Source organism: Corythoichthys intestinalis, chromosome 2, assembly GCF_030265065.1.
Source record: "Corythoichthys intestinalis isolate RoL2023-P3 chromosome 2, ASM3026506v1, whole genome shotgun sequence".
NCBI lineage: Eukaryota > Metazoa > Chordata > Actinopteri > Syngnathiformes > Syngnathidae > Corythoichthys > Corythoichthys intestinalis.
The window spans coordinates 5,173-75,626 of record NC_080396.1 but is presented as its reverse complement, the minus strand read 5'-3'; the positions used below and the strand labels follow the sequence as shown (position 1 = coordinate 75,626).

Genomic DNA, 70,454 nt, shown 5'->3' with positions numbered 1-70,454 from the left:
TTCGTTCCCCAACTCACCTGACTGGCGTCCCGCCATAATTGACCATCCCCGCCATTTTTGCCCGCCCTCGGGCAAGTGCACGAGTCCGCACGGACCTTGCTAAAATACGTGGCCGCAGCCGTGACTAATACGCACCAATATGTCATTATTTCCGTTTTCATTTAGTAGTGTACTCACCTCGTTTTTTTGTACGACCACTTGTCGTCCAAGGGGCTCCGAGCTAAGTACCTCTAGTCGCACGTTAAATAGTTCGGTCGCATCGGAGAACTTCGGGAAAGAACGCCCTCACGCCACTTGACTTTCCCCGCCCACCTCCGGTGGCCGACGTCGGAAGCCGCAAGGTTTCACGGGAGATGTAGTCGCCTTCACGGGCGTCCCCGCGGCACATCGTTTCAAACTCGAACCGAACGGTGTCTATCCAGCACCCCAGCGGTTCGTTCGTCCGTCCTCGCGTTCGGATCGCCGCGGAAGCCTCTCACTGGATTTCCCGTGTTCTTGTTTTGACAGTATACGTGTTTTTGTATTTCATTTTTTAGGGCAATTACAATTGCCTCTGTTCGACACCAGTCGTCGCTTTTTTACCATGTTTATGTCTCATACAGCGGCACATCTTCGTATCCGTTCGGAAAGAATCGTGCCCCCGACGGTCGGGCTCTTCGCGTCATTTCCGGTCGCCTGGACTACATTCTCGCAAAGCCCTCTGGGAGATGTAGTCGCCCTCCACGGCATTTATGCTTTTTACACATGGCTTCTTACGTCGCGCGAATTCGCAAATAGACGTTAACGGCCCGCGTGATTTCACTCCGTAGCACAACAAGGCCTTCGCGCTAGGAAGATCTGACCATTGTGTCCGCGATCCGAGCATCGACTCGGCTAACGCACTTCCGCGTTCGTGTGTTTCCACTTGAATTTCCAGCGATCGCTTTTTTCACCGCGATCGGATTCACCCGGGCCACAAAGGTCGCCGGTTTCGCAAAGTCTGACACCGCCATTTCCCTTGTCTCCCTGGCGCACGGCGGGCCGACACGAACGTGACAGGACGAATGGAGATCGCGCCGTTAGTAATCCAGCCCCTCGGGGCGCTTCCGGTTGGTCGGCCACAGGCCGCGCAAAGCCTCACGGGAATTGTAGTAGCCGTGCGCGGCATCTCTGTACCAAAACTCCTTATGTCCGACTAATCGCGCAAAGTTAATTTTAAAACATGATTTCTCCCCACTTCCATAGGCCAGTCAGGCAGCCCAAAATGGAACTTTCCTTCCTTCCTTCTGTTACGTATGTCAAAAGTTGAACGACGGCACTTCCGTGTTTTACTCCATTGAGCAGCCAGCCATTGACTTGCATAGACGCGTGCTTACTTCCGCCCCGACTCCCACATGGCTATTTTCTAAGCCAATCAGGCGTTGCTACGTCATCGTAGCGGCGACCGAAACGGCGCTATCTACCTGTAACGTTTATTTACGTCCCAAATAAACAATTAAAATTAATCCCTAAATTCATCCAGTAGCCCAAAAACCCCCAATATTAACCCCAATAATTCCTATTAGCTCACCAGTATAATAAAAAGTAAATTATTAAAGTATTGGTGATAAACTAATCTCCCCTCGGGGCAAAACACGTACACTGGCGCCCTCCGGTGGGAAAGAAAACAAATTACAACTACTTACTATAGGTCATAGAAGAGTCCCATTGTCCTGATTGGGAGCCACACCGTCTAAAACCTGTTCTTGGGAAAAACATACGGTCTCCGAGAGTCATTTGTCCATTTTTCAAACAACACGGCCAAACGTCCAAAGTTGTTAAGCAAACATATTTATTAATTAACAAACGGGAATCAACAATCCTTATTGAACGAACAAAGAAAAGTACACTCAAAAACACAACCGAATTATCACCAGGGCAAGAGAGGGCCCCTTCAAAAACGCCGGAATACCAGCATAAATTGTATTGAAAAAATATGAACAAAAACAAACCAACAAGAACCTGAAAAAGAATTATATATAGAGATTATGTACATGTACGTGTATACATACATATATAAAAAAAATTATCCACCCATATACATATGGTACAATATGAAAAAAAACAATCCGAGAAAGAAAAAAAACCTTTTCTTACAAGCCTTGAAACAAAACCAAACCGTCCCATGAAAACAAGAAAAGCCCACCAAAGTCCTCTTAACTCAAAAATCGCACAGTTATAAACACAGAAAGCAAAAACAGCCCAACGGGCATCGTACTCGGAAGCGAGGTATAAACCGTGTCGGCGGGTGCGTGGTTGTAAACGTCACTAACAAAGAGTTCAATTTTACGAAGGGACAGAGAGTGGTGGAAAAATTATTTTTTATATTTTTGGGGAGGACGGGTCCAGCCGTAAGTTTTCCTATTCGGAAAACCCGGAGACACTACAAACGTCCCCCTTCCAAAAAACCTTCGTACCACAAGGCCCACATATTTTTGGCCGTGGCTGGGGACCAGTGGATCCCGTCCCCGAGCGTCTCAAATAATTGGTCTCCCAATTTAGGGATCCCGTAACCTGTCTCTCCTATCATAAAATTGAGCTGTTCTATTTTGGCCCGTACGAAGTTGGTCATTAACGGCGAGTGGTTTATTCTCGGGATACCTATATCGCTCTGCGGGAAAGTCTTCTTCGCCACCTCGGCCAGATTCTTGACGTCTTCTCTGAGTTTCGAGGGGTTCGTTTGGTTTCTGTCGTTCAGGCCTACTGAAAGGATGACTTTCTTGGGAGGGACCACTATTTTGGTTCTGAAGGCCAGAACGTGAACCAGGTGGTTCATTTTGGCGCCTGGATAGGAGTCCATTTGAACGTTCGTGTTCCTGACTCCCGGTAGCCTAGAGATATTTGAATCGCCCATGATTAATATGGGCCTATCCACCACTAGGTCCCAATTCCCGTATTTGTCACCCTTATGGTCGTGAAATTTAAACAATTGCATTCCGTCAATTCGCAACTTGACGCCCTCCCCCCTACTGACACCCCACTCGCCTTCTTTCTCCACCGGACGTCCAGGGGCCGCTTCGTCCGGCATGCGAAGCGCTCGCGGGACAAGGGCTCTCTGCGGTTTTCCACCGGGGGTCTCGCTCATGTCCCCGCGAGGCGGGGACGGCGCCATCAGGCTCTCGAGGATCGGGGAGGTCATCACCACCGTGCTCGTGTCTACCGTCTCGATGTCCCAAGGCGGGGCTTCCTCCACTTCCATCAGGGCGTCGTCCGAGATCAGGTCGATTTCCGGCAAGGTGGGCGTGATCGCCCTTTCGAGGGCCTCGACCAGGGGGTCGGAGGGCTCCTCCGGTCCCAACAGGACTTCTAACGGCGGGGTGTATTCTGCAAGCAGTGCATCCAGATCTAAGTCATCATCGGTCGTTCTTACCGACTTCTGTTTCTTCTTTTTTCCGTGACTTTCGAGGGCCGGGTTCTCTTCGGGTCCGTCGTTCGGCTTCCTTTTGGTCGGCGCCCCAGGGTTCGCGGTCGACGTGGACGGCCGCGTTTCTTCGGCGTTGCTCGGCCCCTCCGGGGTCCAGGCGTCCGTTTGCGTGTACGCGGAGACCATCGGTCTCGTCGACGGACCTGGAATCGACGCGTCCGGCCTATCTACCGGGGTGTCCCATCTACCTGTCGGGGGCTGAGCTCCCGCTACACCCATAATAAATTCAATTTCCGCGCTCGCCTTCGCCAGAGTGGCCTGCCGTAGAGTGTCTAGATCTAATCTAGCCCACTTCACCGCCAAGGACAGCGCGTCTTGCCAGCGTGCATTTTTGAACCTGCCGAGTTCAATTTTAAGCGACGCCAAAGTTTCCGAATAATGTTCGAAGAGCGACTGTTGTGTCACGTACGCCCAATTCTTAGCATTGTACTTGGTCAATGTATTGATTTTCTCATTCGGATTGGAGGGCTTGACCCCTTCTACCAGTGATTTTTCCAGGAGTCGAATGCCCCATGGCGGGCGGTCGGCGTCCGCCACACTCTCAAGATGGTGTGACGTCCTGATGAACCTTGTCATCAGTCTGGCCAGAAATTTCAGATCCCCCGTCGCCAGTTGTTTACCCCGTCCCTCCATTCTCACCGCGAAGTTTTCCTGGATTTCAGAGAGCCAATAGGAATACAAACAGAAAGACAAAATTCACCGAGTCAATTTCCGAGGGTATTTCGAAATTGATAAAAAATTCAAGATTAATTATTCCGCACGAAAGCCGCACCACTCCGTCTCCTGAAAAAACCTTTTTTGTTTAAATCCAACGTATACCCACCCTTTCAAATATCAGCGAGCTACATTAGGTCAGACATCCAAGGAATTGGAAGAAAAAGAAGGAAAGAAGAGAGAGTATGGAAACGTTAGTGTTATTTCAATCAAAGGCCCGTATGGTAGACCCCCGAAGGGTTTCCGGATTCACCCCGTTAGGGTTGGTCCGAGTGGTGGGGGCAAATGACTCCTTTCTAATCGTGTCCAGTCCCTTGTTAGGAAACTGGAAAGGAGGGGTGAATTGAGTTTAGTTCACGGGGGTGGGATTAGGTGTCCAATTCTAAAGTGGACAAAGTCCTTTTGTTGAGTTTAGTGGAAGAGAACAGGGAAGGGCCTACCGAGACCAAAATTTGGGCAAGACTCTTCGTTGGGGTTAGTCGAAAGGAAGGGTGGTTCCACAGGCCACCGAGGGGTTTCCACACGTACCTCGTTAAGTTTAGCTCACGGGGTCAAGTGCCCTATTCCAAATCGGATAGCGCCCTCTAGTTAAGTTTAGTGGAAGAGGATGGGGAAGGTTGTTCTACCGAGACCCAAAGAGGGCCCTAGCTCAGATTAAGTTTAGTTCAATTTATTTCCCTAGGACTTTTATGTTTAGTGGGGGGGAAGGGGGGGGGGGGGTTTGTTTGTTTACAATAAATCCAATTAAGTATATCAATTGCCCGGAGGTAGCCAAAAAGAGGGGGGCCGTCGCGATCAGCAAAGGGGGAGTAGACCAGACCCGACCGCACCGCACCGCGGCTAAAACCAACTAGCCCGCAACGGCTTACCGATCGGAAAAGACCAGAATATCACAGGACTCACGGGACGGGAGGACCTTGACCAGGTCCCAAACGTCAGTCGATGTCGCCGCAAGACTTCAAAGGGAAACAGTCGTCCGGGGTTCTGGCGGGTTAGGTGAGTACACTCTATCTCGATGGCATCCCCGGTACGTCTTACGACTACCCGGTGTGTGGAGTACCAAAGGCAATGCGACTGACCCTCGCTAGTCACTGTGACCCCCTTCTTACTTTGGCGACATCAGTCGACGCACAGGAATCGCCCGTCCGGGGCCACGGTTCGGTCCCGATCAACGGGACGGTTTCTTCCTTAAAATGAACTCGACAACATACTCGTCAATCTAACAGAGTTGGGCCAAAAAGTCGCCTCGCCCCCGTGTTGATCAGGCGGTAGCGTTTAGCGCTCACCGCCCGGTTCCATCCGTAGAAACCACGTACGTCCCCTAGTGCGCGCAACCCGATACTTACCGACCAGGTAGGAGAACGCCCCACGGTTATCGGGACCTATTACCGAAATTATACTGATTTTTAAGAGAAAAACTGGACTGGGGGAAAGAAACCTCGACCTAAGTGTGTGCGAAAGAGACACAGAGAAAAATAGAGAGAGAGAGAGAGAGAGAGAGAGAGAGAGAGAGAGAGAGAGAGAGAGAGTGTGTGTAAGAAAGAAGGAGAGAAAGAGAGAGACACAGAAAAAAATTAAAAGAAGGAGAGAGAGAGAGAGAGAGATATAAAGAGTGGCAGCAAAAGAAAAGGAGAGAGAGCGTGAGAAGGAAGGAGAGAGAGAGAGAGAGAGAGAGAAAGAGAAAAAATATGGGAGATGGAAAGAAATAGAGAGAGAAAAAGAGAGATAGAGAGGAAGCAGCCAAAATCAAAGAAATAAGTACAAATAGAGCTAAAAACCAAGCGCGCGCGCTAGCGCGCGCACATCCGTGTCGGCGGCGTCACCAGGGTGGGAGAGAACCCCCCTGCCCACAGACTGTAGCAAAATCAACCGAAAATCCACATGGATATCAGGGATGACTTACCGTAAGTACCGCGCGTGCGATCACACGACCGCACGTGACTTATGTAAAAAATCATACATACATCTATATATATATATATATATATATACACACATACATATATATACACACACACACACACACACCCACACGTGTAAAATGGGGCCCGCAGGCCCCCATTCATATCCCAGAAGCAAGCGTTAGCGCGCTAGCATTCGAGCGTGACCGTCCCTCGTCTCCCAACGTAGAGGGAGCGATCCGCTCTGCGTCGACAGAAGAAAAACCATAAGCCCCACCCGGAGACATTCACCTCCATGAAAGTTTTGAAACTACGACGACCCCGTCCGGGTTCGGTGCGGTTCTTAACGGAGCTGGGTAAAGTGGACCTGCGTCGTCAGCAGCGGTCCCCACAGTCCTCGACTGTTTCGGGCCATTTATTCACTGGACAGCCTCGTGTGGGGGGGCCCCGTCCGGGACGATCAACTCCCGGACCCGTCCACTATACTATCGGAGTACCCGCATGGTTCGTCGGAGTTCAGCGTGGGATTACCCGGACCGCCTAGGGTCCCGGACCCCCTTCGCCTTTGTTTCCTGGAGCGCTGCGTCAGCAGTTTTCCTTTTTGGGAACGGTTTTTTCGGCACTTTGCTCGGTTCAGCACGCCCGCGGGCGGTCTCGTGACCGGAGCCCGTTCCGGTCGCGGCCTACGGCCTTTGCAGCCCTTCTTTTGGCAGCGTGCGCGCGCGCGCGAGAGAAATACCGGCGGCGGACCTGTTCGAGGTCCGTGCACACACACGCGCACGTACGCACACACTCACACACAGAGAAAGTAGTACTGGACAGGCACACGTGTCTATTCAGAATCGGTCCCTTCCGGGTGCCCCGGCCGCCGCGCAACCGGACGAAGGCGGCGGGGAGTCGTCACCAGACTTACCGTGTATTCGCAGTCTTGTTTTTATCAATTTTCTCTCGCCGAGTCACGGCACTTCAGCGGCGGCGTCGCCCGTAACCGTGGCCTCTCGCGTCGGGATTCGACTGCTTCGCCCTTCGCGGACCGCCTTCCGGTCCCGGTCGTCGACGGCGTAGGTTCACCGACTTTCTCCCACCGGGCAGCAGAGCAGAGCAGGACCTCGGTCTTAGACGAAGCGATAAATATATCTAAAAAATCTAAAAAATTCTGCGTTCTAATTGCTCATACTCGTCAACATCTCATAGGAAGTAGAAGTTTATTAGAGATCAAGTAAACCAACAAAAGGACAGGAAACAACATCAGTCACTATCAGGTTCGCGAAAAACCAAATCCCAAACTTCAAATATAAACAATACAACCAATTTTAATCCTTAAATCAACTAAGAAACACACATAAACTTCAAAATCCAGTACAGAAATTCAAAATAGACATCCCTCCCTCCCATTCAGCAGTTTAAACACTTTGGTTTTTATCGAACAACATCCAAAAACTTTTATCTTGTTGTTGTAGTTGTTGATCCCTTTAATTGTTACTATTTAGATCCATGGAGGTTGACCCAACAATGATCAAGAGCCAACATGTGCTGGGGCAAAGTACAACTAAATTCAGCTATTAGGTCCTAGTGTCATTGCTTCTAGCCTGCCTACCTACAGTCACCATAGATTTTTCATTTAGGCCATTCGGATACCGAGTATTGAGTCGATGTATCCATTTCCATTCTGCACGTCTTCGTTGAAGTGTTGTCCAGCTCCTATTTTGTTCCAACCCCTTCAGATACATGTTTTGTACTCCGTGTGCTTTGAAATGTCGAACTAGATGGGAATCTTCCTTTAAAGTCCTCTCCACATTGTACTTGTGCTGAGACAATCTGGTACACAGTTTATTCTTTGTTTCTCCGACATACATCAGTTTGCATTTTTTGCACCATATGACATAAACACAGTTCTCAGCCTTCAAAGTCAAGTGAGTCGGGATCTTGTAAGGGGTACGACGTCCCGCCGACCTAACCATTTCTTGCAACTCGTGGACTTCATCGTCCATTCCCATCTCCGGTAGTTTAGCCCTCACCAGATAATCTTTGAGGTTTCTTCCTCTTTTATACGCCGACACTATTCGGAATGAACGACCCACTACCGTGTCACTCATTATTTCTCGGAAATTTTTTCTGATTCTGTAATTAACCGCCCTGCTCCACGACGAGTACCTGCTAACCAGAGGTATCACCTTCAGCGTAGGGGGTTGTCGAACGGGGGCGTGGCCTTTCTTAAAATCCTTCAAAATCCCTCTTAAGAAGGATCTAGAATAACCTCGCTTCCGTAGTGACCTAAAGAGAACACTTCTGGCTTTCACTTCATCCTCAGGTCTTGAGCACAGTCTAGAGAATCGCAACAACTGAGACTTGACAAGACCCCGGAACGTGTGTCTCGGATGGAAGCTCTTACCATGCAAAAGAGCATGTGTATCTGTAGGTTTAAAATAAACCTTTGTCTTCAATAGACCTCTTTCCTCGAAATCCACATCCTTAAAGACTATTGTGTCCAAAAAGACCACTTCCCGGTCATCTGATGTGGCTTCCACCTTTATCAATGGATGGTGTGAATTCAGGGTCTCCACAAACGACTTAAAGTCCTCCCTCGAGTAGGTCCATACACCCCAGATGTCGTCCAGATATCTTACATACATCGAGGGGACTTTTTGGCATTTGGTTAGAATCGTCTCTTCCCAGTCTGCCATATAGATATTTGCATAAGCCGGGGCAAACTTCTTCCCCATTGCTGTGCCCTTCACTTGTAGATACCATTTCCCGTTGAATAAGAAATCATTTCTCCTCAGGCTCATTTCTAGCAGCTTCATGATTTCCTCATCCGGCCTATCTTCCACCGGATGAGCCATCAGGCATTCCTCCACTGCTTTCAAACCCAGAGACACATCAATGTTAGTATAGAGACTGGCTACATCCATTGTGAACAAAATACAATCCCGGGGCACTGTTTGGGTAGTAATCCTTTTAATGAAGTCATGGGTGTCTTTCACATAACTTTTGTGTTTTGTCGAGAGCGGAGTCAAGAAACTATCCAGAAATTCTGCCACTCCATAGCTCTCACTGGCACAATCTGAAATAATTGGTCTGCCTGGAGGGATTCTACCCGGTATTGTCCATTTACCTGGGGGCTTATGTATTTTCGGCAGCAGGTAAAAATACCTAGGTCTGTATGGAGACTCACCCTTCAAATACAACAATTGTTTTTTTGTCAAGCAGTTTTTATCCACCAGAGTCTTAAGAATCTCTTCGATCATCAGTGATGTTTCTGGATATATCGGACCGTCCAGCGGTTCGTAATAGACTGTATCCTGTAGTTGCCGTTGAGCTTCTTGGACATAATCAAGTCTGTCCATGATTACGACAGCACTGCCTTTGTCCGCTGGCTTAATCACTATGGACTTATTGTTCTTCAATTCTAAAAGAGCTTGCCATTCTGATTCCTCAACGTTGTCATGGTCCATCCCTTGTTTCAGTGATTGAATTACTTCTCTATCTTTTAGGATTAAGTCGCATAATTGTTCCGACCATTCCGATTTACAGGGTTCCCAGGACGATTTTCCGGTGAACTTCCTGATTGGAATTGCGTCCCCCACATCAAAGTGTTCAGCCAATTTCAGGCGACGATGGTATTCCTTAAGGTCCAGTTCCTGGGTCAACCTGTCTTTAATTACCCCAGATCGATGTGGCACAAATGTCAGACCTTTCTCCAATAGCCTCACTTGATCAGCAGTGAGCGTGAAATATCTAGAAAGATTCATTATCCCTGCATTGTCCATTAAGGCCTTCTGTCGGACTTGTAGAGTATCTGTATCCTCCTGAGGTTGGATTCTTAAGAAAGATGTTTTCCAGTGTTCCCACATGCGGACCCCGGTCTCCAAGGTCCAGACTATGCCATTCTCCTCCGTTTGGAAATCTGACATACCCAATCTTGGTATAGATAGGCCAGTGTCTCCTATGACGTAATTAATTTGCCTCAAGCGACGTCGTAGGGAATCCGACAAATCTAAAGGAAAATTCACCCTAGGGATCGCGATTTCTGAATCCGGGAAAACCTTTCTGGCCGTTCTCGCCAACCCTAAAATGTTTTTCCTAAGAGAGTTAAAATTCAGAGTTCCTCTATTTTCCAGACCTAATGACAATATTAGCTTGGCCACCGGGGTATCGATCTTAAGTTTTTGTTCCAAAATAGTCTTGGCCGTACCAAAGTGTAGATCCCGGAAAGACAATATCTGTACTCTCCCGTCCCCTATGTGGGGCAAACGTAACACATTGGAATCCCCGATAACCAATATCGGTCTGTAAACGACGACGACACGTTCCAGACCCTCCCCCTTCTCCATAAAAGTGTATCTTATTTCTTCAGAATGAACTATGGGATCCTCATCAAACAGCGGTATAGGTTCAACGTTCTGGTCACAATTCCCAGTCCTTCCTACTACCAATTCAGAAGTTTGACTCCCCATGTTCCTCGATAAAGACCACCCCAGTTGGTTCAAATCCAGCAGAGATTGGATTATCGACATTGTGTCACTAATGGTATCCACTCCAATCGCGCCCAAGTCGCTTTTAAGCCACCTGAGCGCCCTCTGGAGCGAAGCCCACCAATTTTCACATTTTGCAATTCTCAAGTGCTCAGTCAATTCATCCATCAATCTCGGATGTGACAAATGAAGCCATTCAAAAGTCAATCCCAATTGGGGAGAGAACCTGGAGGAGACCAAAGTCCGGGCCTCCGAAGCTGTAGTTGTATGACCACCACTTGATCCCATAGAAGTCATCTCCTCAACTACATTCTCCAACAAGAGAGGCATTTGGACGACCGCCACAGGTCTCTCCCGCCGGGTAAGAAGTTTGATGAGTTTCGAGAGTAGTTTCGTCAAAATTCTGAGATCATCTTCCTCCGACCGATGTTCCAGGTTGAAGTCCACGATCACTTCCATCTAAAGAACCAAACGCAATTTATAGTTTCCAGATCAAAAAAAAAAAAAAAAAAAAAAAAAAAAAAAAAAAAAAAAAAAAAAAAAAAAAAAAAAAAAAAAAAAAAAAAAAACCCAGGAAAAAGAAGCTGAAAATGAGAAGTAAAGGTTATAATGTCTTAATACAAAATTGTGAGTAATCATAGAGAGGAAGGGTGGTTCCACAGGCCACCGAGGGGTTTCCACACGTACCTCGTTAAGTTTAGCTCACGGGGTCAAGTGCCCTATTCCAAATCGGATAGCGCCCTCTAGTTAAGTTTAGTGGAAGAGGATGGGGAAGGTTGTTCTACCGAGACCCAAAGAGGGCCCTAGCTCAGATTAAGTTTAGTTCAATTTATTTCCCTAGGACTTTTATGTTTAGTGGGGGGGAAAGGGGGGGGGGGGGGTTTGTTTGTTTACAATAAATCCAATTAAGTATATCAATTGCCCGGAGGTAGCCAAAAAGAGGGGGGCCGTCGCGATCAGCAAAGGGGGAGTAGACCAGACTCGACCGCACCGCACCGCGGCTAAAACCAACTAGCCCGCAACGGCTTACCGATCGGAAAAGACCAGAATATCACAGGACTCACAGGACGGGAGGACCTTGACCAGGTCCCAAACGTCAGTCGATGTCGCCGCAAGACTTCAAAGGGAAACAGTCGTCCGGGGTTCTGGCGGGTTAGGTGAGTACACTCTATCTCGATGGCATCCCCGGTACGTCTTACGACTACCCGGTGTGTGGAGTACCAAAGGCAATGCGACTGACCCTCGCTAGTCACTGTGACCCCCTTCTTACTTTGGCGACATCAGTCGACGCACAGGAATCGCCCGTCCGGGGCCACGGTTCGGTCCCGATCAACGGGACGGTTTCTTCCTTAAAATGAACTCGACAACATACTCGTCAATCTAACAGAGTTGGGCCAAAAAGTCGCCTCGCCCCCGTGTTGATCAGGCGGTAGCGTTTAGCGCTCACCGCCCGGTTCCATCCGTAGAAACCACGTACGTCCCCTAGTGCGCGCAACCCGATACTTACCGACCAGGTAGGAGAACGCCCCACGGTTATCGGGACCTATTACCGAAATTATACTGATTTTTAAGAGAAAAACTGGACTGGGGGAAAGAAACCTCGACCTAAGTGTGTGCGAAAGAGACACAGAGAAAAATAGAGAGAGAGAGAGAGAGAGAGAGAGAGAGAGAGAGAGAGAGAGAGAGAGAGTGTGTGTAAGAAAGAAGGAGAGAAAGAGAGAGACACAGAAAAAAATTAAAAGAAGGAGAGAGAGAGAGAGAGAGATATAAAGAGTGGCAGCAAAAGAAAAGGAGAGAGAGCGTGAGAAGGAAGGAGAGAGAGAGAGAGAGAGAGAAAGAGAAAAAATATGGGAGATGGAAAGAAATAGAGAGAGAAAAAGAGAGATAGAGAGGAAGCAGCCAAAATCAAAGAAATAAGTACAAATAGAGCTAAAAACCAAGCGCGCGCGCTAGCGCGCGCACATCCGTGTCGGCGGCGTCACCAGGGTGGGAGAGAACCCCCCTGCCCACAGACTGTAGCAAAATCAACCGAAAATCCACATGGATATCAGGGATGACTTACCGTAAGTACCGCGCGTGCGATCACACGACCGCACGTGACTTATGTAAAAAATCATACATACATCTATATATATATATAAATATATATACACACATACATATATATACACACACACACACACACACCCACACGTGTAAAATGGGGCCCGCAGGCCCCCATTCATATCCCAGAAGCAAGCGTTAGCGCGCTAGCATTCGAGCGTGACCGTCCCTCGTCTCCCAACGTAGAGGGAGCGATCCGCTCGGCGTCGACAGAAGAAAAACCATAAGCCCCACCCGGAGACATTCACCTCCATGAAAGTTTTGAAACTACGACGACCCCGTCCGGGTTCGGTGCGGTTCTTAACGGAGCTGGGTAAAGTGGACCTGCGTCGTCAGCAGCGGTCCCCACAGTCCTCGACTGTTTCGGGCCATTTATTCACTGGACAGCCTCGTGTGGGGGGGCCCCGTCCGGGACGATCAACTCCCGGACCCGTCCACTATACTATCGGAGTACCCGCATGGTTCGTCGGAGTTCAGCGTGGGATTACCCGGACCGCCTAGGGTCCCGGACCCCCTTCGCCTTTGTTTCCTGGAGCGCTGCGTCAGCAGTTTTCCTTTTTGGGAACGGTTTTTTCGGCACTTTGCTCGGTTCAGCACGCCCGCGGGCGGTCTCGTGACCGGAGCCCGTTCCGGTCGCGGCCTACGGCCTTTGCAGCCCTTCTTTTGGCAGCGTGCGCGCGCGCGCGAGAGAAATACCGGCGGCGGACCTGTTCGAGGTCCGTGCACACACACGCGCACGTACGCACACACTCACACACAGAGAAAGTAGTACTGGACAGGCACACGTGTCTATTCAGAATCGGTCCCTTCCGGGTGCCCCGGCCGCCGCGCAACCGGACGAAGGCGGCGGGGAGTCGTCACCAGACTTACCGTGTATTCGCAGTCTTGTTTTTATCAATTTTCTCTCGCCGAGTCACGGCACTTCAGCGGCGGCGTCGCCCGTAACCGTGGCCTCTCGCGTCGGGATTCGACTGCTTCGCCCTTCGCGGACCGCCTTCCGGTCCCGGTCGTCGACGGCGTAGGTTCACCGACTTTCTCCCACCGGGCAGCAGAGCAGAGCAGGACCTCGGTCTTAGACGAAGCGATAAATATATCTAAAAAATCTAAAAAATTCTGCGTTCTAATTGCTCATACTCGTCAACATCTCATAGGAAGTAGAAGTTTATTAGAGATCAAGTAAACCAACAAAAGGACAGGAAACAACATCAGTCACTATCAGGTTCGCGAAAAACCAAATCCCAAACTTCAAATATAAACAATACAACCAATTTTAATCCTTAAATCAACTAAGAAACACACATAAACTTCAAAATCCAGTACAGAAATTCAAAATAGACATCCCTCCCTCCCATTCAGCAGTTTAAACACTTTGGTTTTTATCGAACAACATCCAAAAACTTTTATCTTGTTGTTGTAGTTGTTGATCCCTTTAATTGTTACTATTTAGATCCATGGAGGTTGACCCAACAATGATCAAGAGCCAACATGTGCTGGGGCAAAGTACAACTAAATTCAGCTATTAGGTCCTAGTGTCATTGCTTCTAGCCTGCCTACCTACAGTCACCATAGATTTTTCATTTAGGCCATTCGGATACCGAGTATTGAGTCGATGTATCCATTTCCATTCTGCACGTCTTCGTTGAAGTGTTGTCCAGCTCCTATTTTGTTCCAACCCCTTCAGATACATGTTTTGTACTCCGTGTGCTTTGAAATGTCGAACTAGATGGGAATCTTCCTTTAAAGTCCTCTCCACATTGTACTTGTGCTGAGACAATCTGGTACACAGTTTATTCTTTGTTTCTCCGACATACATCAGTTTGCATTTTTTGCACCATATGACATAAACACAGTTCTCAGCCTTCAAAGTCAAGTGAGTCGGGATCTTGTAAGGGGTACGACGTCCCGCCGACCTAACCATTTCTTGCAACTCGTGGACTTCATCGTCCATTCCCATCTCCGGTAGTTTAGCCCTCACCAGATAATCTTTGAGGTTTCTTCCTCTTTTATACGCCGACACTATTCGGAATGAACGACCCACTACCGTGTCACTCATTATTTCTCGGAAATTTTTTCTGATTCTGTAATTAACCGCCCTGCTCCACGACGAGTACCTGCTAACCAGAGGTATCACCTTCAGCGTAGGGGGTTGTCGAACGGGGGCGTGGCCTTTCTTAAAATCCTTCAAAATCCCTCTTAAGAAGGATCTAGAATAACCTCGCTTCCGTAGTGACCTAAAGAGAACACTTCTGGCTTTCACTTCATCCTCAGGTCTTGAGCACAGTCTAGAGAATCGCAACAACTGAGACTTGACAAGACCCCGGAACGTGTGTCTCGGATGGAAGCTCTTACCATGCAAAAGAGCATGTGTATCTGTAGGTTTAAAATAAACCTTTGTCTTCAATAGACCTCTTTCCTCGAAATCCACATCCTTAAAGACTATTGTGTCCAAAAAGACCACTTCCCGGTCATCTGATGTGGCTTCCACCTTTATCAATGGATGGTGTGAATTCAGGGTCTCCACAAACGACTTAAAGTCCTCCCTCGAGTAGGTCCATACACCCCAGATGTCGTCCAGATATCTTACATACATCGAGGGGACTTTTTGGCATTTGGTTAGAATCGTCTCTTCCCAGTCTGCCATATAGATATTTGCATAAGCCGGGGCAAACTTCTTCCCCATTGCTGTGCCCTTCACTTGTAGATACCATTTCCCGTTGAATAAGAAATCATTTCTCCTCAGGCTCATTTCTAGCAGCTTCATGATTTCCTCATCCGGCCTATCTTCCACCGGATGAGCCATCAGGCATTCCTCCACTGCTTTCAAACCCAGAGACACATCAATGTTAGTATAGAGACTGGCTACATCCATTGTGAACAAAATACAATCCCGGGGCACTGTTTGGGTAGTAATCCTTTTAATGAAGTCATGGGTGTCTTTCACATAACTTTTGTGTTTTGTCGAGAGCGGAGTCAAGAAACTATCCAGAAATTCTGCCACTCCATAGCTCTCACTGGCACAATCTGAAATAATTGGTCTGCCTGGAGGGATTCTACCCGGTATTGTCCATTTACCTGGGGGCTTATGTATTTTCGGCAGCAGGTAAAAATACCTAGGTCTGTATGGAGACTCACCCTTCAAATACAACAATTGTTTTTTTGTCAAGCAGTTTTTATCCACCAGAGTCTTAAGAATCTCTTCGATCATCAGTGATGTTTCTGGATATATCGGACCGTCCAGCGGTTCGTAATAGACTGTATCCTGTAGTTGCCGTTGAGCTTCTTGGACATAATCAAGTCTGTCCATGATTACGACAGCACTGCCTTTGTCCGCTGGCTTAATCACTATGGACTTATTGTTCTTCAATTCTAAAAGAGCTTGCCATTCTGATTCCTCAACGTTGTCATGGTCCATCCCTTGTTTCAGTGATTGAATTACTTCTCTATCTTTTAGGATTAAGTCGCATAATTGTTCCGACCATTCCGATTTACAGGGTTCCCAGGACGATTTTCCGGTGAACTTCCTGATTGGAATTGCGTCCCCCACATCAAAGTGTTCAGCCAATTTCAGGCGACGATGGTATTCCTTAAGGTCCAGTTCCTGGGTCAACCTGTCTTTAATTACCCCAGATCGATGTGGCACAAATGTCAGACCTTTCTCCAATAGCCTCACTTGATCAGCAGTGAGCGTGAAATATCTAGAAAGATTCATTATCCCTGCATTGTCCATTAAGGCCTTCTGTCGGACTTGTAGAGTATCTGTATCCTCCTGAGGTTGGATTCTTAAGAAAGATGTTTTCCAGTGTTCCCACATGCGGACCCCGGTCTCCAAGGTCCAGACTATGCCATTCTCCTCCGTTTGGAAATCTGACATACCCAATCTTGGTATAGATAGGCCAGTGTCTCCTATGACGTAATTAATTTGCCTCAAGCGACGTCGTAGGGAATCCGACAAATCTAAAGGAAAATTCACCCTAGGGATCGCGATTTCTGAATCCGGGAAAACCTTTCTGGCCGTTCTCGCCAACCCTAAAATGTTTTTCCTAAGAGAGTTAAAATTCAGAGTTCCTCTATTTTCCAGACCTAATGACAATATTAGCTTGGCCACCGGGGTATCGATCTTAAGTTTTTGTTCCAAAATAGTCTTGGCCGTACCAAAGTGTAGATCCCGGAAAGACAATATCTGTACTCTCCCGTCCCCTATGTGGGGCAAACGTAACACATTGGAATCCCCGATAACCAATATCGGTCTGTTAACGACGACGACACGTTCCAGACCCTCCCCCTTCTCCATAAAAGTGTATCTTATTTCTTCAGAATGAACTATGGGATCCTCATCAAACAGCGGTATAGGTTCAACGTTCTGGTCACAATTCCCAGTCCTTCCTACTACCAATTCAGAAGTTTGACTCCCCATGTTCCTCGATAAAGACCACCCCAGTTGGTTCAAATCCAGCAGAGATTGGATTATCGACATTGTGTCACTAATGGTATCCACTCCAATCGCGCCCAAGTCGCTTTTAAGCCACCTGAGCGCCCTCTGGAGCGAAGCCCACCAATTTTCACATTTTGCAATTCTCAAGTGCTCAGTCAATTCATCCATCAATCTCGGATGTGACAAATGAAGCCATTCAAAAGTCAATCCCAATTGGGGAGAGAACCTGGAGGAGACCAAAGTCCGGGCCTCCGAAGCTGTAGTTGTATGACCACCACTTGATCCCATAGAAGTCATCTCCTCAACTACATTCTCCAACAAGAGAGGCATTTGGACGACCGCCACAGGTCTCTCCCGCCGGGTAAGAAGTTTGATGAGTTTCGAGAGTAGTTTCGTCAAAATTCTGAGATCATCTTCCTCCGACCGATGTTCCAGGTTGAAGTCCACGATCACTTCCATCTAAAGAACCAAACGCAATTTATAGTTTCCAGATCAAAAAAAAAAAAAAAAAAAAAAAAAAAAAAAAAAAAAAAAAAAAAAAAAAAAAAAAAAAAAAAAAAAAAAAAAAAAAACCCAGGAAAAAGAAGCTGAAAATGAGAAGTAAAGGTTATAATGTCTTAATACAAAATTGTGAGTAATCATAGAGAGGAAGGGTGGTTCCACAGGCCACCGAGGGGTTTCCACACGTACCTCGTTAAGTTTAGCTCACGGGGTCAAGTGCCCTATTCCAAATCGGATAGCGCCCTCTAGTTAAGTTTAGTGGAAGAGGATGGGGAAGGTTGTTCTACCGAGACCCAAAGAGGGCCCTAGCTCAGATTAAGTTTAGTTCAATTTATTTCCCTAGGACTTTTATGTTTAGTGGGGGGGAAAGGGGGGGGGGGGGGTTTGTTTGTTTACAATAAATCCAATTAAGTATATCAATTGCCCGGAGGTAGCCAAAAAGAGGGGGGCCGTCGCGATCAGCAAAGGGGGAGTAGACCAGACTCGACCGCACCGCACCGCGGCTAAAACCAACTAGCCCGCAACGGCTTACCGATCGGAAAAGACCAGAATATCACAGGACTCACAGGACGGGAGGACCTTGACCAGGTCCCAAACGTCAGTCGATGTCGCCGCAAGACTTCAAAGGGAAACAGTCGTCCGGGGTTCTGGCGGGTTAGGTGAGTACACTCTATCTCGATGGCATCCCCGGTACGTCTTACGACTACCCGGTGTGTGGAGTACCAAAGGCAATGCGACTGACCCTCGCTAGTCACTGTGACCCCCTTCTTACTTTGGCGACATCAGTCGACGCACAGGAATCGCCCGTCCGGGGCCACGGTTCGGTCCCGATCAACGGGACGGTTTCTTCCTTAAAATGAACTCGACAACATACTCGTCAATCTAACAGAGTTGGGCCAAAAAGTCGCCTCGCCCCCGTGTTGATCAGGCGGTAGCGTTTAGCGCTCACCGCCCGGTTCCATCCGTAGAAACCACGTACGTCCCCTAGTGCGCGCAACCCGATACTTACCGACCAGGTAGGAGAACGCCCCACGGTTATCGGGACCTATTACCGAAATTATACTGATTTTTAAGAGAAAAACTGGACTGGGGGAAAGAAACCTCGACCTAAGTGTGTGCGAAAGAGACACAGAGAAAAATAGAGAGAGAGAGAGAGAGAGAGAGAGAGAGAGAGAGAGAGAGAGAGAGAGAGTGTGTGTAAGAAAGAAGGAGAGAAAGAGAGAGACACAGAAAAAAATTAAAAGAAGGAGAGAGAGAGAGAGAGAGATATAAAGAGTGGCAGCAAAAGAAAAGGAGAGAGAGCGTGAGAAGGAAGGAGAGAGAGAGAGAGAGAGAGAAAGAGAAAAAATATGGGAGATGGAAAGAAATAGAGAGAGAAAAAGAGAGATAGAGAGGAAGCAGCCAAAATCAAAGAAATAAGTACAAATAGAGCTAAAAACCAAGCGCGCGCGCTAGCGCGCGCACATCCGTGTCGGCGGCGTCACCAGGGTGGGAGAGAACCCCCCTGCCCACAGACTGTAGCAAAATCAACCGAAAATCCACATGGATATCAGGGATGACTTACCGTAAGTACCGCGCGTGCGATCACACGACCGCACGTGACTTATGTAAAAAATCATACATACATCTATATATATATATAAATATATATACACACATACATATATATACACACACACACACACACACCCACACGTGTAAAATGGGGCCCGCAGGCCCCCATTCATATCCCAGAAGCAAGCGTTAGCGCGCTAGCATTCGAGCGTGACCGTCCCTCGTCTCCCAACGTAGAGGGAGCGATCCGCTCGGCGTCGACAGAAGAAAAACCATAAGCCCCACCCGGAGACATTCACCTCCATGAAAGTTTTGAAACTACGACGACCCCGTCCGGGTTCGGTGCGGTTCTTAACGGAGCTGGGTAAAGTGGACCTGCGTCGTCAGCAGCGGTCCCCACAGTCCTCGACTGTTTCGGGCCAGTTATTCACTGGACAGCCTCGTGTGGGGGGGCCCCGTCCGGGACGATCAACTCCCGGACCCGTCCACTATACTATCGGAGTACCCGCATGGTTCGTCGGAGTTCAGCGTGGGATTACCCGGACCGCCTAGGGTCCCGGACCCCCTTCGCCTTTGTTTCCTGGAGCGCTGCGTCAGCAGTTTTCCTTTTTGGGAACGGTTTTTTCGGCACTTTGCTCGGTTCAGCACGCCCGCGGGCGGTCTCGTGACCGGAGCCCGTTCCGGTCGCGGCCTACGGCCTTTGCAGCCCTTCTTTTGGCAGCGTGCGCGCGCGCGCGAGAGAAATACCGGCGGCGGACCTGTTCGAGGTCCGTGCACACACACGCGCACGTACGCACACACTCACACACAGAGAAAGTAGTACTGGACAGGCACACGTGTCTATTCAGAATCGGTCCCTTCCGGGTGCCCCGGCCGCCGCGCAACCGGACGAAGGCGGCGGGGAGTCGTCACCAGACTTACCGTGTATTCGCAGTCTTGTTTTTATCAATTTTCTCTCGCCGAGTCACGGCACTTCAGCGGCGGCGTCGCCCGTAACCGTGGCCTCTCGCGTCGGGATTCGACTGCTTCGCCCTTCGCGGACCGCCTTCCGGTCCCGGTCGTCGACGGCGTAGGTTCACCGACTTTCTCCCACCGGGCAGCAGAGCAGAGCAGGACCTCGGTCTTAGACGAAGCGATAAAACGTCACGCCAAATAGGACTTTAGCCCGTTCCCCCCATAAATTCCTTCTCTAGCCTCCCACAGTTCAACTGTCGGCGCCCTTCAGTATTCCGACTCTAGTCCCATAATACAATAGCCGCTCGACTTATGTGCAACTTCACGGTAGACTTCACCTATTTCAAGTAGCAGGACCACCGTTCATTCCTCCTAAAACAAGCATCCCCACCGCACATTGCTACGGTGTCCCCCAGTATGAGAAAAAAAAGGGGGGGGGGGGGGCCTAATATGTCCAGTTAGAAGTTAAAAAAAATTATTTCCATCTACCCGCGCATTTTGCGGGAGTACTATTCGTTCCCCAACTCACCTAACTGGCGTCCCGCCATAATTGACCATCCCCGCCATTTTTGCCCACCTTCGGGCAAGTGCACGAGTCCGTACGGACCTTGCTAAAATACGTGGCCGCAGCCGTGACTAATACGCACCAATATGTCATTATTTCCGTTTTCATTTAGTAGTGTACTCACCTCGTTTTTTTGTACGACCACTTGTCGTCCAAGGGGCTCCGAGCTAAGTACCTCTAGTCGCTCGTTAAATAGTTCGGTCGCATCGGAGAACTTCGGGAAAGAACGCCCTCACGCCACTTGACTTTCCCCGCCCACCTCCGGTGGCCGACGTCGGAAGCCGCAAGGTTTCACGGGAGATGTAGTCGCCTTCACGGGCGTCCCCGCGGCACATCGTTTCAAACTTGAACCGAACGGTGTCTATCCAGCACCCCAGCGGTTCGTTCGTCCGTCCTCGCGTTCGGATCGCCGCGGAAGCCTCTCACTGGATTTCCCGTGTTATTGTTTTGACCGTATACGTGTTTTTGTATTTCATTTTTTAGGGCAATTACAATTGCCTCTGTTCGACACCAGTCGTCGCTTTTTTACCATGTTTATGTCTCATACAGCGGCACATCTTCGTATCCGTTCGGAAAGAATCGTGCCCCCGACGGTCGGGCTCTTCGCGTCATTTCCGGTCGCCTGGACTACATTCTCGCAAAGCCCTCTGGGAGATGTAGTCGCCCTCCACGGCATTTATGCTTTTTACACATGGCTTCTTACGTCGCGCGAATTCGCAAATAGACGTTAACGGCCCGCGTGATTTCACTCCGTAGCACAACAAGGCCTTCGCGCTAGGAAGATCTGACCATTGTGTCCGCGATCCGAGCATCGACTCGGCTAACGCACTTCCGCGTTCGTGTGTTTCCATTTGAATTTCCAGCGATCGCTTTTTTCACCGCGATCGGATTCACCCGGGCCACAAAGGTCGCCGGTTTCGCAAAGTCTGACACCGCCATTTCCCTTGTCTCCCTGGCGCACGGCGGGCCGACACGAACGTGACAGGACGAATGGAGATCGCGCCGTTAGTAATCCAGCCCCTCGGGGCGCTTCCGGTTGGTCGGCCACAGGCCGCGCAAAGCCTCACGGGAATTGTAGTAGCCGTGTGCGGCATCTCTGTACCAAAACTCCTTATGTCCGACTAATCGCGCAAAGTTAATTTTAAAACATGATTTCTCCCCACTTCCATAGGCCAGTCAGGCAGCCCAAAATGGAACTTTCCTTCCTTCCTTCTGTTACGTATGTCAAAAGTTGAACGACGGTACTTCCGTGTTTTACTCCATTGAGCAGCCAGCCATTGACTTGCATAGACGCGTGCTTACTTCCGCCCCGACTCCCACATGGCTATTTTCTAAGCCAATCAGGCGTTGCTACGTCATCGTAGCGGCGACCGAAACGGCGCTATCTACCTGTAACGTTTATTTACGTCCCAAATAAACAATTAAAATTAATCCCTAAATTCATCCAGTAGCCCAAAAACCCCCAATATTAACCCCAATAATTCCTATTAGCTCACCAGTATAATAAAAAGTAAATTATTAAAGTATTGGTGATAAACTAATCTCCCCTCGGGGCAAAACACGTACACTGGCGCCCTCCGGTGGGAAAGAAAACAAATTACAACTACTTACTATAGGTCATAGAAGAGTCCCATTGTCCTGATTGGGAGCCACACCGTCTAAAACCTGTTCTTGGGAAAAACATACGGTCTCCGAGAGTCATTTGTCCATTTTTCAAACAACACGGCCAAACGTCCAAAGTTGTTAAGCAAACATATTTATTAATTAACAAACGGGAATCAACAATCCTTATTGAACGAACAAAGAAAAGTACACTCAAAAACACAACCGAATTATCACCAGGGCAAGAGAGGGCCCCTTCAAAAACGCCGGAATACCAGCACAAATTGTATTGAAAAAATATGAACAAAAACAAACCAACAAGAACGTGAAAAAGAATTATATATAGAGATTATGTACATGTACGTGTATACATACATATATAAAAAAATTATCCACCCATATACATATGGTACAATATGAAAAAAAACAATCCGAGAAAGAAAAAAACCTTTTCTTACAAGCCTTGAAACAAAACCAAACCGTCCCATGAAAACAAGAAAAGCCCACCAAAGTCCTCTTAACTCAAAAATCGCACAGTTATAAACACAGAAAGCAAAAACAGCCCAACGGGCATCGTACTCGGAAGCGAGGTATAAACCGTGTCGGCGGGTGCGTGGTTGTAAACGTCACGAACAAAGAGTTCAATTTTACGAAGGGACAGAGAGTGGTGGAAAAATTATTTTTTATATTTTTGGGGAGGACGGGTCCAGCCGTAAGTTTTCCTATTCGGAAAACCCGGAGACACTACAAACGTCCCCCTTCCAAAAAACCTTCGTACCACAAGGCCCACATATTTTTGGCCGTGGCTGGGGACCAGTGGATCCCGTCCCCGAGCGTCTCAAATAATTGGTCTCCCAATTTAGGGATCCCGTAACCTGTCTCTCCTATCATAAAATTGAGCTGTTCTATTTTGGCCCGTACGAAGTTGGTCATTAACGGCGAGTGGTTTATTCTCGGGATACCTATATCGCTCTGCGGGAAAGTCTTCTTCGCCACCTCGGCCAGATTCTTGACGTCTTCTCTGAGTTTCGAGGGGTTCGTTTGGTTTCTGTCGTTCAGGCCTACTGAAAGGATGACTTTCTTGGGAGGGACCACTATTTTGGTTCTGAAGGCCAGAACGTGAACCAGGTGGTTCATTTTGGCGCCCGGATAGGAGTCCATTTGAACGTTCGTGTTCCTGACTCCCGGTAGCCTAGAGATATTTGAATCGCCCATGATTAATATGGGCCTATCCACCACTAGGTCCCAATTCCCGTATTTGTCACCCTTATGGTCGTGAAATTTAAACAATTGCATTCCGTCAATTCGCAACTTGACGCCCTCCCCCCTACTGACACCCCACTCGCCTTCTTTCTCCACCGGACGTCCAGGGGCCGCTTCGTCCGGCATGCGAAGCGCTCGCGGGACAAGGGCTCTCTGCGGTTTTCCACCGGGGGTCTCGCTCATGTCCCCGCGAGGCGGGGACGGCGCCATCAGGCTCTCGAGGATCGGGGAGGTCATCACCACCGTGCTCGTGTCTACCGTCTCGATGTCCCAAGGCGGGGCTTCCTCCACTTCCATCAGGGCGTCGTCCGAGATCAGGTCGATTTCCGGCAAGGTGGGCGTGATCGCCCTTTCGAGGGCCTCGACCAGGGGGTCGGAGGGCTCCTCCGGTCCCAACAGGACTTCTAACGGCGGGGTGTATTCTGCAAGCAGTGCATCCAGATCTAAGTCATCATCGGTCGTTCTTACCGACTTCTGTTTCTTCTTTTTTCCGTGACTTTCGAGGGCCGGGTTCTCTTCGGGTCCGTCGTTCGGCTTCCTTTTGGTCGGCGCCCCAGGGTTCGCGGTCGACGTGGACGGCCGCGTTTCTTCGGCGTTGCTCGGCCCCTCCGGGGTCCAGGCGTCCGTTTGCGTGTACGCGGAGACCATCGGTCTCGTCGACGGACCTGGAATCGACGCGTCCGGCCTATCTACCGGGGTGTCCCATCTACCTGTCGGGGGCTGAACTCCCGCTACACCCATAATAAATTCAATTTCCGCGCTCGCCTTCGCCAGAGTGGCCTGCCGTAGAGTGTCTAGATCTAATCTAGCCCACTTCACCGCCAAGGACAGCGCGTCTTGCCAGCGTGCAATTTTGAACCTGCCGAGTTCAATTTTAAGCGACGCCAAAGTTTCCGAATAATGTTCGAAGAGCGACTGTTGTGTCACGTACGCCCAATTCTTAGCATTGTACTTGGTCAATGTATTGATTTTCTCATTCGGATTGGAGGGCTTGACCCCTTCTACCAGTGATTTTTCCAGGAGTCGAATGCCCCATGGCGGGCGGTCGGCGTCCGCCACACTCTCAAGATGGTGTGACGTCCTGATGAACCTTGTCATCAGTCTGGCCAGAAATTTCAGATCCCCCGTCGCCAGTTGTTTACCCCGTCCCTCCATTCTCACCGCGAAGTTTTCCTGGATTTCAGAGAGCCAATAGGAATACAAACAGAAAGACAAAATTCACCGAGTCAATTTCCGAGGGTATTTCGAAATTGATAAAAAATTCAAGATTAATTATTCCGCACGAAAGCCGCACCACTCCGTCTCCTGAAAAAACCTTTTTTGTTTAAATCCAACGTATACCCACCCTTTCAAATATCAGCGAGCTACATTAGGTCAGACATCCAAGGAATTGGAAGAAAAAGAAGGAAAGAAGAGAGAGTATGGAAACGTTAGTGTTATTTCAATCAAAGGCCCGTATGGTAGACCCCCGAAGGGTTTCCGGATTCACCCCGTTAGGGTTGGTCCGAGTGGTGGGGGCAAATGACTCCTTTCTAATCGTGTCCAGTCCCTTGTTAGGAAACTGGAAAGGAGGGGTGAATTGAGTTTAGTTCACGGGGGTGGGATTAGGTGTCCAATTCTAAAGTGGACAAAGTCCTTTTGTTGAGTTTAGTGGAAGAGAACAGGGAAGGGCCTACCGAGACCAAAATTTGGGCAAGACTCTTCGTTGGGGTTAGTCGAAAGGAAGGGTGGTTCCACAGGCCACCGAGGGGTTTCCACACGTACCTCGTTAAGTTTAGCTCACGGGGTCAAGTGCCCTATTCCAAATCGGATAGCGCCCTCTAGTTAAGTTTAGTGGAAGAGGATGGGGAAGGTTGTTCTACCGAGACCCAAAGAGGGCCCTAGCTCAGATTAAGTTTAGTTCAATTTATTTCCCTAGGGCTTTTATGTTTAGTGGGGGGGAAAGGGGGGGGGGGGGGGGGGTTTGTTTGTTTACAATAAATCCAATTAAGTATATCAATTGCCCGGAGGTAGCCAAAAAGAGGGGGGCCGTCGCGATCAGCAAAGGGGGAGTAGACCAGACCCGACCGCACCGCACCGCGGCTAAAACCAACTAGCCCGCAACGGCTTACCGATCGGAAAAAACCAGAATATCACAGGACTCACGGGACGGGAGGACCTTGACTAGGTCCCAAACGTCAGTCGATGTCGCCGCAAGACTTCAAAGGGAAACAGTCGTCCGGGGTTCTGGCGGGTTAGGTGAGTACACTCTATCTCGATGGCATCCCCGGTACGTCTTACGACTACCCGGTGTGTGGAGTACCAAAGGCAATGCGACTGACCCTCGCTAGTCACTGTGACCCCCTTCTTACTTTGGCGACATCAGTCGACGCACAGGAATCGCCCGTCCGGGGCCACGGTTCGGTCCCGATCAACGGGACGGTTTCTTCCTTAAAATGAACTCGACAACATACTCGTCAATCTAACAGAGTTGGGCCAAAAAGCCGCCTCGCCCCCGTGTTGATCAGGCGGTAGCGTTTAGCGCTCACCGCCCGGTTCCATCCGTAGAAACCACGTACGTCCCCTAGTGCGCGCAACCCGATACTTACCGACCAGGTAGGAGAACGCCCCAAGGTTATCGGGACCTATTACCGAAATTATACTGATTTTTAAGAGAAAAACTGGACTGGGGGAAAGAAACCTCGACCTAAGTGTGTGCGAAAGAGACACAGAGAAAAATAGAGAGAGAGAGAGAGAGAGAGAGAGAGAGAGAGAGAGAGAGAGAGTGTGTGTAAGAAAGAAGGAGAGAAAGAGAGAGACACAGAAAAAAATTAAAAGAAGGAGAGAGAGAGAGAGAGAGAGATATAAAGAGTGGCAGCAAAAGAAAAGGAGAGAGAGCGCGTGAGAAGGAAGGAGAGAGAGAGAGAGAGAGAGAAAGAGAAAAAATATGGGAGATGGAAAGAAATAGAGAGAGAAAAAGAGAGATAGAGAGGAAGCAGCCAAAATCAAAGAAATAAGTACAAATAGAGCTAAAAACCAAGCGCGCGCGCTAGCGCGCGCACATCCGTGTCGGCGGCGTCACCAGGGTGGGAGAGAACCCCCCTGCCCACAGACTGTAGCAAAATCAACCGAAAATCCACATGGATATCAGGGATGACTTACCGTAAGTACCGCGCGTGCGATCACACGACCGCACGTGACTTATGTAAAAAATCATACATACATCTATATATATATATATATATATATATACACACATACATATATATACACACACACACACACACACCCACACGTGTAAAATGGGGCCCGCAGGCCCCCATTCATATCCCAGAAGCAAGCGTTAGCGCGCTAGCATTCGAGCGTGACCGTCCCTCGTCTCCCAACGTAGAGGGAGCGATCCGCTCGGCGTCGACAGAAGAAAAACCATAAGCCCCACCCGGAGACATTCACCTCCATGAAAGTTTTGAAACTACGACGACCCCGTCCGGGTTCGGTGCGGTTCTTAACGGAGCTGGGTAAAGTGGACCTGCGTCGTCAGCAGCGGTCCCCACAGTCCTCGACTGTTTCGGGCCATTTATTCACTGGACAGCCTCGTGTGGGGGGGCCCCGTCCGGGACGATCAACTCCCGGACCCGTCCACTATACTATCGGAGTACCCGCATGGTTCGTCGGAGTTCAGCGTGGGATTACCCGGACCGCCTAGGGTCCCGGACCCCCTTCGCCTTTGTTTCCTGGAGCGCTGCGTCAGCAGTTTTCCTTTTTGGGAACGGTTTTTTCGGCACTTTGCTCGGTTCAGCACGCCCGCGGGCGGTCTCGTGACCGGAGCCCGTTCCGGTCGCGGCCTACGGCCTTTGCAGCCCTTCTTTTGGCAGCGTGCGCGCGCGCGCGAGAGAAATACCGGCGGCGGACCTGTTCGAGGTCCGTGCACACACACGCGCACGTACGCACACACTCACACACAGAGAAAGTAGTACTGGACAGGCACACGTGTCTATTCAGAATCGGTCCCTTCCGGGTGCCCCGGCCGCCGCGCAACCGGACGAAGGCGGCGGGGAGTCGTCACCAGACTTACCGTGTATTCGCAGTCTTGTTTTTATCAATTTTCTCTCGCCGAGTCACGGCACTTCAGCGGCGGCGTCGCCCGTAACCGTGGCCTCTCGCGTCGGGATTCGACTGCTTCGCCCTTCGCGGACCGCCTTCCGGTCCCGGTCGTCGACGGCGTAGGTTCACCGACTTTCTCCCACCGGGCAGCAGAGCAGAGCAGGACCTCGGTCTTAGACGAAGCGATAAAACGTCACGCCAAATAGGACTTTAGCCCGTTCCCCCCATAAATTCCTTCTCTAGCCTCCCACAGTTCAACTGTCGGCGCCCTTCAGTATTCCGACTCTAGTCCCATAATACAATAGCCGCTCGACTTATGTGCAACTTCACGGTAGACTTCACCTATTTCAAGTAGCAGGACCACCGTTCATTCCTCCTAAAACAAGCATCCCCACCGTACATTGCTACGGTGTCCCCCAGTATGAGAAAAAAAAGGGGGCCTAATATGTCCAGTTAGAAGTTAAAAAAATTATTTCCATCTCCCCGCGCATTTTGCGGGAGTTCTATTCGTTCCCCAACTCACCTAACTGGCGTCCCGCCATAATTGACCATCCCCGCCATTTTTGCCCGCCCTCGGGCAAGTGCACGAGTCCGCACGGACCTTGCTAAAATACGTGGCCGCAGCCGTGACTAATACGCACCAATATGTCATTATTTCCGTTTTCATTTAGTAGTGTACTCACCTCGTTTTTTTGTACGACCACTTGTCGTCCAAGGGGCTCCGAGCTAAGTACCTCTAGTCGCACGTTAAATAGTTCGGTCGCATCGGAGAACTTCGGGAAAGAACGCCCTCACGCCACTTGACTTTCCCCGCCCACCTCCGGTGGCCGACGTCGGAAGCCGCAAGGTTTCACGGGAGATGTAGTCGCCTTCACGGGCGTCCCCGCGGCACATCGTTTCAAACTCGAACCGAACGGTGTCTATCCAGCACCCCAGCGGTTCGTTCGTCCGTCCTCGCGTTCGGATCGCCGCGGAAGCCTCTCACTGGATTTCCCGTGTTATTGTTTTGACAGTATACGTGTTTTTGTATTTCATTTTTTAGGGCAATTACAATTGCCTCTGTTCGACACCAGTCGTCGCTTTTTTACCATGTTTATGTCTCATACAGCGGCACATCTTCGTATCCGTTCGGAAAGAATCGTGCCCCCGACGGTCGGGCTCTTCGCGTCATTTCCGGTCGCCTGGACTACATTCTCGCAAAGCCCTCTGGGAGATGTAGTCGCCCTCCACGGCATTTATGCTTTTTACACATGGCTTCTTACGTCGCGCGAATTCGCAAATAGACGTTAACGGCCCGCGTGATTTCACTCCGTAGCACAACAAGGCCTTCGCGCTAGGAAGATCTGACCATTGTGTCCGCGATCCGAGCATCGACTCGGCTAACGCACTTCCGCGTTCGTGTGTTTCCACTTGAATTTCCAGCGATCGCTTTTTTCACCGCGATCGGATTCACCCGGGTCACAAAGGTCGCCGGTTTCGCAAAGTCTGACACCGCCATTTCCCTTGTCTCCCTGGCGCACGGCGGGCCGACACGAACGTGACAGGACGAATGGAGATCGCGCCGTTAGTAATCCAGCCCCTCGGGGCGCTTCCGGTTGGTCGGCCACAGGCCGCGCAAAGCCTCACGGGAATTGTAGTAGCCGTGCGCGGCATCTCTGTACCAAAACTCCTTATGTCCGACTAATCGCGCAAAGTTAATTTTAAAACATGATTTCTCCCCACTTCCATAGGCCAGTCAGGCAGCCCAAAATGGAACTTTCCTTCCTTCCTTCTGTTACGTATGTCAAAAGTTGAACGACGGCACTTCCGTGTTTTACTCCATTGAGCAGCCAGCCATTGACTTGCATAGACGCGTGCTTACTTCCGCCCCGACTCCCACATGGCTATTTTCTAAGCCAATCAGGCGTTGCTACGTCATCGTAGCGGCGACCGAAACGGCGCTATCTACCTGTAACGTTTATTTACGTCCCAAATAAACAATTAAAATTAATCCCTAAATTCATCCAGTAGCCCAAAAACCCCCAATATTAACCCCAATAATTCCTATTAGCTCACCAGTATAATAAAAAGTAAATTATTAAAGTATTGGTGATAAACTAATCTCCCCTCGGGGCAAAACACGTACACTGGCGCCCTCCGGTGGGAAAGAAAACAAATTACAACTACTTACTATAGGTCATAGAAGAGTCCCATTGTCCTGATTGGGAGCCACACCGTCTAAAACCTGTTCTTGGGAAAAACATACGGTCTCCGAGAGTCATTTGTCCATTTTTCAAACAACACGGCCAAACGTCCAAAGTTGTTAAGCAAACATATTTATTAATTAACAAACGGGAATCAACAATCCTTATTGAACGAACAAAGAAAAGTACACTCAAAAACACAACCGAATTATCATCAGGGCAAGAGAGGGCCCCTTCAAAAACGTCGGAATACCAGCACAAATTGTATTGAAAAAATATGAACAAAAACAAACCAACAAGAACGTGAAAAAAAATTATATATAGAGATTATGTACATGTACGTGTATACATACATATATAAAAAAATTATCCACCCATATACATATGGTACAATATGAAAAAAAACAATCCGAGAAAGAAAAAAACCTTTTCTTACAAGCCTTGAAACAAAACCAAACCGTCCCATGAAAACAAGAAAAGCCCACCAAAGTCCTCTTAACTCAAAAATCGCACAGTTATAAACACAGAAAGCAAAAACAGCCCAACGGGCATCGTACTCGGAAGCGAGGTATAAACCGTGTCGGCGGGTGCGTGGTTGTAAACGTCACGAACAAAGAGTTCAATTTTACGAAGGGACAGAGAGTGGTGGAAAAATTATTTTTTATATTTTTGGGGAGGACGGGTCCAGCCGTAAGTTTTCCTATTCGGAAAACCCGGAGACACTACAAACGTCCCCCTTCCAAAAAACCTTCGTACCACAAGGCCCACATATTTTTGGCCGTGGCTGGGGACCAGTGGATCCCGTCCCCGAGCGTCTCAAATAATTGGTCTCCCAATTTAGGGATCCCGTAACCTGTCTCTCCTATCATAAAATTGAGCTGTTCTATTTTGGCCCGTACGAAGTTGGTCATTAACGGCGAGTGGTTTATTCTCGGGATACCTATATCGCTCTGCGGGAAAGTCTTCTTCGCCACCTCGGCCAGATTCTTGACGTCTTCTCTGAGTTTCGAGGGGTTCGTTTGGTTTCTGTCGTTCAGGCCTACTGAAAGGATGACTTTCTTGGGAGGGACCACTATTTTGGTTCTGAAGGCCAGAACGTGAACCAGGTGGTTCATTTTGGCGCCCGGATAGGAGTCCATTTGAACGTTCGTGTTCCTGACTCCCGGTAGCCTAGAGATATTTGAATCGCCCATGATTAATATGGGCCTATCCACCACTAGGTCCCAATTCCCGTATTTGTCACCCTTATGGTCGTGAAATTTAAACAATTGCATTCCGTCAATTCGCAACTTGACGCCCTCCCCCCTACTGACACCCCACTCGCCTTCTTTCTCCACCGGACGTCCAGGGGCCGCTTCGTCCGGCATGCGAAGCGCTCGCGGGACAAGGGCTCTCTGCGGTTTTCCACCGGGGGTCTCGCTCATGTCCCCGCGAGGCGGGGACGGCGCCATCAGGCTCTCGAGGATCGGGGAGGTCATCACCACCGTGCTCGTGTCTACCGTCTCGATGTCCCAAGGCGGGGCTTCCTCCACTTCCATCAGGGCGTCGTCCGAGATCAGGTCGATTTCCGGCAAGGTGGGCGTGATCGCCCTTTCGAGGGCCTCGACCAGGGGGTCGGAGGGCTCCTCCGGTCCCAACAGGACTTCTAACGGCGGGGTGTATTCTGCAAGCAGTGCATCCAGATCTAAGTCATCATCGGTCGTTCTTACCGACTTCTGTTTCTTCTTTTTTCCGTGACTTTCGAGGGCCGGGTTCTCTTCGGGTCCGTCGTTCGGCTTCCTTTTGGTCGGCGCCCCAGGGTTCGCGGTCGACGTGGACGGCCGCGTTTCTTCGGCGTTGCTCGGCCCCTCCGGGGTCCAGGCGTCCGTTTGCGTGTACGCGGAGACCATCGGTCTCGTCGACGGACCTGGAATCGACGCGTCCGGCCTATCTACCGGGGTGTCCCATCTACCTGTCGGGGGCTGAACTCCCGCTACACCCATAATAAATTCAATTTCCGCGCTCGCCTTCGCCAGAGTGGCCTGCCGTAGAGTGTCTAGATCTAATCTAGCCCACTTCACCGCCAAGGACAGCGCGTCTTGCCAGCGTGCAATTTTGAACCTGCCGAGTTCAATTTTAAGCGACGCCAAAGTTTCCGAATAATGTTCGAAGAGCGACTGTTGTGTCACGTACGCCCAATTCTTAGCATTGTACTTGGTCAATGTATTGATTTTCTCATTCGGATTGGAGGGCTTGACCCCTTCTACCAGTGATTTTTCCAGGAGTCGAATGCCCCATGGCGGGCGGTCGGCGTCCGCCACACTCTCAAGATGGTGTGACGTCCTGATGAACCTTGTCATCAGTCTGGCCAGAAATTTCAGATCCCCCGTCGCCAGTTGTTTACCCCGTCCCTCCATTCTCACCGCGAAGTTTTCCTGGATTTCAGAGAGCCAATAGGAATACAAACAGAAAGACAAAATTCACCGAGTCAATTTCCGAGGGTATTTCGAAATTGATAAAAAATTCAAGATTAATTATTCCGCACGAAAGCCGCACCACTCCGTCTCCTGAAAAAACCTTTTTTGTTTAAATCCAACGTATACCCACCCTTTCAAATATCAGCGAGCTACATTAGGTCAGACATCCAAGGAATTGGAAGAAAAAGAAGGAAAGAAGAGAGAGTATGGAAACGTTAGTGTTATTTCAATCAAAGGCCCGTATGGTAGACCCCCGAAGGGTTTCCGGATTCACCCCGTTAGGGTTGGTCCGAGTGGTGGGGGCAAATGACTCCTTTCTAATCGTGTCCAGTCCCTTGTTAGGAAACTGGAAAGGAGGGGTGAATTGAGTTTAGTTCACGGGGGTGGGATTAGGTGTCCAATTCTAAAGTGGACAAAGTCCTTTTGTTGAGTTTAGTGGAAGAGAACAGGGAAGGGCCTACCGAGACCAAAATTTGGGCAAGACTCTTCGTTGGGGTTAGTCGAAAGGAAGGGTGGTTCCACAGGCCACCGAGGGGTTTCCACACGTACCTCGTTAAGTTTAGCTCACGGGGTCAAGTGCCCTATTCCAAATCGGATAGCGCCCTCTAGTTAAGTTTAGTGGAAGAGGATGGGGAAGGTTGTTCTACCGAGACCCAAAGAGGGCCCTAGCTCAGATTAAGTTTAGTTCAATTTATTTCCCTAGGGCTTTTATGTTTAGTGGGGGGGAAAGGGGGGGGGGGGGGGGGTTTGTTTGTTTACAATAAATCCAATTAAGTATATCAATTGCCCGGAGGTAGCCAAAAAGAGGGGGGCCGTCGCGATCAGCAAAGGGGGAGTAGACCAGACCCGACCGCACCGCACCGCGGCTAAAACCAACTAGCCCGCAACGGCTTACCGATCGGAAAAAACCAGAATATCACAGGACTCACGGGACGGGAGGACCTTGACTAGGTCCCAAACGTCAGTCGATGTCGCCGCAAGACTTCAAAGGGAAACAGTCGTCCGGGGTTCTGGCGGGTTAGGTGAGTACACTCTATCTCGATGGCATCCCCGGTACGTCTTACGACTACCCGGTGTGTGGAGTACCAAAGGCAATGCGACTGACCCTCGCTAGTCACTGTGACCCCCTTCTTACTTTGGCGACATCAGTCGACGCACAGGAATCGCCCGTCCGGGGCCACGGTTCGGTCCCGATCAACGGGACGGTTTCTTCCTTAAAATGAACTCGACAACATACTCGTCAATCTAACAGAGTTGGGCCAAAAAGCCGCCTCGCCCCCGTGTTGATCAGGCGGTAGCGTTTAGCGCTCACCGCCCGGTTCCATCCGTAGAAACCACGTACGTCCCCTAGTGCGCGCAACCCGATACTTACCGACCAGGTAGGAGAACGCCCCAAGGTTATCGGGACCTATTACCGAAATTATACTGATTTTTAAGAGAAAAACTGGACTGGGGGAAAGAAACCTCGACCTAAGTGTGTGCGAAAGAGACACAGAGAAAAATAGAGAGAGAGAGAGAGAGAGAGAGAGAGAGAGAGTGTGTGTGTAAGAAAGAAGGAGAGAAAGAGAGAGACAAAGAAAAAAAATTAAGAGAAGGAGAGAGAGAGAGAGAGAAAGAGAGAGAGATAAAGAGTGGCAGCAAAAGAAAAGGAGAGAGAGCGTGAGAAGGAAGGAGAGAGAGAGAGAGAGAGAAAAAAATGGGAGATGGAAAGAAATAGAGAGAGAAAAAAAGAGAGATAGAGAGGAAGCAGCCAAAATCAAAGAAATAAGTACAAATAGAGCTAAAAACCAAGCGCGCGCGCTAGCGCGCGCACAACCGTGTCGGCGGCGTCACCAGGGTGGGAGAGAACCCCCCTGCCCACAGACTGTAGCAAAATCAACCGAAAATCCACATGGATATCAGGGATGACTTACCGTAAGTACCGCGCGTGCGATCACACGACCGCACGTGACTTATGTAAAAAATCATACATACATCTATATATATATATATATATATATACACACACATACATATATATACACACACACACACACACCCACACGTGTAAAATGGGGCCCGCAGGCCCCCATTCATATCCCAGAAGCAAGCGTTAGCGCGCTAGCATTCGAGCGTGACCGTCCCTCGTCTCCCAACGTAGAGGGAGCGATCCGCTCGGCGTCGAAAGAAGAAAAACCATAAGCCCCACCCGGAGACATTCACCTCCATGAAAGTTTTGAAACTACGACGACCCCGTCCGGGTTCGGTGCGGTTCTTAACGGAGCTGGGTAAAGTGGACCTGCGTCGTCAGCAGCGGTCCCCACAGTCCTCGACTGTTTCGGGCCATTTATTCACTGGACAGCCTCGTGTGGGGGGGCCCCGTCCGGGACGATCAACTCCCGGACCCGTCCACTATACTATCGGAGTACCCGCATGGTTCGTCGGAGTTCAGCGTGGGATTACCCGGACCGCCTAGGGTCCCGGACCCCCTTCGCCTTTGTTTCCTGGAGCGCTGCGTCAGCAGTTTTCCTTTTTGGGAACGGTTTTTTCGGCACTTTGCTCGGTTCAGCACGCCCGCGGGCGGTCTCGTGACCGGAGCCCGTTCCGGTCGCGGCCTACGGCCTTTGCAGCCCTTCTTTTGGCAGCGTGCGCGCGCGCGCGAGAGAAATACCGGCGGCGGACCTGTTCGAGGTCCGTGCACACACACGCGCACGTACGCACACACTCACACACAGAGAAAGTAGTACTGGACAGGCACACGTGTCTATTCAGAATCGGTCCCTTCCGGGTGCCCCGGCCGCCGCGCAACCGGACGAAGGCGGCGGGGAGTCGTCACCAGACTTACCGTGTATTCGCAGTCTTGTTTTCATCAATTTTCTCTCGCCGAGTCACGGCACTTCAGCGGCGGCGTCGCCCGTAACCGTGGCCTCTCGCGTCGGGATTCGACTGCTTCGCCCTTCGCGGACCGCCTTCCGGTCCCGGTCGTCGACGGCGTAGGTTCACCGACTTTCTCCCACCGGGCAGCAGAGCAGAGCAGGACCTCGGTCTTAGACGAAGCGATAAAACGTCACGCCAAATAGGACTTTAGCCCGTTCCCCCCATAAATTCCTTCTCTAGCCTCCCACAGTTCAACTGTCGGCGCCCTTCAGTATTCCGACTCTAGTCCCATAATACAATAGCCGCTCGACTTATGTGCAACTTCACGGTAGACTTCACCTATTTCAAGTAGCAGGACCACCGTTCATTCCTCCTAAAACAAGCATCCCCACCGCACATTGCTACGGTGTCCCCCAGTATGAGAAAAAAAAGGGGGCCTAATATGTCCAGTTAGAAGTTAAAAAAATTATTTCCATCTCCCCGCGCATTTTGCGGGAGTTCTATTCGTTCCCCAACTCACCTGACTGGCGTCCCGCCATAATTGACCATCCCCGCCATTTTTGCCCGCCCTCGGGCAAGTGCACGAGTCCGCACGGACCTTGCTAAAATACGTGGCCGCAGCCGTGACTAATACGCACCAATATGTCATTATTTCCGTTTTCATTTAGTAGTGTACTCACCTCGTTTTTTTGTACGACCACTTGTCGTCCAAGGGGCTCCGAGCTAAGTACCTCTAGTCGCACGTTAAATAGTTCGGTCGCATCGGAGAACTTCGGGAAAGAACGCCCTCACGCCACTTGACTTTCCCCGCCCACCTCCGGTGGCCGACGTCGGAAGCCGCAAGGTTTCACGGGAGATGTAGTCGCCTTCACGGGCGTCCCCGCGGCACATCGTTTCAAACTCGAACCGAACGGTGTCTATCCAGCACCCCAGCGGTTCGTTCGTCCGTCCTCGCGTTCGGATCGCCGCGGAAGCCTCTCACTGGATTTCCCGTGTTCTTGTTTTGACAGTATACGTGTTTTTGTATTTCATTTTTTAGGGCAATTACAATTGCCTCTGTTCGACACCAGTCGTCGCTTTTTTACCATGTTTATGTCTCATACAGCGGCACATCTTCGTATCCGTTCGGAAAGAATCGTGCCCCCGACGGTCGGGCTCTTCGCGTCATTTCCGGTCGCCTGGACTACATTCTCGCAAAGCCCTCTGGGAGATGTAGTCGCCCTCCACGGCATTTATGCTTTTTACACATGGCTTCTTACGTCGCGCGAATTCGCAAATAGACGTTAACGGCCCGCGTGATTTCACTCCGTAGCACAACAAGGCCTTCGCGCTAGGAAGATCTGACCATTGTGTCCGCGATCCGAGCATCGACTCGGCTAACGCACTTCCGCGTTCGTGTGTTTCCACTTGAATTTCCAGCGATCGCTTTTTTCACCGCGATCGGATTCACCCGGGCCACAAAGGTCGCCGGTTTCGCAAAGTCTGACACCGCCATTTCCCTTGTCTCCCTGGCGCACGGCGGGCCGACACGAACGTGACAGGACGAATGGAGATCGCGCCGTTAGTAATCCAGCCCCTCGGGGCGCTTCCGGTTGGTCGGCCACAGGCCGCGCAAAGCCTCACGGGAATTGTAGTAGCCGTGCGCGGCATCTCTGTACCAAAACTCCTTATGTCCGACTAATCGCGCAAAGTTAATTTTAAAACATGATTTCTCCCCACTTCCATAGGCCAGTCAGGCAGCCCAAAATGGAACTTTCCTTCCTTCCTTCTGTTACGTATGTCAAAAGTTGAACGACGGCACTTCCGTGTTTTACTCCATTGAGCAGCCAGCCATTGACTTGCATAGACGCGTGCTTACTTCCGCCCCGACTCCCACATGGCTATTTTCTAAGCCAATCAGGCGTTGCTACGTCATCGTAGCGGCGACCGAAACGGCGCTATCCACCTGCAACGTTCATTTACGTCCCAAATAAACAATTAAAATTAATCCCTAAATTCATCCAGTAGCCCAAAAACCCCCAATATTAACCCCAATAATTCCTCTTAGCTCACCAGTATAATAAAAAGTAAATTATTAAAGTATTGGTGATAAACTAATCTCCCCTCGGGGCAAAACACGTACACTGGCGCCCTCCGGTGGGAAAGAAAACAAATTACAACTACTTACTATAGGTCATAGAAGAGTCCCATTGTCCTGATTGGGAGCCACACCGTCTAAAACCTGTTCTTGGGAAAAACATACGGTCTCCGAGAGTCATTTGTCCATTTTTCAAACAACACGGCCAAACGTCCAAAGTTGTTAAGCAAACATATTTATTAAATAACAAACGGGAATCAACAATCCTTATTGAACGAACAAAGAAAAGTACACTCAAAAACACAACCGAATTATCACCAGGGCAAGAGAGGGCCCCTTCAAAAACGCCGGAATACCAGCATAAATTGTATTGAAAAAATATGAACAAAAACAAACCAACAAGAACCTGAAAAAGAATTATATATAGAGAGATTATGTACATGTACGTGTATACATACATATATAAAAAAAATTATCCACCCATATACATATGGTACAATATGAAAAAAAACAATCCGAGAAAGAAAAAAAAAAAAAAAAAAAAAAAAAAAAAAAACCTTTTCTTACAAGCCTTGAAACAAAACCAAACCGTCCCATGAAAACAAGAAAAGCCCACCAAAGTCCTCTTAACTCAAAAATCGCACAGTTATAAACACAGAAAGCAAAAACAGCCCAACGGGCATCGTACTCGGAAGCGAGGTATAAACCGTGTCGGCGGGTGCGTGGTTGTAAACGTCACGAACAAAGAGTTCAATTTTACGAAGGGACAGAGAGTGGTGGAAAAATTATTTTTTATATTTTTGGGGAGGACGGGTCCAGCCGTAAGTTTTCCTATTCGGAAAACCCGGAGACACTACAAACGTCCCCCTTCCAAAAAACCTTCGTACCACAAGGCCCACATATTTTTGGCCGTGGCTGGGGACCAGTGGATCCCGTCCCCGAGCGTCTCAAATAATTGGTCTCCCAATTTAGGGATCCCGTAACCTGTCTCTCCTATCATAAAATTGAGCTGTTCTATTTTGGCCCGTACGAAGTTGGTCATTAACGGCGAGTGGTTTATTCTCGGGATACCTATATCGCTCTGCGGGAAAGTCTTCTTCGCCACCTCGGCCAGATTCTTGACGTCTTCTCTGAGTTTCGAGGGGTTCGTTTGGTTTCTGTCGTTCAGGCCTACTGAAAGGATGACTTTCTTGGGAGGGACCACTATTTTGGTTCTGAAGGCCAGAACGTGAACCAGGTGGTTCATTTTGGCGCCTGGATAGGAGTCCATTTGAACGTTCGTGTTCCTGACTCCCGGTAGCCTAGAGATATTTGAATCGCCCATGATTAATATGGGCCTATCCACCACTAGGTCCCAATTCCCGTATTTGTCACCCTTATGGTCGTGAAATTTAAACAATTGCATTCCGTCAATTCGCAACTTGACGCCCTCCCCCCTACTGACACCCCACTCGCCTTCTTTCTCCACCGGACGTCCAGGGGCCGCTTCGTCCGGCATGCGAAGCGCTCGCGGGACAAGGGCTCTCTGCGGTTTTCCACCGGGGGTCTCGCTCATGTCCCCGCGAGGCGGGGACGGCGCCATCAGGCTCTCGAGGATCGGGGAGGTCATCACCACCGTGCTCGTGTCTACCGTCTCGATGTCCCAAGGCGGGGCTTCCTCCACTTCCATCAGGGCGTCGTCCGAGATCAGGTCGATTTCCGGCAAGGTGGGCGTGATCGCCCTTTCGAGGGCCTCGACCAGGGGGTCGGAGGGCTCCTCCGGTCCCAACAGGACTTCTAACGGCGGGGTGTATTCTGCAAGCAGTGCATCCAGATCTAAGTCATCATCGGTCGTTCTTACCGACTTCTGTTTCTTCTTTTTTCCGTGACTTTCGAGGGCCGGGTTCTCTTCGGGTCCGTCGTTCGGCTTCCTTTTGGTCGGCGCCCCAGGGTTCGCGGTCGACGTGGACGGCCGCGTTTCTTCGGCGTTGCTCGGCCCCTCCGGGGTCCAGGCGTCCGTTTGCGTGTACGCGGAGACCATCGGTCTCGTCGACGGACCTGGAATCGACGCGTCCGGCCTATCTACCGGGGTGTCCCATCTACCTGTCGGGGGCTGAGCTCCCGCTACACCCATAATAAATTCAATTTCCGCGCTCGCCTTCGCCAGAGTGGCCTGCCGTAGAGTGTCTAGATCTAATCTAGCCCACTTCACCGCCAAGGACAGCGCGTCTTGCCAGCGTGCATTTTTGAACCTGCCGAGTTCAATTTTAAGCGACGCCAAAGTTTCCGAATAATGTTCGAAGAGCGACTGTTGTGTCACGTACGCCCAATTCTTAGCATTGTACTTGGTCAATGTATTGATTTTCTCATTCGGATTGGAGGGCTTGACCCCTTCTACCAGTGATTTTTCCAGGAGTCGAATGCCCCATGGCGGGCGGTCGGCGTCCGCCACACTCTCAAGATGGTGTGACGTCCTGATGAACCTTGTCATCAGTCTGGCCAGAAATTTCAGATCCCCCGTCGCCAGTTGTTTACCCCGTCCCTCCATTCTCACCGCGAAGTTTTCCTGGATTTCAGAGAGCCAATAGGAATACAAACAGAAAGACAAAATTCACCGAGTCAATTTCCGAGGGTATTTCGAAATTGATAAAAAATTCAAGATTAATTATTCCGCACGAAAGCCGCACCACTCCGTCTCCTGAAAAAACCTTTTTTGTTTAAATCCAACGTATACCCACCCTTTCAAATATCAGCGAGCTACATTAGGTCAGACATCCAAGGAATTGGAAGAAAAAGAAGGAAAGAAGAGAGAGTATGGAAACGTTAGTGTTATTTCAATCAAAGGCCCGTATGGTAGACCCCCGAAGGGTTTCCGGATTCACCCCGTTAGGGTTGGTCCGAGTGGTGGGGGCAAATGACTCCTTTCTAATCGTGTCCAGTCCCTTGTTAGGAAACTGGAAAGGAGGGGTGAATTGAGTTTAGTTCACGGGGGTGGGATTAGGTGTCCAATTCTAAAGTGGACAAAGTCCTTTTGTTGAGTTTAGTGGAAGAGAACAGGGAAGGGCCTACCGAGACCAAAATTTGGGCAAGACTCTTCGTTGGGGTTAGTCGAAAGGAAGGGTGGTTCCACAGGCCACCGAGGGGTTTCCACACGTACCTCGTTAAGTTTAGCTCACGGGGTCAAGTGCCCTATTCCAAATCGGATAGCGCCCTCTAGTTAAGTTTAGTGGAAGAGGATGGGGAAGGTTGTTCTACCGAGACCCAAAGAGGGCCCTAGCTCAGATTAAGTTTAGTTCAATTTATTTCCCTAGGACTTTTATGTTTAGTGGGGGGGAAGGGGGGGGGGGGGGGGGGGGGTTTTGTTTGTTTACAATAAATCCAATTAAGTATATCAATTGCCCGGAGGTAGCCAAAAAGAGGGGGGCCGTCGCGATCAGCAAAGGGGGAGTAGACCAGACCCGACCGCACCGCACCGCGGCTAAAACCAACTAGCCCGCAACGGCTTACCGATCGGAAAAAACCAGAATATCACAGGACTCACGGGACGGGAGGACCTTGACTAGGTCCCAAACGTCAGTCGATGTCGCCGCAAGACTTCAAAGGGAAACAGTCGTCCGGGGTTCTGGCGGGTTAGGTGAGTACACTCTATCTCGATGGCATCCCCGGTACGTCTTACGACTACCCGGTGTGTGGAGTACCAAAGGCAATGCGACTGACCCTCGCTAGTCACTGTGACCCCCTTCTTACTTTGGCGACATCAGTCGACGCACAGGAATCGCCCGTCCGGGGCCACGGTTCGGTCCCGATCAACGGGACGGTTTCTTCCTTAAAATGAACTCGACAACATACTCGTCAATCTAACAGAGTTGGGCCAAGAAGTCGCCTCGCCCCCGTGTTGATCAGGCGGTAGCGTTTAGCGCTCACCGCCCGGTTCCATCCGTAGAAACCACGTACTTCCCCTAGTGCGCGCAACCCGATACTTACCGACCAGGTAGGAGAACGCCCCACGGTTAACGGGACCTATTACCGAAATTATACTGATTTTTAAGAGAAAAATTGGACTGGGGGAAAGAAACCTCGACCTAAGTGTGTGCGAAAGAGACACAGAGAAAAATAGAGAGAGAGAGAGAGAGAGAGAGAGAGAGAGAGTGTGTGTGTAAGAAAGAAGGAGAGAAAGAGAGAGACAAAGAAAAAAAATTAAGAGAAGGAGAGAGAGAGAGAGAGAAAGAGAGAGAGATAAAGAGTGGCAGCAAAAGAAAAGGAGAGAGAGCGTGAGAAGGAAGGAGAGAGAGAGAGAGAGAGAAAAAAATGGGAGATGGAAAGAAATAGAGAGAGAAAAAAAGAGAGATAGAGAGGAAGCAGCCAAAATCAAAGAAATAAGTACAAATAGAGCTAAAAACCAAGCGCGCGCGCTAGCGCGCGCACAACCGTGTCGGCGGCGTCACCAGGGTGGGAGAGAACCCCCCTGCCCACAGACTGTAGCAAAATCAACCGAAAATCCACATGGATATCAGGGATGACTTACCGTAAGTACCGCGCGTGCGATCACACGACCGCACGTGACTTATGTAAAAAATCATACATACATCTATATATATATATATATATATATACACACACATACATATATATACACACACACACACACACCCACACGTGTAAAATGGGGCCCGCAGGCCCCCATTCATATCCCAGAAGCAAGCGTTAGCGCGCTAGCATTCGAGCGTGACCGTCCCTCGTCTCCCAACGTAGAGGGAGCGATCCGCTCGGCGTCGAAAGAAGAAAAACCATAAGCCCCACCCGGAGACATTCACCTCCATGAAAGTTTTGAAACTACGACGACCCCGTCCGGGTTCGGTGCGGTTCTTAACGGAGCTGGGTAAAGTGGACCTGCGTCGTCAGCAGCGGTCCCCACAGTCCTCGACTGTTTCGGGCCATTTATTCACTGGACAGCCTCGTGTGGGGGGGCCCCGTCCGGGACGATCAACTCCCGGACCCGTCCACTATACTATCGGAGTACCCGCATGGTTCGTCGGAGTTCAGCGTGGGATTACCCGGACCGCCTAGGGTCCCGGACCCCCTTCGCCTTTGTTTCCTGGAGCGCTGCGTCAGCAGTTTTCCTTTTTGGGAACGGTTTTTTCGGCACTTTGCTCGGTTCAGCACGCCCGCGGGCGGTCTCGTGACCGGAGCCCGTTCCGGTCGCGGCCTACGGCCTTTGCAGCCCTTCTTTTGGCAGCGTGCGCGCGCGCGCGAGAGAAATACCGGCGGCGGACCTGTTCGAGGTCCGTGCACACACACGCGCACGTACGCACACACTCACACACAGAGAAAGTAGTACTGGACAGGCACACGTGTCTATTCAGAATCGGTCCCTTCCGGGTGCCCCGGCCGCCGCGCAACCGGACGAAGGCGGCGGGGAGTCGTCACCAGACTTACCGTGTATTCGCAGTCTTGTTTTCATCAATTTTCTCTCGCCGAGTCACGGCACTTCAGCGGCGGCGTCGCCCGTAACCGTGGCCTCTCGCGTCGGGATTCGACTGCTTCGCCCTTCGCGGACCGCCTTCCGGTCCCGGTCGTCGACGGCGTAGGTTCACCGACTTTCTCCCACCGGGCAGCAGAGCAGAGCAGGACCTCGGTCTTAGACGAAGCGATAAAACGTCACGCCAAATAGGACTTTAGCCCGTTCCCCCCATAAATTCCTTCTCTAGCCTCCCACAGTTCAACTGTCGGCGCCCTTCAGTATTCCGACTCTAGTCCCATAATACAATAGCCGCTCGACTTATGTGCAACTTCACGGTAGACTTCACCTATTTCAAGTAGCAGGACCACCGTTCATTCCTCCTAAAACAAGCATCCCCACCGCACATTGCTACGGTGTCCCCCAGTATGAGAAAAAAAAGGGGGGCCTAATATGTCCAGTTAGAAGTTAAAAAAATTATTTCCATCTCCCCGCGCATTTTGCGGGAGTTCTATTCGTTCCCCAACTCACCTGACTGGCGTCCCGCCATAATTGACCATCCCCGCCATTTTTGCCCGCCCTCGGGCAAGTGCACGAGTCCGCACGGACCTTGCTAAAATACGTGGCCGCAGCCGTGACTAATACGCACCAATATGTCATTATTTCCGTTTTCATTTAGTAGTGTACTCACCTCGTTTTTTTGTACGACCACTTGTCGTCCAAGGGGCTCCGAGCTAAGTACCTCTAGTCGCACGTTAAATAGTTCGGTCGCATCGGAGAACTTCGGGAAAGAACGCCCTCACGCCACTTGACTTTCCCCGCCCACCTCCGGTGGCCGACGTCGGAAGCCGCAAGGTTTCACGGGAGATGTAGTCGCCTTCACGGGCGTCCCCGCGGCACATCGTTTCAAACTCGAACCGAACGGTGTCTATCCAGCACCCCAGCGGTTCGTTCGTCCGTCCTCGCGTTCGGATCGCCGCGGAAGCCTCTCACTGGATTTCCCGTGTTCTTGTTTTGACAGTATACGTGTTTTTGTATTTCATTTTTTAGGGCAATTACAATTGCCTCTGTTCGACACCAGTCGTCGCTTTTTTACCATGTTTATGTCTCATACAGCGGCACATCTTCGTATCCGTTCGGAAAGAATCGTGCCCCCGACGGTCGGGCTCTTCGCGTCATTTCCGGTCGCCTGGACTACATTCTCGCAAAGCCCTCTGGGAGATGTAGTCGCCCTCCACGGCATTTATGCTTTTTACACATGGCTTCTTACGTCGCGCGAATTCGCAAATAGACGTTAACGGCCCGTGTGATTTCACTCCGTAGCACAACAAGGCCTTCGCGCTAGGAAGATCTGACCATTGTGTCCGCGATCCGAGCATCGACTCGGCTAACGCACTTCCGCGTTCGTGTGTTTCCACTTGAATTTCCAGCGATCGCTTTTTTCACCGCGATCGGATTCACCCGGGCCACAAAGGTCGCCGGTTTCGCAAAGTCTGACACCGCCATTTCCCTTGTCTCCCTGGCGCACGGCGGGCCGACACGAACGTGACAGGACGAATGGAGATCGCGCCGTTAGTAATCCAGCCCCTCGGGGCGCTTCCGGTTGGTCGGCCACAGGCCGCGCAAAGCCTCACGGGAATTGTAGTAGCCGTGCGCGGCATCTCTGTACCAAAACTCCTTATGTCCGACTAATCGCGCAAAGTTAATTTTAAAACATGATTTCTCCCCACTTCCATAGGCCAGTCAGGCAGCCCAAAATGGAACTTTCCTTCCTTCCTTCTGTTACGTATGTCAAAAGTTGAACGACGGCACTTCCGTGTTTTACTCCATTGAGCAGCCAGCCATTGACTTGCATAGACGCGTGCTTACTTCCGCCCCGACTCCCACATGGCTATTTTCTAAGCCAATCAGGCGTTGCTACGTCATCGTAGCGGCGACCGAAACGGCGCTATCTACCTGTAACGTTTATTTACGTCCCAAATAAACAATTAAAATTAATCCCTAAATTCATCCAGTAGCCCAAAAACCCCCAATATTAACCCCAATAATTCCTATTAGCTCACCAGTATAATAAAAAGTAAATTATTAAAGTATTGGTGATAAACTAATCTCCCCTCGGGGCAAAACACGTACACTGGCGCCCTCCGGTGGGAAAGAAAACAAATTACAACTACTTACTATAGGTCATAGAAGAGTCCCATTGTCCTGATTGGGAGCCACACCGTCTAAAACCTGTTCTTGGGAAAAACATACGGTCTCCGAGAGTCATTTGTCCATTTTTCAAACAACACGGCCAAACGTCCAAAGTTGTTAAGCAAACATATTTATTAATTAACAAACGGGAATCAACAATCCTTATTGAACGAACAAAGAAAAGTACACTCAAAAACACAACCGAATTATCACCAGGGCAAGAGAGGGCCCCTTCAAAAACGCCGGAATACCAGCATAAATTGTATTGAAAAAATATGAACAAAAACAAACCAACAAGAACCTGAAAAAGAATTATATATAGAGATTATGTACATGTACGTGTATACATACATATATAAAAAAAATTATCCACCCATATACATATGGTACAATATGAAAAAAAACAATCCGAGAAAGAAAAAAAAAAAAAAAAAAAAAAAAAAAAAACCTTTTCTTACAAGCCTTGAAACAAAACCAAACCGTCCCATGAAAACAAGAAAAGCCCACCAAAGTCCTCTTAACTCAAAAATCGCACAGTTATAAACACAGAAAGCAAAAACAGCCCAACGGGCATCGTACTCGGAAGCGAGGTATAAACCGTGTCGGCGGGTGCGTGGTTGTAAACGTCACGAACAAAGAGTTCAATTTTACGAAGGGACAGAGAGTGGTGGAAAAATTATTTTTTATATTTTTGGGGAGGACGGGTCCAGCCGTAAGTTTTCCTATTCGGAAAACCCGGAGACACTACAAACGTCCCCCTTCCAAAAAACCTTCGTACCACAAGGCCCACATATTTTTGGCCGTGGCTGGGGACCAGTGGATCCCGTCCCCGAGCGTCTCAAATAATTGGTCTCCCAATTTAGGGATCCCGTAACCTGTCTCTCCTATCATAAAATTGAGCTGTTCTATTTTGGCCCGTACGAAGTTGGTCATTAACGGCGAGTGGTTTATTCTCGGGATACCTATATCGCTCTGCGGGAAAGTCTTCTTCGCCACCTCGGCCAGATTCTTGACGTCTTCTCTGAGTTTCGAGGGGTTCGTTTGGTTTCTGTCGTTCAGGCCTACTGAAAGGATGACTTTCTTGGGAGGGACCACTATTTTGGTTCTGAAGGCCAGAACGTGAACCAGGTGGTTCATTTTGGCGCCCGGATAGGAGTCCATTTGAACGTTCGTGTTTCTGACTCCCGGTAGCCTAGAGATATTTGAATCGCCCATGATTAATATGGGCCTATCCACCACTAGGTCCCAATTCCCGTATTTGTCACCCTTATGGTCGTGAAATTTAAACAATTGCATTCCGTCAATTCGCAACTTGACGCCCTCCCCCTTACTGACACCCCACTCGCCTTCTTTCTCCACCGGACGTCCAGGGGCCGCTTCGTCCGGCATGCGAAGCGCTCGCGGGACAAGGGCTCTCTGCGGTTTTCCACCGGGGATCTCGCTCATGTCCCCGCGAGGCGGGGACGGCGCCATCAGGCTCTCGAGGATCGGGGAGGTCATCACCACCGTGCTCGTGTCTACCGTCTCGATGTCCCAAGGCGGGGCTTCCTCCACTTCCATCAGGGCGTCGTCCGAGATCAGGTCGATTTCCGGCAAGGTGGGCGTGATCGCCCTTTCGAGGGCCTCGACCAGGGGGTCGGAGGGCTCCTCCGGTCCCAACAGGACTTCTAACGGCGGGGTGTATTCTGCAAGCAGTGCATCCAGATCTAAGTCATCATCGGTCGTTCTTACCGACTTCTGTTTCTTCTTTTTTCCGTGACTTTCGAGGGCCGGGTTCTCTTCGGGTCCGTCGTTCGGCTTCCTTTTGGTCGGCGCCCCAGGGTTCGCGGTCGACGTGGACGGCCGCGTTTCTTCGGCGTTGCTCGGCCCCTCCGGGGTCCAGGCGTCCGTTTGCGTGTACGCGGAGACCATCGGTCTCGTCGACGGACCTGGAATCGACGCGTCCGGCCTATCTACCGGGGTGTCCCATCTACCTGTCGGGGGCTGAGCTCCCGCTACACCCATAATAAATTCAATTTCCGCGCTCGCCTTCGCCAGAGTGGCCTGCCGTAGAGTGTCTAGATCTAATCTAGCCCACTTCACCGCCAAGGACAGCGCGTCTTGCCAGCGTGCATTTTTGAACCTGCCGAGTTCAATTTTAAGCGACGCCAAAGTTTCCGAATAATGTTCGAAGAGCGACTGTTGTGTCACGTACGCCCAATTCTTAGCATTGTACTTGGTCAATGTATTGATTTTCTCATTCGGATTGGAGGGCTTGACCCCTTCTACCAGTGATTTTTCCAGGAGTCGAATGCCCCATGGCGGGCGGTCGGCTTCCGCCACACTCTCAAGATGGTGTGACGTCCTGATGAACCTTGTCATCAGTCTGGCCAGAAATTTCAGATCCCCCGTCGCCAGTTGTTTACCCCGTCCCTCCATTCTCACCGCGAAGTTTTCCTGGATTTCAGAGAGCCAATAGGAATACAAACAGAAAGACAAAATTCACCGAGTCAATTTCCGAGGGTATTTCGAAATTGATAAAAAATTCAAGATTAATTATTCCGCACGAAAGCCGCACCACTCCGTCTCCTGAAAAAACCTTTTTTGTTTAAATCCAACGTATACCCACCCTTTCAAATATCAGCGAGCTACATTAGGTCAGACATCCAAGGAATTGGAAGAAAAAGAAGGAAAGAAGAGAGAGTATGGAAACGTTAGTGTTATTTCAATCAAAGGCCCGTATGGTAGACCCCCGAAGGGTTTCCGGATTCACCCCGTTAGGGTTGGTCCGAGTGGTGGGGGCAAATGACTCCTTTCTAATCGTGTCCAGTCCCTTGTTAGGAAACTGGAAAGGAGGGGTGAATTGAGTTTAGTTCACGGGGGTGGGATTAGGTGTCCAATTCTAAAGTGGACAAAGTCCTTTTGTTGAGTTTAGTGGAAGAGAACAGGGAAGGGCCTACCGAGACCAAAATTTGGGCAAGACTCTTCGTTGGGGTTAGTCGAAAGGAAGGGTGGTTCCACAGGCCACCGAGGGGTTTCCACACGTACCTCGTTAAGTTTAGCTCACGGGGTCAAGTGCCCTATTCCAAATCGGATAGCGCCCTCTAGTTAAGTTTAGTGGAAGAGGATGGGGAAGGTTGTTCTACCGAGACCCAAAGAGGGCCCTAGCTCAGATTAAGTTTAGTTCAATTTATTTCCCTAGGACTTTTATGTTTAGTGGGGGGGAAGGGGGGGGGGGGGGGGGGGGGTTTTGTTTGTTTACAATAAATCCAATTAAGTATATCAATTGCCCGGAGGTAGCCAAAAAGAGGGGGGCCGTCGCGATCAGCAAAGGGGGAGTAGACCAGACCCGACCGCACCGCACCGCGGCTAAAACCAACTAGCCCGCAACGGCTTACCGATCGGAAAAAACCAGAATATCACAGGACTCACGGGACGGGAGGACCTTGACTAGGTCCCAAACGTCAGTCGATGTCGCCGCAAGACTTCAAAGGGAAACAGTCGTCCGGGGTTCTGGCGGGTTAGGTGAGTACACTCTATCTCGATGGCATCCCCGGTACGTCTTACGACTACCCGGTGTGTGGAGTACCAAAGGCAATGCGACTGACCCTCGCTAGTCACTGTGACCCCCTTCTTACTTTGGCGACATCAGTCGACGCACAGGAATCGCCCGTCCGGGGCCACGGTTCGGTCCCGATCAACGGGACGGTTTCTTCCTTAAAATGAACTCGACAACATACTCGTCAATCTAACAGAGTTGGGCCAAGAAGTCGCCTCGCCCCCGTGTTGATCAGGCGGTAGCGTTTAGCGCTCACCGCCCGGTTCCATCCGTAGAAACCACGTACTTCCCCTAGTGCGCGCAACCCGATACTTACCGACCAGGTAGGAGAACGCCCCACGGTTAACGGGACCTATTACCGAAATTATACTGATTTTTAAGAGAAAAATTGGACTGGGGGAAAGAAACCTCGACCTAAGTGTGTGCGAAAGAGACACAGAGAAAAATAGAGAGAGAGAGAGAGAGAGAGAGAGAGAGAGAGTGTGTGTGTAAGAAAGAAGGAGAGAAAGAGAGAGACAAAGAAAAAAAATTAAGAGAAGGAGAGAGAGAGAGAGAGAAAGAGAGAGAGATAAAGAGTGGCAGCAAAAGAAAAGGAGAGAGAGCGTGAGAAGGAAGGAGAGAGAGAGAGAGAGAGAAAAAAATGGGAGATGGAAAGAAATAGAGAGAGAAAAAAAGAGAGATAGAGAGGAAGCAGCCAAAATCAAAGAAATAAGTACAAATAGAGCTAAAAACCAAGCGCGCGCGCTAGCGCGCGCACAACCGTGTCGGCGGCGTCACCAGGGTGGGAGAGAACCCCCCTGCCCACAGACTGTAGCAAAATCAACCGAAAATCCACATGGATATCAGGGATGACTTACCGTAAGTACCGCGCGTGCGATCACACGACCGCACGTGACTTATGTAAAAAATCATACATACATCTATATATATATATATATATATATACACACACATACATATATATACACACACACACACACACCCACACGTGTAAAATGGGGCCCGCAGGCCCCCATTCATATCCCAGAAGCAAGCGTTAGCGCGCTAGCATTCGAGCGTGACCGTCCCTCGTCTCCCAACGTAGAGGGAGCGATCCGCTCGGCGTCGAAAGAAGAAAAACCATAAGCCCCACCCGGAGACATTCACCTCCATGAAAGTTTTGAAACTACGACGACCCCGTCCGGGTTCGGTGCGGTTCTTAACGGAGCTGGGTAAAGTGGACCTGCGTCGTCAGCAGCGGTCCCCACAGTCCTCGACTGTTTCGGGCCATTTATTCACTGGACAGCCTCGTGTGGGGGGGCCCCGTCCGGGACGATCAACTCCCGGACCCGTCCACTATACTATCGGAGTACCCGCATGGTTCGTCGGAGTTCAGCGTGGGATTACCCGGACCGCCTAGGGTCCCGGACCCCCTTCGCCTTTGTTTCCTGGAGCGCTGCGTCAGCAGTTTTCCTTTTTGGGAACGGTTTTTTCGGCACTTTGCTCGGTTCAGCACGCCCGCGGGCGGTCTCGTGACCGGAGCCCGTTCCGGTCGCGGCCTACGGCCTTTGCAGCCCTTCTTTTGGCAGCGTGCGCGCGCGCGCGAGAGAAATACCGGCGGCGGACCTGTTCGAGGTCCGTGCACACACACGCGCACGTACGCACACACTCACACACAGAGAAAGTAGTACTGGACAGGCACACGTGTCTATTCAGAATCGGTCCCTTCCGGGTGCCCCGGCCGCCGCGCAACCGGACGAAGGCGGCGGGGAGTCGTCACCAGACTTACCGTGTATTCGCAGTCTTGTTTTCATCAATTTTCTCTCGCCGAGTCACGGCACTTCAGCGGCGGCGTCGCCCGTAACCGTGGCCTCTCGCGTCGGGATTCGACTGCTTCGCCCTTCGCGGACCGCCTTCCGGTCCCGGTCGTCGACGGCGTAGGTTCACCGACTTTCTCCCACCGGGCAGCAGAGCAGAGCAGGACCTCGGTCTTAGACGAAGCGATAAAACGTCACGCCAAATAGGACTTTAGCCCGTTCCCCCCATAAATTCCTTCTCTAGCCTCCCACAGTTCAACTGTCGGCGCCCTTCAGTATTCCGACTCTAGTCCCATAATACAATAGCCGCTCAACTTATGTGCAACTTCACGGTAGACTTCACCTATTTCAAGTAGCAGGACCACCGTTCATTCCTCCTAAAACAAGCATCCCCACCGCACATTGCTACGGTGTCCCCCAGTATGAGAAAAAAAAGGGGGGCCTAATATGTCCAGTTAGAAGTTAAAAAAATTATTTCCATCTCCCCGCGCATTTTGCGGGAGTTCTATTCGTTCCCCAACTCACCTGACTGGCGTCCCGCCATAATTGACCATCCCCGCCATTTTTGCCCGCCCTCGGGCAAGTGCACGAGTCCGCACGGACCTTGCTAAAATACGTGGCCGCAGCCGTGACTAATACGCACCAATATGTCATTATTTCCGTTTTCATTTAGTAGTGTACTCACCTCGTTTTTTTGTACGACCACTTGTCGTCCAAGGGGCTCCGAGCTAAGTACCTCTAGTCGCACGTTAAATAGTTCGGTCGCATCGGAGAACTTCGGGAAAGAACGCCCTCACGCCACTTGACTTTCCCCGCCCACCTCCGGTGGCCGACGTCGGAAGCCGCAAGGTTTCACGGGAGATGTAGTCGCCTTCACGGGCGTCCCCGCGGCACATCGTTTCAAACTCGAACCGAACGGTGTCTATCCAGCACCCCAGCGGTTCGTTCGTCCGTCCTCGCGTTCGGATCGCCGCGGAAGCCTCTCACTGGATTTCCCGTGTTCTTGTTTTGACAGTATACGTGTTTTTGTATTTCATTTTTTAGGGCAATTACAATTGCCTCTGTTCGACACCAGTCGTCGCTTTTTTACCATGTTTATGTCTCATACAGCGGCACATCTTCGTATCCGTTCGGAAAGAATCGTGCCCCCGACGGTCGGGCTCTTCGCGTCATTTCCGGTCGCCTGGACTACATTCTCGCAAAGCCCTCTGGGAGATGTAGTCGCCCTCCACGGCATTTATGCTTTTTACACATGGCTTCTTACGTCGCGCGAATTCGCAAATAGACGTTAACGGCCCGTGTGATTTCACTCCGTAGCACAACAAGGCCTTCGCGCTAGGAAGATCTGACCATTGTGTCCGCGATCCGAGCATCGACTCGGCTAACGCACTTCCGCGTTCGTGTGTTTCCACTTGAATTTCCAGCGATCGCTTTTTTCACCGCGATCGGATTCACCCGGGCCACAAAGGTCGCCGGTTTCGCAAAGTCTGACACCGCCATTTCCCTTGTCTCCCTGGCGCACGGCGGGCCGACACGAACGTGACAGGACGAATGGAGATCGCGCCGTTAGTAATCCAGCCCCTCGGGGCGCTTCCGGTTGGTCGGCCACAGGCCGCGCAAAGCCTCACGGGAATTGTAGTAGCCGTGCGCGGCATCTCTGTACCAAAACTCCTTATGTCCGACTAATCGCGCAAAGTTAATTTTAAAACATGATTTCTCCCCACTTCCATAGGCCAGTCAGGCAGCCCAAAATGGAACTTTCCTTCCTTCCTTCTGTTACGTATGTCAAAAGTTGAACGACGGCACTTCCGTGTTTTACTCCATTGAGCAGCCAGCCATTGACTTGCATAGACGCGTGCTTACTTCCGCCCCGACTCCCACATGGCTATTTTCTAAGCCAATCAGGCGTTGCTACGTCATCGTAGCGGCGACCGAAACGGCGCTATCTACCTGTAACGTTTATTTACGTCCCAAATAAACAATTAAAATTAATCCCTAAATTCATCCAGTAGCCCAAAAACCCCCAATATTAACCCCAATAATTCCTATTAGCTCACCAGTATAATAAAAAGTAAATTATTAAAGTATTGGTGATAAACTAATCTCCCCTCGGGGCAAAACACGTACACTGGCGCCCTCCGGTGGGAAAGAAAACAAATTACAACTACTTACTATAGGTCATAGAAGAGTCCCATTGTCCTGATTGGGAGCCACACCGTCTAAAACCTGTTCTTGGGAAAAACATACGGTCTCCGAGAGTCATTTGTCCATTTTTCAAACAACACGGCCAAACGTCCAAAGTTGTTAAGCAAACATATTTATTAATTAACAAACGGGAATCAACAATCCTTATTGAACGAACAAAGAAAAGTACACTCAAAAACACAACCGAATTATCACCAGGGCAAGAGAGGGCCCCTTCAAAAACGCCGGAATACCAGCATAAATTGTATTGAAAAAATATGAACAAAAACAAACCAACAAGAACCTGAAAAAGAATTATATATAGAGATTATGTACATGTACGTGTATACATACATATATAAAAAAAATTATCCACCCATATACATATGGTACAATATGAAAAAAAACAATCCGAGAAAGAAAAAAAAAAAAAAAAAAAAAAAAAAAAAACCTTTTCTTACAAGCCTTGAAACAAAACCAAACCGTCCCATGAAAACAAGAAAAGCCCACCAAAGTCCTCTTAACTCAAAAATCGCACAGTTATAAACACAGAAAGCAAAAACAGCCCAACGGGCATCGTACTCGGAAGCGAGGTATAAACCGTGTCGGCGGGTGCGTGGTTGTAAACGTCACGAACAAAGAGTTCAATTTTACGAAGGGACAGAGAGTGGTGGAAAAATTATTTTTTATATTTTTGGGGAGGACGGGTCCAGCCGTAAGTTTTCCTATTCGGAAAACCCGGAGACACTACAAACGTCCCCCTTCCAAAAAACCTTCGTACCACAAGGCCCACATATTTTTGGCCGTGGCTGGGGACCAGTGGATCCCGTCCCCGAGCGTCTCAAATAATTGGTCTCCCAATTTAGGGATCCCGTAACCTGTCTCTCCTATCATAAAATTGAGCTGTTCTATTTTGGCCCGTACGAAGTTGGTCATTAACGGCGAGTGGTTTATTCTCGGGATACCTATATCGCTCTGCGGGAAAGTCTTCTTCGCCACCTCGGCCAGATTCTTGACGTCTTCTCTGAGTTTCGAGGGGTTCGTTTGGTTTCTGTCGTTCAGGCCTACTGAAAGGATGACTTTCTTGGGAGGGACCACTATTTTGGTTCTGAAGGCCAGAACGTGAACCAGGTGGTTCATTTTGGCGCCCGGATAGGAGTCCATTTGAACGTTCGTGTTTCTGACTCCCGGTAGCCTAGAGATATTTGAATCGCCCATGATTAATATGGGCCTATCCACCACTAGGTCCCAATTCCCGTATTTGTCACCCTTATGGTCGTGAAATTTAAACAATTGCATTCCGTCAATTCGCAACTTGACGCCCTCCCCCTTACTGACACCCCACTCGCCTTCTTTCTCCACCGGACGTCCAGGGGCCGCTTCGTCCGGCATGCGAAGCGCTCGCGGGACAAGGGCTCTCTGCGGTTTTCCACCGGGGATCTCGCTCATGTCCCCGCGAGGCGGGGACGGCGCCATCAGGCTCTCGAGGATCGGGGAGGTCATCACCACCGTGCTCGTGTCTACCGTCTCGATGTCCCAAGGCGGGGCTTCCTCCACTTCCATCAGGGCGTCGTCCGAGATCAGGTCGATTTCCGGCAAGGTGGGCGTGATCGCCCTTTCGAGGGCCTCGACCAGGGGGTCGGAGGGCTCCTCCGGTCCCAACAGGACTTCTAACGGCGGGGTGTATTCTGCAAGCAGTGCATCCAGATCTAAGTCATCATCGGTCGTTCTTACCGACTTCTGTTTCTTCTTTTTTCCGTGACTTTCGAGGGCCGGGTTCTCTTCGGGTCCGTCGTTCGGCTTCCTTTTGGTCGGCGCCCCAGGGTTCGCGGTCGACGTGGACGGCCGCGTTTCTTCGGCGTTGCTCGGCCCCTCCGGGGTCCAGGCGTCCGTTTGCGTGTACGCGGAGACCATCGGTCTCGTCGACGGACCTGGAATCGACGCGTCCGGCCTATCTACCGGGGTGTCCCATCTACCTGTCGGGGGCTGAGCTCCCGCTACACCCATAATAAATTCAATTTCCGCGCTCGCCTTCGCCAGAGTGGCCTGCCGTAGAGTGTCTAGATCTAATCTAGCCCACTTCACCGCCAAGGACAGCGCGTCTTGCCAGCGTGCATTTTTGAACCTGCCGAGTTCAATTTTAAGCGACGCCAAAGTTTCCGAATAATGTTCGAAGAGCGACTGTTGTGTCACGTACGCCCAATTCTTAGCATTGTACTTGGTCAATGTATTGATTTTCTCATTCGGATTGGAGGGCTTGACCCCTTCTACCAGTGATTTTTCCAGGAGTCGAATGCCCCATGGCGGGCGGTCGGCTTCCGCCACACTCTCAAGATGGTGTGACGTCCTGATGAACCTTGTCATCAGTCTGGCCAGAAATTTCAGATCCCCCGTCGCCAGTTGTTTACCCCGTCCCTCCATTCTCACCGCGAAGTTTTCCTGGATTTCAGAGAGCCAATAGGAATACAAACAGAAAGACAAAATTCACCGAGTCAATTTCCGAGGGTATTTCGAAATTGATAAAAAATTCAAGATTAATTATTCCGCACGAAAGCCGCACCACTCCGTCTCCTGAAAAAACCTTTTTTGTTTAAATCCAACGTATACCCACCCTTTCAAATATCAGCGAGCTACATTAGGTCAGACATCCAAGGAATTGGAAGAAAAAGAAGGAAAGAAGAGAGAGTATGGAAACGTTAGTGTTATTTCAATCAAAGGCCCGTATGGTAGACCCCCGAAGGGTTTCCGGATTCACCCCGTTAGGGTTGGTCCGAGTGGTGGGGGCAAATGACTCCTTTCTAATCGTGTCCAGTCCCTTGTTAGGAAACTGGAAAGGAGGGGTGAATTGAGTTTAGTTCACGGGGGTGGGATTAGGTGTCCAATTCTAAAGTGGACAAAGTCCTTTTGTTGAGTTTAGTGGAAGAGAACAGGGAAGGGCCTACCGAGACCAAAATTTGGGCAAGACTCTTCGTTGGGGTTAGTCGAAAGGAAGGGTGGTTCCACAGGCCACCGAGGGGTTTCCACACGTACCTCGTTAAGTTTAGCTCACGGGGTCAAGTGCCCTATTCCAAATCGGATAGCGCCCTCTAGTTAAGTTTAGTGGAAGAGGATGGGGAAGGTTGTTCTACCGAGACCCAAAGAGGGCCCTAGCTCAGATTAAGTTTAGTTCAATTTATTTCCCTAGGACTTTTATGTTTAGTGGGGGGGAAGGGGGGGGGGGGGGGGGGGGGTTTTGTTTGTTTACAATAAATCCAATTAAGTATATCAATTGCCCGGAGGTAGCCAAAAAGAGGGGGGCCGTCGCGATCAGCAAAGGGGGAGTAGACCAGACCCGACCGCACCGCACCGCGGCTAAAACCAACTAGCCCGCAACGGCTTACCGATCGGAAAAAACCAGAATATCACAGGACTCACGGGACGGGAGGACCTTGACTAGGTCCCAAACGTCAGTCGATGTCGCCGCAAGACTTCAAAGGGAAACAGTCGTCCGGGGTTCTGGCGGGTTAGGTGAGTACACTCTATCTCGATGGCATCCCCGGTACGTCTTACGACTACCCGGTGTGTGGAGTACCAAAGGCAATGCGACTGACCCTCGCTAGTCACTGTGACCCCCTTCTTACTTTGGCGACATCAGTCGACGCACAGGAATCGCCCGTCCGGGGCCACGGTTCGGTCCCGATCAACGGGACGGTTTCTTCCTTAAAATGAACTCGACAACATACTCGTCAATCTAACAGAGTTGGGCCAAGAAGTCGCCTCGCCCCCGTGTTGATCAGGCGGTAGCGTTTAGCGCTCACCGCCCGGTTCCATCCGTAGAAACCACGTACTTCCCCTAGTGCGCGCAACCCGATACTTACCGACCAGGTAGGAGAACGCCCCACGGTTAACGGGACCTATTACCGAAATTATACTGATTTTTAAGAGAAAAATTGGACTGGGGGAAAGAAACCTCGACCTAAGTGTGTGCGAAAGAGACACAGAGAAAAATAGAGAGAGAGAGAGAGAGAGAGAGAGAGAGAGAGTGTGTGTGTAAGAAAGAAGGAGAGAAAGAGAGAGACAAAGAAAAAAAATTAAGAGAAGGAGAGAGAGAGAGAGAGAAAGAGAGAGAGATAAAGAGTGGCAGCAAAAGAAAAGGAGAGAGAGCGTGAGAAGGAAGGAGAGAGAGAGAGAGAGAGAAAAAAATGGGAGATGGAAAGAAATAGAGAGAGAAAAAAAGAGAGATAGAGAGGAAGCAGCCAAAATCAAAGAAATAAGTACAAATAGAGCTAAAAACCAAGCGCGCGCGCTAGCGCGCGCACAACCGTGTCGGCGGCGTCACCAGGGTGGGAGAGAACCCCCCTGCCCACAGACTGTAGCAAAATCAACCGAAAATCCACATGGATATCAGGGATGACTTACCGTAAGTACCGCGCGTGCGATCACACGACCGCACGTGACTTATGTAAAAAATCATACATACATCTATATATATATATATATATATATACACACACATACATATATATACACACACACACACACACCCACACGTGTAAAATGGGGCCCGCAGGCCCCCATTCATATCCCAGAAGCAAGCGTTAGCGCGCTAGCATTCGAGCGTGACCGTCCCTCGTCTCCCAACGTAGAGGGAGCGATCCGCTCGGCGTCGAAAGAAGAAAAACCATAAGCCCCACCCGGAGACATTCACCTCCATGAAAGTTTTGAAACTACGACGACCCCGTCCGGGTTCGGTGCGGTTCTTAACGGAGCTGGGTAAAGTGGACCTGCGTCGTCAGCAGCGGTCCCCACAGTCCTCGACTGTTTCGGGCCATTTATTCACTGGACAGCCTCGTGTGGGGGGGCCCCGTCCGGGACGATCAACTCCCGGACCCGTCCACTATACTATCGGAGTACCCGCATGGTTCGTCGGAGTTCAGCGTGGGATTACCCGGACCGCCTAGGGTCCCGGACCCCCTTCGCCTTTGTTTCCTGGAGCGCTGCGTCAGCAGTTTTCCTTTTTGGGAACGGTTTTTTCGGCACTTTGCTCGGTTCAGCACGCCCGCGGGCGGTCTCGTGACCGGAGCCCGTTCCGGTCGCGGCCTACGGCCTTTGCAGCCCTTCTTTTGGCAGCGTGCGCGCGGCGCGCGAGAGAAATACCGGCGGCGGACCTGTTCGAGGTCCGTGCACACACACGCGCACGTACGCACACACTCACACACAGAGAAAGTAGTACTGGACAGGCACACGTGTCTATTCAGAATCGGTCCCTTCCGGGTGCCCCGGCCGCCGCGCAACCGGACGAAGGCGGCGGGGAGTCGTCACCAGACTTACCGTGTATTCGCAGTCTTGTTTTCATCAATTTTCTCTCGCCGAGTCACGGCACTTCAGCGGCGGCGTCGCCCGTAACCGTGGCCTCTCGCGTCGGGATTCGACTGCTTCGCCCTTCGCGGACCGCCTTCCGGTCCCGGTCGTCGACGGCGTAGGTTCACCGACTTTCTCCCACCGGGCAGCAGAGCAGAGCAGGACCTCGGTCTTAGACGAAGCGATAAAACGTCACGCCAAATAGGACTTTAGCCCGTTCCCCCCATAAATTCCTTCTCTAGCCTCCCACAGTTCAACTGTCGGCGCCCTTCAGTATTCCGACTCTAGTCCCATAATACAATAGCCGCTCAACTTATGTGCAACTTCACGGTAGACTTCACCTATTTCAAGTAGCAGGACCACCGTTCATTCCTCCTAAAACAAGCATCCCCACCGCACATTGCTACGGTGTCCCCCAGTATGAGAAAAAAAAGGGGGGCCTAATATGTCCAGTTAGAAGTTAAAAAAATTATTTCCATCTCCCCGCGCATTTTGCGGGAGTTCTATTCGTTCCCCAACTCACCTGACTGGCGTCCCGCCATAATTGACCATCCCCGCCATTTTTGCCCGCCCTCGGGCAAGTGCACGAGTCCGCACGGACCTTGCTAAAATACGTGGCCGCAGCCGTGACTAATACGCACCAATATGTCATTATTTCCGTTTTCATTTAGTAGTGTACTCACCTCGTTTTTTTGTACGACCACTTGTCGTCCAAGGGGCTCCGAGCTAAGTACCTCTAGTCGCACGTTAAATAGTTCGGTCGCATCGGAGAACTTCGGGAAAGAACGCCCTCACGCCACTTGACTTTCCCCGCCCACCTCCGGTGGCCGACGTCGGAAGCCGCAAGGTTTCACGGGAGATGTAGTCGCCTTCACGGGCGTCCCCGCGGCACATCGTTTCAAACTCGAACCGAACGGTGTCTATCCAGCACCCCAGCGGTTCGTTCGTCCGTCCTCGCGTTCGGATCGCCGCGGAAGCCTCTCACTGGATTTCCCGTGTTCTTGTTTTGACAGTATACGTGTTTTTGTATTTCATTTTTTAGGGCAATTACAATTGCCTCTGTTCGACACCAGTCGTCGCTTTTTTACCATGTTTATGTCTCATACAGCGGCACATCTTCGTATCCGTTCGGAAAGAATCGTGCCCCCGACGGTCGGGCTCTTCGCGTCATTTCCGGTCGCCTGGACTACATTCTCGCAAAGCCCTCTGGGAGATGTAGTCGCCCTCCACGGCATTTATGCTTTTTACACATGGCTTCTTACGTCGCGCGAATTCGCAAATAGACGTTAACGGCCCGCGTGATTTCACTCCGTAGCACAACAAGGCCTTCGCGCTAGGAAGATCTGACCATTGTGTCCGCGATCCGAGCATCGACTCGGCTAACGCACTTCCGCGTTCGTGTGTTTCCACTTGAATTTCCAGCGATCGCTTTTTTCACCGCGATCGGATTCACCCGGGCCACAAAGGTCGCCGGTTTCGCAAAGTCTGACACCGCCATTTCCCTTGTCTCCCTGGCGCACGGCGGGCCGACACGAACGTGACAGGACGAATGGAGATCGCGCCGTTAGTAATCCAGCCCCTCGGGGCGCTTCCGGTTGGTCGGCCACAGGCCGCGCAAAGCCTCACGGGAATTGTAGTAGCCGTGCGCGGCATCTCTGTACCAAAACTCCTTATGTCCGACTAATCGCGCAAAGTTAATTTTAAAACATGATTTCTCCCCACTTCCATAGGCCAGTCAGGCAGCCCAAAATGGAACTTTCCTTCCTTCCTTCTGTTACGTATGTCAAAAGTTGAACGACGGCACTTCCGTGTTTTACTCCATTGAGCAGCCAGCCATTGACTTGCATAGACGCGTGCTTACTTCCGCCCCGACTCCCACATGGCTATTTTCTAAGCCAATCAGGCGTTGCTACGTCATCGTAGCGGCGACCGAAACGGCGCTATCTACCTGTAACGTTTATTTACGTCCCAAATAAACAATTAAAATTAATCCCTAAATTCATCCAGTAGCCCAAAAACCCCCAATATTAACCCCAATAATTCCTATTAGCTCACCAGTATAATAAAAAGTAAATTATTAAAGTATTGGTGATAAACTAATCTCCCCTCGGGGCAAAACACGTACACTGGCGCCCTCCGGTGGGAAAGAAAACAAATTACAACTACTTACTATAGGTCATAGAAGAGTCCCATTGTCCTGATTGGGAGCCACACCGTCTAAAACCTGTTCTTGGGAAAAACATACGGTCTCCGAGAGTCATTTGTCCATTTTTCAAACAACACGGCCAAACGTCCAAAGTTGTTAAGCAAACATATTTATTAATTAACAAACGGGAATCAACAATCCTTATTGAACGAACAAAGAAAAGTACACTCAAAAACACAACCGAATTATCACCAGGGCAAGAGAGGGCCCCTTCAAAAACGCCGGAATACCAGCATAAATTGTATTGAAAAAATATGAACAAAAACAAACCAACAAGAACCTGAAAAAGAATTATATATAGAGATTATGTACATGTACGTGTATACATACATATATAAAAAAAATTATCCACCCATATACATATGGTACAATATGAAAAAAAACAATCCGAGAAAGAAAAAAAAAAAAAAAAAAAAAAAAAAAAAAACCTTTTCTTACAAGCCTTGAAACAAAACCAAACCGTCCCATGAAAACAAGAAAAGCCCACCAAAGTCCTCTTAACTCAAAAATCGCACAGTTATAAACACAGAAAGCAAAAACAGCCCAACGGGCATCGTACTCGGAAGCGAGGTATAAACCGTGTCGGCGGGTGCGTGGTTGTAAACGTCACGAACAAAGAGTTCAATTTTACGAAGGGACAGAGAGTGGTGGAAAAATTATTTTTTATATTTTTGGGGAGGACGGGTCCAGCCGTAAGTTTTCCTATTCGGAAAACCCGGAGACACTACAAACGTCCCCCTTCCAAAAAACCTTCGTACCACAAGGCCCACATATTTTTGGCCGTGGCTGGGGACCAGTGGATCCCGTCCCCGAGCGTCTCAAATAATTGGTCTCCCAATTTAGGGATCCCGTAACCTGTCTCTCCTATCATAAAATTGAGCTGTTCTATTTTGGCCCGTACGAAGTTGGTCATTAACGGCGAGTGGTTTATTCTCGGGATACCTATATCGCTCTGCGGGAAAGTCTTCTTCGCCACCTCGGCCAGATTCTTGACGTCTTCTCTGAGTTTCGAGGGGTTCGTTTGGTTTCTGTCGTTCAGGCCTACTGAAAGGATGACTTTCTTGGGAGGGACCACTATTTTGGTTCTGAAGGCCAGAACGTGAACCAGGTGGTTCATTTTGGCGCCCGGATAGGAGTCCATTTGAACGTTCGTGTTTCTGACTCCCGGTAGCCTAGAGATATTTGAATCGCCCATGATTAATATGGGCCTATCCACCACTAGGTCCCAATTCCCGTATTTGTCACCCTTATGGTCGTGAAATTTAAACAATTGCATTCCGTCAATTCGCAACTTGACGCCCTCCCCCTTACTGACACCCCACTCGCCTTCTTTCTCCACCGGACGTCCAGGGGCCGCTTCGTCCGGCATGCGAAGCGCTCGCGGGACAAGGGCTCTCTGCGGTTTTCCACCGGGGGTCTCGCTCATGTCCCCGCGAGGCGGGGACGGCGCCATCAGGCTCTCGAGGATCGGGGAGGTCATCACCACCGTGCTCGTGTCTACCGTCTCGATGTCCCAAGGCGGGGCTTCCTCCACTTCCATCAGGGCGTCGTCCGAGATCAGGTCGATTTCCGGCAAGGTGGGCGTGATCGCCCTTTCGAGGGCCTCGACCAGGGGGTCGGAGGGCTCCTCCGGTCCCAACAGGACTTCTAACGGCGGGGTGTATTCTGCAAGCAGTGCATCCAGATCTAAGTCATCATCGGTCGTTCTTACCGACTTCTGTTTCTTCTTTTTTCCGTGACTTTCGAGGGCCGGGTTCTCTTCGGGTCCGTCGTTCGGCTTCCTTTTGGTCGGCGCCCCAGGGTTCGCGGTCGACGTGGACGGCCGCGTTTCTTCGGCGTTGCTCGGCCCCTCCGGGGTCCAGGCGTCCGTTTGCGTGTACGCGGAGACCATCGGTCTCGTCGACGGACCTGGAATCGACGCGTCCGGCCTATCTACCGGGGTGTCCCATCTACCTGTCGGGGGCTGAGCTCCCGCTACACCCATAATAAATTCAATTTCCGCGCTCGCCTTCGCCAGAGTGGCCTGCCGTAGAGTGTCTAGATCTAATCTAGCCCACTTCACCGCCAAGGACAGCGCGTCTTGCCAGCGTGCATTTTTGAACCTGCCGAGTTCAATTTTAAGCGACGCCAAAGTTTCCGAATAATGTTCGAAGAGCGACTGTTGTGTCACGTACGCCCAATTCTTAGCATTGTACTTGGTCAATGTATTGATTTTCTCATTCGGATTGGAGGGCTTGACCCCTTCTACCAGTGATTTTTCCAGGAGTCGAATGCCCCATGGCGGGCGGTCGGCTTCCGCCACACTCTCAAGATGGTGTGACGTCCTGATGAACCTTGTCATCAGTCTGGCCAGAAATTTCAGATCCCCCGTCGCCAGTTGTTTACCCCGTCCCTCCATTCTCACCGCGAAGTTTTCCTGGATTTCAGAGAGCCAATAGGAATACAAACAGAAAGACAAAATTCACCGAGTCAATTTCCGAGGGTATTTCGAAATTGATAAAAAATTCAAGATTAATTATTCCGCACGAAAGCCGCACCACTCCGTCTCCTGAAAAAACCTTTTTTGTTTAAATCCAACGTATACCCACCCTTTCAAATATCAGCGAGCTACATTAGGTCAGACATCCAAGGAATTGGAAGAAAAAGAAGGAAAGAAGAGAGAGTATGGAAACGTTAGTGTTATTTCAATCAAAGGCCCGTATGGTAGACCCCCGAAGGGTTTCCGGATTCACCCCGTTAGGGTTGGTCCGAGTGGTGGGGGCAAATGACTCCTTTCTAATCGTGTCCAGTCCCTTGTTAGGAAACTGGAAAGGAGGGGTGAATTGAGTTTAGTTCACGGGGGTGGGATTAGGTGTCCAATTCTAAAGTGGACAAAGTCCTTTTGTTGAGTTTAGTGGAAGAGAACAGGGAAGGGCCTACCGAGACCAAAATTTGGGCAAGACTCTTCGTTGGGGTTAGTCGAAAGGAAGGGTGGTTCCACAGGCCACCGAGGGGTTTCCACACGTACCTCGTTAAGTTTAGCTCACGGGGTCAAGTGCCCTATTCCAAATCGGATAGCGCCCTCTAGTTAAGTTTAGTGGAAGAGGATGGGGAAGGTTGTTCTACCGAGACCCAAAGAGGGCCCTAGCTCAGATTAAGTTTAGTTCAATTTATTTCCCTAGGACTTTTATGTTTAGTGGGGGGGAAGGGGGGGGGGGGGGGGGGGGGTTTTGTTTGTTTACAATAAATCCAATTAAGTATATCAATTGCCCGGAGGTAGCCAAAAAGAGGGGGGCCGTCGCGATCAGCAAAGGGGGAGTAGACCAGACCCGACCGCACCGCACCGCGGCTAAAACCAACTAGCCCGCAACGGCTTACCGATCGGAAAAAACCAGAATATCACAGGACTCACGGGACGGGAGGACCTTGACTAGGTCCCAAACGTCAGTCGATGTCGCCGCAAGACTTCAAAGGGAAACAGTCGTCCGGGGTTCTGGCGGGTTAGGTGAGTACACTCTATCTCGATGGCATCCCCGGTACGTCTTACGACTACCCGGTGTGTGGAGTACCAAAGGCAATGCGACTGACCCTCGCTAGTCACTGTGACCCCCTTCTTACTTTGGCGACATCAGTCGACGCACAGGAATCGCCCGTCCGGGGCCACGGTTCGGTCCCGATCAACGGGACGGTTTCTTCCTTAAAATGAACTCGACAACATACTCGTCAATCTAACAGAGTTGGGCCAAGAAGTCGCCTCGCCCCCGTGTTGATCAGGCGGTAGCGTTTAGCGCTCACCGCCCGGTTCCATCCGTAGAAACCACGTACTTCCCCTAGTGCGCGCAACCCGATACTTACCGACCAGGTAGGAGAACGCCCCACGGTTAACGGGACCTATTACCGAAATTATACTGATTTTTAAGAGAAAAATTGGACTGGGGGAAAGAAACCTCGACCTAAGTGTGTGCGAAAGAGACACAGAGAAAAATAGAGAGAGAGAGAGAGAGAGAGAGAGAGAGAGAGTGTGTGTGTAAGAAAGAAGGAGAGAAAGAGAGAGACAAAGAAAAAAAATTAAGAGAAGGAGAGAGAGAGAGAGAGAAAGAGAGAGAGATAAAGAGTGGCAGCAAAAGAAAAGGAGAGAGAGCGTGAGAAGGAAGGAGAGAGAGAGAGAGAGAGAAAAAAATGGGAGATGGAAAGAAATAGAGAGAGAAAAAAAGAGAGATAGAGAGGAAGCAGCCAAAATCAAAGAAATAAGTACAAATAGAGCTAAAAACCAAGCGCGCGCGCTAGCGCGCGCACAACCGTGTCGGCGGCGTCACCAGGGTGGGAGAGAACCCCCCTGCCCACAGACTGTAGCAAAATCAACCGAAAATCCACATGGATATCAGGGATGACTTACCGTAAGTACCGCGCGTGCGATCACACGACCGCACGTGACTTATGTAAAAAATCATACATACATCTATATATATATATATATATATATACACACACATACATATATATACACACACACACACACACCCACACGTGTAAAATGGGGCCCGCAGGCCCCCATTCATATCCCAGAAGCAAGCGTTAGCGCGCTAGCATTCGAGCGTGACCGTCCCTCGTCTCCCAACGTAGAGGGAGCGATCCGCTCGGCGTCGAAAGAAGAAAAACCATAAGCCCCACCCGGAGACATTCACCTCCATGAAAGTTTTGAAACTACGACGACCCCGTCCGGGTTCGGTGCGGTTCTTAACGGAGCTGGGTAAAGTGGACCTGCGTCGTCAGCAGCGGTCCCCACAGTCCTCGACTGTTTCGGGCCATTTATTCACTGGACAGCCTCGTGTGGGGGGGCCCCGTCCGGGACGATCAACTCCCGGACCCGTCCACTATACTATCGGAGTACCCGCATGGTTCGTCGGAGTTCAGCGTGGGATTACCCGGACCGCCTAGGGTCCCGGACCCCCTTCGCCTTTGTTTCCTGGAGCGCTGCGTCAGCAGTTTTCCTTTTTGGGAACGGTTTTTTCGGCACTTTGCTCGGTTCAGCACGCCCGCGGGCGGTCTCGTGACCGGAGCCCGTTCCGGTCGCGGCCTACGGCCTTTGCAGCCCTTCTTTTGGCAGCGTGCGCGCGCGCGCGAGAGAAATACCGGCGGCGGACCTGTTCGAGGTCCGTGCACACACACGCGCACGTACGCACACACTCACACACAGAGAAAGTAGTACTGGACAGGCACACGTGTCTATTCAGAATCGGTCCCTTCCGGGTGCCCCGGCCGCCGCGCAACCGGACGAAGGCGGCGGGGAGTCGTCACCAGACTTACCGTGTATTCGCAGTCTTGTTTTCATCAATTTTCTCTCGCCGAGTCACGGCACTTCAGCGGCGGCGTCGCCCGTAACCGTGGCCTCTCGCGTCGGGATTCGACTGCTTCGCCCTTCGCGGACCGCCTTCCGGTCCCGGTCGTCGACGGCGTAGGTTCACCGACTTTCTCCCACCGGGCAGCAGAGCAGAGCAGGACCTCGGTCTTAGACGAAGCGATAAAACGTCACGCCAAATAGGACTTTAGCCCGTTCCCCCCATAAATTCCTTCTCTAGCCTCCCACAGTTCAACTGTCGGCGCCCTTCAGTATTCCGACTCTAGTCCCATAATACAATAGCCGCTCGACTTATGTGCAACTTCACGGTAGACTTCACCTATTTCAAGTAGCAGGACCACCGTTCATTCCTCCTAAAACAAGCATCCCCACCGTACATTGCTACGGTGTCCCCCAGTATGAGAAAAAAAAGGGGGCCTAATATGTCCAGTTAGAAGTTAAAAAAATTATTTCCATCTCCCCGCGCATTTTGCGGGAGTTCTATTCGTTCCCCAACTCACCTAACTGGCGTCCCGCCATAATTGACCATCCCCGCCATTTTTGCCCGCCCTCGGGCAAGTGCACGAGTCCGCACGGACCTTGCTAAAATACGTGGCCGCAGCCGTGACTAATACGCACCAATATGTCATTATTTCCGTTTTCATTTAGTAGTGTACTCACCTCGTTTTTTTGTACGACCACTTGTCGTCCAAGGGGCTCCGAGCTAAGTACCTCTAGTCGCACGTTAAATAGTTCGGTCGCATCGGAGAACTTCGGGAAAGAACGCCCTCACGCCACTTGACTTTCCCCGCCCACCTCCGGTGGCCGACGTCGGAAGCCGCAAGGTTTCACGGGAGATGTAGTCGCCTTCACGGGCGTCCTCGCGGCACATCGTTTCAAACTCGAACCGAACGGTGTCTATCCAGCACCCCAGCGGTTCGTTCGTCCGTCCTCGCGTTCGGATCGCCGCGGAAGCCTCTCACTGGATTTCCCGTGTTATTGTTTTGACAGTATACGTGTTTTTGTATTTCATTTTTTAGGGCAATTACAATTGCCTCTGTTCGACACCAGTCGTCGCTTTTTTACCATGTTTATGTCTCATACAGCGGCACATCTTCGTATCCGTTCGGAAAGAATCGTGCCCCCGACGGTCGGGCTCTTCGCGTCATTTCCGGTCGCCTGGACTACATTCTCGCAAAGCCCTCTGGGAGATGTAGTCGCCCTCCACGGCATTTATGCTTTTTACACATGGCTTCTTACGTCGCGCGAATTCGCAAATAGACGTTAACGGCCCGCGTGATTTCACTCCGTAGCACAACAAGGCCTTCGCGCTAGGAAGATCTGACCATTGTGTCCGCGATCCGAGCATCGACTCGGCTAACGCACTTCCGCGTTCGTGTGTTTCCACTTGAATTTCCAGCGATCGCTTTTTTCACCGCGATCGGATTCACCCGGGTCACAAAGGTCGCCGGTTTCGCAAAGTCTGACACCGCCATTTCCCTTGTCTCCCTGGCGCACGGCGGGCCGACACGAACGTGACAGGACGAATGGAGATCGCGCCGTTAGTAATCCAGCCCCTCGGGGCGCTTCCGGTTGGTCGGCCACAGGCCGCGCAAAGCCTCACGGGAATTGTAGTAGCCGTGCGCGGCATCTCTGTACCAAAACTCCTTATGTCCGACTAATCGCGCAAAGTTAATTTTAAAACATGATTTCTCCCCACTTCCATAGGCCAGTCAGGCAGCCCAAAATGGAACTTTCCTTCCTTCCTTCTGTTACGTATGTCAAAAGTTGAACGACGGCACTTCCGTGTTTTACTCCATTGAGCAGCCAGCCATTGACTTGCATAGACGCGTGCTTACTTCCGCCCCGACTCCCACATGGCTATTTTCTAAGCCAATCAGGCGTTGCTACGTCATCGTAGCGGCGACCGAAACGGCGCTATCTACCTGTAACGTTTATTTACGTCCCAAATAAACAATTAAAATTAATCCCTAAATTCATCCAGTAGCCCAAAAACCCCCAATATTAACCCCAATAATTCCTATTAGCTCACCAGTATAATAAAAAGTAAATTATTAAAGTATTGGTGATAAACTAATCTCCCCTCGGGGCAAAACACGTACACTGGCGCCCTCCGGTGGGAAAGAAAACAAATTACAACTACTTACTATAGGTCATAGAAGAGTCCCATTGTCCTGATTGGGAGCCACACCGTCTAAAACCTGTTCTTGGGAAAAACATACGGTCTCCGAGAGTCATTTGTCCATTTTTCAAACAACACGGCCAAACGTCCAAAGTTGTTAAGCAAACATATTTATTAATTAACAAACGGGAATCAACAATCCTTATTGAACGAACAAAGAAAAGTACACTCAAAAACACAACCGAATTATCATCAGGGCAAGAGAGGGCCCCTTCAAAAACGTCGGAATACCAGCACAAATTGTATTGAAAAAATATGAACAAAAACAAACCAACAAGAACGTGAAAAAGAATTATATATAGAGATTATGTACATGTACGTGTATACATACATATATAAAAAAATTATCCACCCATATACATATGGTACAATATGAAAAAAAACAATCCGAGAAAGAAAAAAACCTTTTCTTACAAGCCTTGAAACAAAACCAAACCGTCCCATGAAAACAAGAAAAGCCCACCAAAGTCCTCTTAACTCAAAAATCGCACAGTTATAAACACAGAAAGCAAAAACAGCCCAACGGGCATCGTACTCGGAAGCGAGGTATAAACCGTGTCGGCGGGTGCGTGGTTGTAAACGTCACGAACAAAGAGTTCAATTTTACGAAGGGACAGAGAGTGGTGGAAAAATTATTTTTTATATTTTTGGGGAGGACGGGTCCAGCCGTAAGTTTTCCTATTCGGAAAACCCGGAGACACTACAAACGTCCCCCTTCCAAAAAACCTTCGTACCACAAGGCCCACATATTTTTGGCCGTGGCTGGGGACCAGTGGATCCCGTCCCCGAGCGTCTCAAATAATTGGTCTCCCAATTTAGGGATCCCGTAACCTGTCTCTCCTATCATAAAATTGAGCTGTTCTATTTTGGCCCGTACGAAGTTGGTCATTAACGGCGAGTGGTTTATTCTCGGGATACCTATATCGCTCTGCGGGAAAGTCTTCTTCGCCACCTCGGCCAGATTCTTGACGTCTTCTCTGAGTTTCGAGGGGTTCGTTTGGTTTCTGTCGTTCAGGCCTACTGAAAGGATGACTTTCTTGGGAGGGACCACTATTTTGGTTCTGAAGGCCAGAACGTGAACCAGGTGGTTCATTTTGGCGCCCGGATAGGAGTCCATTTGAACGTTCGTGTTCCTGACTCCCGGTAGCCTAGAGATATTTGAATCGCCCATGATTAATATGGGCCTATCCACCACTAGGTCCCAATTCCCGTATTTGTCACCCTTATGGTCGTGAAATTTAAACAATTGCATTCCGTCAATTCGCAACTTGACGCCCTCCCCCCTACTGACACCCCACTCGCCTTCTTTCTCCACCGGACGTCCAGGGGCCGCTTCGTCCGGCATGCGAAGCGCTCGCGGGACAAGGGCTCTCTGCGGTTTTCCACCGGGGGTCTCGCTCATGTCCCCGCGAGGCGGGGACGGCGCCATCAGGCTCTCGAGGATCGGGGAGGTCATCACCACCGTGCTCGTGTCTACCGTCTCGATGTCCCAAGGCGGGGCTTCCTCCACTTCCATCAGGGCGTCGTCCGAGATCAGGTCGATTTCCGGCAAGGTGGGCGTGATCGCCCTTTCGAGGGCCTCGACCAGGGGGTCGGAGGGCTCCTCCGGTCCCAACAGGACTTCTAACGGCGGGGTGTATTCTGCAAGCAGTGCATCCAGATCTAAGTCATCATCGGTCGTTCTTACCGACTTCTGTTTCTTCTTTTTTCCGTGACTTTCGAGGGCCGGGTTCTCTTCGGGTCCGTCGTTCGGCTTCCTTTTGGTCGGCGCCCCAGGGTTCGCGGTCGACGTGGACGGCCGCGTTTCTTCGGCGTTGCTCGGCCCCTCCGGGGTCCAGGCGTCCGTTTGCGTGTACGCGGAGACCATCGGTCTCGTCGACGGACCTGGAATCGACGCGTCCGGCCTATCTACCGGGGTGTCCCATCTACCTGTCGGGGGCTGAGCTCCCGCTACACCCATAATAAATTCAATTTCCGCGCTCGCCTTCGCCAGAGTGGCCTGCCGTAGAGTGTCTAGATCTAATCTAGCCCACTTCACCGCCAAGGACAGCGCGTCTTGCCAGCGTGCAATTTTGAACCTGCCGAGTTCAATTTTAAGCGACGCCAAAGTTTCCGAATAATGTTCGAAGAGCGACTGTTGTGTCACGTACGCCCAATTCTTAGCATTGTACTTGGTCAATGTATTGATTTTCTCATTCGGATTGGAGGGCTTGACCCCTTCTACCAGTGATTTTTCCAGGAGTCGAATGCCCCATGGCGGGCGGTCGGCGTCCGCCACACTCTCAAGATGGTGTGACGTCCTGATGAACCTTGTCATCAGTCTGGCCAGAAATTTCAGATCCCCCGTCGCCAGTTGTTTACCCCGTCCCTCCATTCTCACCGCGAAGTTTTCCTGGATTTCAGAGAGCCAATAGGAATACAAACAGAAAGACAAAATTCACCGAGTCAATTTCCGAGGGTATTTCGAAATTGATAAAAAATTCAAGATTAATTATTCCGCACGAAAGCCGCACCACTCCGTCTCCTGAAAAAACCTTTTTTGTTAAAATCCAACGTATACCCACCCTTTCAAATATCAGCGAGCTACATTAGGTCAGACATCCAAGGAATTGGAAGAAAAAGAAGGAAAGAAGAGAGAGTATGGAAACGTTAGTGTTATTTCAATCAAAGGCCCGTATGGTAGACCCCCGAAGGGTTTCCGGATTCACCCCGTTAGGGTTGGTCCGAGTGGTGGGGGCAAATGACTCCTTTCTAATCGTGTCCAGTCCCTTGTTAGGAAACTGGAAAGGAGGGGTGAATTGAGTTTAGTTCACGGGGGTGGGATTAGGTGTCCAATTCTAAAGTGGACAAAGACCTTTTGTTGAGTTTAGTGGAAGAGAACAGGGAAGGGCCTACCGAGACCAAAATTTGGGCAAGACTCTTCGTTGGGGTTAGTCGAAAGGAAGGGTGGTTCCACAGGCCACCGAGGGGTTTCCACACGTACCTCGTTAAGTTTAGCTCACGGGGTCAAGTGCCCTATTCCAAATCGGATAGCGCCCTCTAGTTAAGTTTAGTGGAAGAGGATGGGGAAGGTTGTTCT

General features: G+C 50.4%; 5 protein-coding genes across 5 annotated transcripts; all 5 read right to left on the bottom strand.

The window, feature by feature from the left end:
* Nucleotides 1-30,494: 30,494 nt before the first annotated feature.
* Nucleotides 30,495-36,948, bottom strand: LOC130909871 (uncharacterized). Its single transcript, XM_057826797.1, has 2 exons — nt 35,053-36,948; nt 30,495-32,186 (listed from the first exon to the last, which is right to left on the bottom strand). The coding sequence occupies exon 2, from the start codon at nt 32,166-32,168 to the stop codon at nt 30,495-30,497; it is 1,674 nt and encodes a 557-aa protein (XP_057682780.1). The 5' UTR covers nt 32,169-32,186; nt 35,053-36,948.
* Nucleotides 36,949-38,014: 1,066 nt separating this feature from the next.
* Nucleotides 38,015-42,993, bottom strand: LOC130909708 (uncharacterized). The gene is made up of 2 exons (XM_057826477.1): nt 42,577-42,993; nt 38,015-39,706 (listed from the first exon to the last, which is right to left on the bottom strand). Exon 2 carries the CDS (start codon nt 39,686-39,688, stop codon nt 38,015-38,017), a length of 1,674 nt encoding a protein of 557 aa, XP_057682460.1. The 5' UTR covers nt 39,689-39,706; nt 42,577-42,993.
* A 2,542-nt stretch (nt 42,994-45,535) lies between these two features.
* On the bottom strand, nt 45,536-50,414 carry LOC130909532 (uncharacterized). The gene is made up of 2 exons (XM_057826133.1): nt 50,098-50,414; nt 45,536-47,227 (listed from the first exon to the last, which is right to left on the bottom strand). Exon 2 carries the CDS (start codon nt 47,207-47,209, stop codon nt 45,536-45,538), a length of 1,674 nt encoding a protein of 557 aa, XP_057682116.1. The 5' UTR covers nt 47,210-47,227; nt 50,098-50,414.
* A 2,642-nt stretch (nt 50,415-53,056) lies between these two features.
* Nucleotides 53,057-57,936, bottom strand: LOC130909441 (uncharacterized). Its single transcript, XM_057825926.1, has 2 exons — nt 57,620-57,936; nt 53,057-54,748 (listed from the first exon to the last, which is right to left on the bottom strand). The coding sequence occupies exon 2, from the start codon at nt 54,728-54,730 to the stop codon at nt 53,057-53,059; it is 1,674 nt and encodes a 557-aa protein (XP_057681909.1). The 5' UTR covers nt 54,731-54,748; nt 57,620-57,936.
* A 2,390-nt stretch (nt 57,937-60,326) lies between these two features.
* On the bottom strand, nt 60,327-65,549 carry LOC130911964 (uncharacterized). Its single transcript, XM_057829665.1, has 2 exons — nt 65,142-65,549; nt 60,327-62,271 (listed from the first exon to the last, which is right to left on the bottom strand). The coding sequence occupies exon 2, from the start codon at nt 62,251-62,253 to the stop codon at nt 60,580-60,582; it is 1,674 nt and encodes a 557-aa protein (XP_057685648.1). The 5' UTR covers nt 62,254-62,271; nt 65,142-65,549; the 3' UTR covers nt 60,327-60,579.
* Between the last annotated feature and the right edge of the window lie 4,905 nt (nt 65,550-70,454).

What these genes read in the sequence shown, in the direction of transcription:
- LOC130909871 (XM_057826797.1), bottom strand. Translation starts at nt 32,168, where the DNA reads ATGGAGGGACGGGGTAAACAACTGGCGACGGGGGATCTGAAATTTCTG.
- LOC130909708 (XM_057826477.1), bottom strand. Translation starts at nt 39,688, where the DNA reads ATGGAGGGACGGGGTAAACAACTGGCGACGGGGGATCTGAAATTTCTG.
- LOC130909532 (XM_057826133.1), bottom strand. Translation starts at nt 47,209, where the DNA reads ATGGAGGGACGGGGTAAACAACTGGCGACGGGGGATCTGAAATTTCTG.
- LOC130909441 (XM_057825926.1), bottom strand. Translation starts at nt 54,730, where the DNA reads ATGGAGGGACGGGGTAAACAACTGGCGACGGGGGATCTGAAATTTCTG.
- LOC130911964 (XM_057829665.1), bottom strand. Translation starts at nt 62,253, where the DNA reads ATGGAGGGACGGGGTAAACAACTGGCGACGGGGGATCTGAAATTTCTG.